This window comes from Tachypleus tridentatus, chromosome 13 (assembly GCF_004210375.1).
Source record: "Tachypleus tridentatus isolate NWPU-2018 chromosome 13, ASM421037v1, whole genome shotgun sequence".
NCBI lineage: Eukaryota > Metazoa > Arthropoda > Merostomata > Xiphosura > Limulidae > Tachypleus > Tachypleus tridentatus.
In genome coordinates this window covers 235,362,616-235,434,704 of record NC_134837.1, presented here as the reverse complement: position 1 = coordinate 235,434,704, position 72,089 = coordinate 235,362,616, and the positions used below count along the sequence as shown (strand labels likewise).

At 34.0% G+C, this 72,089-nt stretch overlaps 1 protein-coding gene across 1 annotated transcript; it reads left to right on the top strand.

The window, feature by feature from the left end:
- The first annotated feature begins 15,441 nt into the window (after nt 1–15,441).
- On the top strand, nt 15,442–39,711 carry LOC143236066 (proclotting enzyme-like). The gene is made up of 8 exons (XM_076474324.1): nt 15,442–15,596; nt 17,147–17,255; nt 22,311–22,547; nt 24,765–24,844; nt 32,846–32,949; nt 35,307–35,581; nt 36,972–37,123; nt 39,457–39,711. The coding sequence occupies exons 2-8, from the start codon at nt 17,147–17,149 to the stop codon at nt 39,616–39,618; spliced, it is 1,119 nt and encodes a 372-aa protein (XP_076330439.1). The 5' UTR covers nt 15,442–15,596; the 3' UTR covers nt 39,619–39,711.
- The last annotated feature ends 32,378 nt before the right edge of the window (nt 39,712–72,089 follow it).

Genomic DNA, 72,089 nt, shown 5'->3' with positions numbered 1-72,089 from the left:
GATATTTGATCTCAATTTTAACAATACTGAGATATTATAGGAATATAACTAAACAATTAAAACTGAAGAAAAGACTTTTCAAGATCTTCTGTAAATGTAATTCTACAAAAATGCATATTCTAACTGAGCAAAAAGTTAGGACACCCATATTTATTCCCACTTAAAATGGCTCAACTCACACACAAGTGTATCACACCAGGTGCACATGATTAGAAGATCGTTATTCAGCATTTTGAATGAGGCTTGCCCTATTTAAACCTCAGACATTTAGTTTGGTGTGCTCCTGACTGTTGAAGTGAGAGTGAGCACCAGGGTAAGAGCAAAAGAGCTCTCTCAGGCCTTCAGAAAGAAAATTGTAGCAGCTTATGAGTCTGGTAAGGGATTTAAAAAGATCTCAAAAGAATTTGAAATCAGCCATTCCATTGTATGGAAAATAGTCAACAAGTGGAGGGTTTTCAAAACAACTGCCAACATGCCCAGATCTGGTCATCCAAGCAAGTTCACCCTGAGAGCAGACCACAAGATGCTAAAAGAGGTCTCCAAACACCCTAACATGTCATCACGGGACATACAACAGATTTTGGCTACTGTTTTTGTGAAAGTGCATGCCTCTACAATCAGAAAGAGACTGCACAAGTGTAACTTGCATGGGAGGTGTGCAAGGAGGAAACATTTGCTCTATAAGTGAAACATCAAGGCCAGACTGAAGTTTGCCAGAGAGAATGTAGGCAAAGATCAGGACTTTTGGGAATAATGTTCTTTGGACAGATGAGTCCAAAATTGAATTATTTGTACACCAGAACAGAGGACATGTTTGGCGTAAACTAAATACAGCATTCCAGGAAAAGAACCTCATACCAACTTTGAAGCATGGAGGTGGAAGTGTCATGGGTTGGGGATGTTTTGCTGCAGCAGGACCTGGACAACTCACAATCGTAGAATCCACCATGCATTCTACTGTGTATCAGAGGGTGCTTGAGGATCATGTGAGACCATCTGTGCGAAAATTAAAGCTGAAGCGAAACTGGACCCTGCAACACGACAATGACCCAAAACATACCAGTAAATCCACCAAGGACTGGCTGAAAACTAAGAAATGGAGAGTCCTGGAATGGCCGAGTCAAAGCCCAGATCTTAATCCCATTGAGATGCTGTGGGGTGACTTGAAACGGGCTGTACATGCAAGAAACCCCTGAAACATCTCACAGCTGAAAGAATTCTGCATTGAGGAGTGGGGCAAACTTTCTTCAGACCGATGTCAAAGACTAATAGATGCTGCAAGAAGCGTCTCACTGCAGTTATTTCAGCCAAAGGGGGTTACACTAGCTATTAGGGTGTAGGGTGTCCTAACTTTTTTCTGAGTTAGAATATGCATTTTCGTAGAATTACACTTGCAGAAGATCTTGAAAAGTCTTTTCTTCAGTTTTAATTGTTTAGTTATATTCCTATAATCTCTCAGTATTGTTGAAATTGAGATTAAATACCTATATGTCCAAAAATGTTACACAAATACACAGGCTTTCATAAGGTGTCCTAACTTTTTCACATGACTGTACCTCTGAAGAAGTTGTGCACTCATGAAACATAGATCCTTGTAGAATATTCCACAAACCAAACATATACCAAAGAAGTTTTGCACTCACCAAATAAAAATAAAAAACAAACACGCACAAAAAAGCAAAAACAACTACAGAACATTCAACGAAGAATATCAGATAATCCACAAAAAAGCGACATCACCTTACTATTCGAAACAGTAAAGTTACACTTTTCATTAATAATTCTGCTCTTAATTATGACAGTTATAAATTATTTTCTTGTTTAAAACCTAATAATTATCCATTTCCAGAACTTAAACCAATTCACAGATTAAAGTATTGAATGTGTATTTATTGGGTATTTCATGTGAAATGCACATTTAATATATTTAATCTTGAGAAAAGTGGTTTACACGACCAGATGAAATAAAGTTATAATGAAGTACTACTAAATACTACTGTATTAAATTTATGGACATGACCCTGATGAGGGAAGCAGAAACGAGATGAAAATCATGCATTTTTAAACCTGTTTTAGTGAACTTTTCTCTTGTATTTGTCAGTTTAAAATATAGTAAAGGAAGGAAGAAGTGGCCTAAATTGCACCTCACTCTCCAAGGTTGTGACTTAAATATTGTTCTAGATTAGACTTTTTAACGAAACACTGAAGTTCACGGAAATGAGGAATCAGAAGACTTGCTTAAGAAAGGTTTAAGGGTTTTGTGATAATTCTAAGAAATGAAAACAAATTTCATCTTGCGTTCTGGTCTAGAAAGAGTGGAAGATGTAAGGAAATTTTAGATGAAAGTATATTTCTTTAGTATTATGAAACAAAAATGAAATGCTAAACCTAGAAAAAGAAACAAATGAAAAACAAACACGTTGAACAATTAAGACTATTTCACAAGTTATCAAGTAGAATAGCGTGAAGAAACACAGAATCTATGTCTGTCAGATATAAAATACTATTTTGTGTAGAGTAAAGTATTAATTAAATAGCTTGTGAGTTAATGTAGCACGATAGTTTACTTTTTATTCCATAATCAGAATATTAAATGCAGACGATTTTTGGAAGTTGTGTTTATAATTCATTCATTTAAAAATATACCGAACGTTGCGTGAAATTTATCAATGTTCAAGATATCGAGATTTCTGGAAGGCGAGCAGACGATAAAGTTATAAATATATAAATAGTGTTAGACGAGCGGAAATAGCAGACGAGAAAATGACGCGAAGAAGTTCAGCGAAGGAAAGTTAAACGTAAAGTTAACTGCTGTAGAAGTGAAAGACCTATCGATTAATGTGTTAGAGGAAATTTAACCGTTTTAATAGAGACAAGAGGTATGGTTTATTCTGTCAAAGCGATTTTTAAAGTAACTGAGCCAGCCGGATTACACTTTTAAAAAAGGACCAGACGATCACAAAAGAGCAGCATACGACTGTGGTAACTCAATGATTGTGAGTAAAGTATACAATAAATACTACTGTGATAGGAATAGAGGAAGATATTTCAGCTTGTCAAATGAAATTATAAAGGAACTAAATAGGCCTATGTGGGCTTTTGACAACAAGAAGATAACTGTATATGTAATGTTTATGATGAGCCCATGATCTTTATAATGTAAATAATTTGTTGCACGTACGTTTGACTAATTATATATGTATATACTATTTTGAAAACACTTGAAGGGCATACTGTTCGTTAGAAAATCATTATTGTCTTGGTAGCTGTTACGGTAATCTTAAGCTTGCTAAAAGTTTGGTAGCTATATTTCTTCATACCATTCCTTGATGATGGTTTGAGAAACTACAACGAGACCCACGAAATTTCTAGATGGCGCTTGGTATTGGTAAAAACGTCTATTTTGATTTTTTATGGCCAATTTAGCTCTGAAATATGCACACACCATATTTGTATTATGGTGATAGAAGCTGCACACTCCTTGTAGAATCTTATATATATATATAGAATAAATCCCATTATGTAGGAAATGTTCTTCGTTAAATCTGTACGCTTGAAGTGCAGCAGGTGAGTGAATGATAGTTCAGATCGAAGTACAGTAAAACCTGTCTAAGCCGGAAACCGCATGGGGGGCGGAAACCTGTACAAGCTGGAAATATCAAAATTTTGCACCATTATCTCAAGATTTCTCTTATAAAAGGCCCTCTATATGGCGGAACCTGCGTAATGCGGACGGAAAACTATCTTTCACCTACCTTATCTATCAACAAGTAGGAATAGAACCTGAGTGAGGCGGAAAAAATGTCTTTGATTAAATATTAATTTCTCATTTACTTAATAATTTCTTTAAATATCAATAAATTATTGTTTATTTAATAATTTTTAAAATATTAAGTGAAATCCAAACTCTTATTGAGAAAATTGATGGAGATGATTCTGTGAACGCGGAAAGTTTTGTAAATGTTAACAAGGATGTTTTAAGAGAAACTGATGAAATTGATTTAAAATATATAATATAATCGCAAGATAATAACGGTGTGAGATATTCAGAAGATGAACAAAATGGAAAAGATAGTGGAGAAATAGAAATTCCTACTTCATTACAAGTGTTAAGTTATATTAATGCTATCAAAACTATGTGCAAACATGAAAGATGAAAATGAACTTCTGAAAAGGCTGTAGAATTGGTGTTCTCTTTTACCACATGAGAAAGCCCATTAAAAAACGAAACAGTTGAAATTGGACACTTTCCTCAAATAAATTTAAGTAAGTTTTTGTGTACTAATGTATATTTTGAATGTCTATTTTTGTTCTTATTCTGATAAATATAGCATAAACAGTATAATAAATTTATTCACAAATGTCTTACTTCCCTTATGTCAAGCAAGTATAACGTTCCGCCAAAAAATTATGTACAATTTAAGAAATTTATGTTCACTGTCTTAGCTGGGAAACCTGCTTAGACAGGTTTGACTGTATTATGTTCACAAAGTGAAAGAATTTGACAACTGCTCTTCCTTCAGGTAGAGGCCTAATGAACTTTTTCCAGAATGCTTCTTTTACCATGGCCAGATCTAAAGAGGACAAACAAAAAGTTTTACCATAAATTAAATAAAAAAATCAAGTCTAAAAGAAGACGAAAGAAAATTGTCATTGCGCATGAGCGTATCATCTTGACGAGGCTTAGAAGTAACAACTTATATCTTGCCTATAAAGAAAGTGAGCGTTTTATTTTCACCATTGTAAATACAAAAGCATTGTAAAAGTAAACCAAAGCTCCTATACTAACTGTAGCTAGTCAATAACATCATACTTTAACAATTGGAATCTTCAAGAGCTCTTATGTCTCAAAATGGATAAATGAAGGAGATATCACTAGGTCCAATTGGACCACTCAGCTGTTCATTAAAGTAAAAGAATATTGAAACATGCCATGAATATTTATTAGTATGGCCTATTAATAAGTACAAAATCTGTATCCTTCCCCACAGCGATATCTGAAATAAACCTCTACATTTAAAGTTTTAAGCACAAAACTTATTAACAACAAAACAAATGGATAAATCTGCCCTCGATAGTGTCAAGCATCACCACGATTGCTCAATTATTTCTTTTTTTTCGTGCCAAATAAAGAGAAATTCAGTTTCTTTAAGTGAAAACCACAATACATGCGCATAAGGTTCGTTTTAATATTTTCTTTATTTCGAAAAAATTCTACAATTCAATCTTCTGTAAACTTGTGACTGTTGATTCATTCACGTGCATATATATATATTATAACCATAATTTTTTGAGCCATAAGCAAAACACATTAAAATTAAACAAAACACGCTACATATTTTTCAGAAAGGTCCTAGGGTACAAGCTACAATGTGGGACTATAAAATGTATCCTATATTTTGGAGGTGACTTCAATGTGGGCCCTACTTCCGCAGTCACCTCCAAAACCTAGGATACATTTTATAATCCCACATTGTAGCTCGTACCCTAGGACCTTTTTAAAAATATGCAGCGTATTTTGTTTAATTGTAATGTGTTTTGTTCATGGCTAAAAAATTATGGTTATAATATAATTAATCAGAGGTTGGGATTCGCTGTTTTTAACGCAGTCCTTCCTCAAGATTTTGTAACTTATTAGGCTTCATTTAGATGTAATTATTTAATTTCACTAATATATATATACGCTGTTGTGTATATTAATAACACATGCTTAGTTAGCTACCTGTACTTCTACAATCGAGTGAATGTACTTTTTTCATACAGATGTATTGTTAGATCTGTCTAAAACTTGCCATTGTGCTGCCATCTAGAGTAAAGTAACAACACTTTAATAAGTTACTCTGAGTGCAGACAACCTGTTGTGTAATGTTGGACTGAAAAAACAGCAACTGCTCTACTACTTAGTAATATTTAAGATTCCTTGTGGCTCAAAACTCTTTTACCATCAAAAATGTATTTGTATATCTAACCACAACTCATATTCGTACCTTTTGCTTTTTTCTCTCTTTTTCTCTCTCTCTGCCACTTTTTTCCCTCTGAATTTACTACCATTTATCACAACATCTTGCTGATTTAAACAAACCATTTTAGCTATAATACGAGGGCTGTTCAAAAAATACGCGGACTGACGTCATAAAACAAAATGTACTTTATTTAGAAGTTACAGGTCTAGGACCCCTTCAACAGGCCTGGCATGGCCAAGCGCGTAAGGCGTGCGACTCGTGATCCGAGGGTCGCGGGTTCGCGCCCCCCGTCGCGCTAAACATGCTCGCCCTCCCAGCCGTGGGGGTGTATAATGTGACGGTCAGTCCCACTATTCGTTGGTAAAAGAGTAGCCCAAGAGTTGGCGGTGGGTGGTGATGACTAGCTGCCTTCCCTCTAGTCTTACACTGCTAAATTAGGGACGGCTAGCACAGATAGCCCTCGAGTAGCTTTGTGCGAAATTCCCAAACAAACAAAATACACCTTCAAAGTACTCTCCTCCCCAACGCACACACTTATCCCAACGGTGTTTCCACTTGTTGAAACAGTCCTGGTACGCTTCTTTTGTAATGTCCTCTAGCTCCTTCGTCGCATTTGCCTTAATCTCGGGAATCGTCTCAAATCTTCTTCCTTTTAAGGGTCTTTTGAGTTTGGGGAACAAGAAAAAATCGCAAGGAGCAAGGTCAAGTGAGTAGGGGTGAGTGGGTGGGTGAGGAAGAACAGTGATCGAGTGTTTGGCCAAAAACTCACGAGTTCTGAGGCACAAATTTCGCAGCAACGCGGTGCATCTTCAATTTTTCGGTCAAAATCTCGTAACAAGATCCAACTGATATCCCACACTCTTCAGCAAGCTCCCTGACAGTCAGACGTCGATTTGCCCGCACCAGAGTGTTGATTTTGTCGACGTGTGGGTCGTCAGTTGACGTGGAAGGACGTCCATGACGCTCATCATCTTCAATGGACTGTCGACCATCCTTAAAACGTTCATGCCACTTGAAACATGCCGTACGCTTCATAACAACATCACCGTAAGCCGTGTTAAGCATAGCAAAAAGTTTTAGTCGCAGATTTTCCAAGTTTAACACAAAATTTCACAGCAAGTCGTTGCTCCTTCAGGTCATTCATTCTGAAATCCGCCAAACGAAAAAATCGCACTTCACTTAAAACCGCGTAGCTAATACACAAATGAAGATATCTGCAATCGGGAAATGGCGTCGTGATCAGCTGATCTGTGCAAACCTAGCGACACCAAGCGGATTCCCCTGGAACCAACTGGAGCCGCGCAATTCAAACAGTCCGCGTATATTTTGAACAGACCTCGTACTGTTATTGACGTGGTTTCTAGAAAGTTGGAAAGCAATGGTCATAAATCCCTTTTGTTCTTGACAAATTCCCAGTTCCATTTTTATGAATCCTTATGAATTTCTTATGGTCCGAATCGCCAAAGTAATAAATTACTTCTTGATATAGCTCAAAAAGTAAAAATCACCAAGTCCTCTTAGACAGTACTATCTTAAACTGTACAAATTAAGTGGGTAACACAAAGTATACTGTGTATTTTAGAGTGAAATTCCACTTCATAGTTCAAAGAGCCAGAGATGAAATCTTCCCAGCGACACATCTTTACACTGCCATATATGCTGGTTTAGGTTTGATATTCCCATCTATGGTATGATGGAGGTCAAAGATCATTGCAGGTATTCTTTTGAACTGTCTAGTTTGTTTAGTTATATGTTCTTCATTCTCTGATTATTCGTACACTTCAGAGAAATGTTTCCCAGTGTCTGCGGATTTACAACGTTAGAAACCGAGATCTCTATATTCGTGGTAGCCACAACACACATATTCCATCGTGTAGTAACAAACAAATAAGTCAAGGGAAATACTTCTTTTGTAATATTAGCTAAGTAAGTGTTACTATAAACTTTACTTTAGTCACTGTCTGATGCCTTAACTTTATCTCTTTAAAGATACAGATTGGTCAACATCTTAAAGTCTCGTCATTGACAGAAGTTATCAACCTACATGTTTTATACATAAAAGCGCATCCAACAAATATTGAAGTTTGTTGTTTGATGGAAAAAGTTTTGGCTTAATCTATCTGAATCTTAGAGGATAATGTGTTGGTGGTACATGCCACAGCCATAATCTGTTGATACATTTAAATCATTTTTTCACATACCACAGCCATAATCAGTTGATATATTCAATCACTTTGGCACATACCATAGCCATAATCTGTGGACACATTTAAATAATTTTATTTTCTTAGTCTTGCTGCCGTATTTCCAGTCTACTATTACAGGTGTTTATGTGCTTCAGAAACAGAAACAAACAGCCAGTACACATGTTATTGTTGACACTCCCGAAGACTTCAGCAGTTTATTTTTTTGTTTAAAGCAAAGCCATATCGAGCTATCTGTTGTGTCAACCGTTAGGAATCGAACCTCTGAGTTTAGCATTGTTAATCCATAAACTTACCACTGTCCTACTTGGGTTTTTTTCAAAAGATAGTACATCATATATGAAATGTATATAAAGTGTAAATTGTTTGGAGTGCAATTGTACTAAATTATTGCTCTGATGACCTGTATTCTATATTGACTAAAATAATAAGCACTTGGAAAGTCTGTTGAGCTATCCAATTAAAGCGACTTTTATTAAATAACGTAAAGATATTATAATTTAGTAAATGGCAAATGCTAAATCCATGTGAACTTTTCCAGGTGCTTTGAAGTATTTGTTTGTTTAGAAGTTCACGTAAAGCTACACTAGGGCTATCTGCGCTAACTGTCCCTAATTTAGCAGTATAAGACGAGAAATGGGAAAGCAGGTAGTCATCACCTTATATCGCCCACTTTTGGGTTGTTCTTTTACCAACGAATAGCAGGATTGATCATCACATAGTAACGCCCCCACGGCTGAAATCGCAACGGGTGTGGCGGGGATTTAAATCTGCGACCCTCAGATTATGAGTCGAGCTCCTCTAACCACCTGACCATGTCGGGCCTACTTTAAATTAATGGGCGCGGCATTGCCAGGTGGTTATGGCACTCGACTCGTAGTCCGAGAGTCATGGGTTCGAATCCCCGTCACACCAAATATGCTCACCCTTTCAGCCGTGAGGACGTTATAATGTGACGGTCAATCCCACTATTCGTTGGTAAAAGATTAGTTCAAGAGTTGGCGGTGGGTGATGATGGCTAGTTGCCTTCCATCTAGTCTTACACTGCTAAATTAGGGACGGCTAGTGCAGATGGTCCTATTGTAGCTCTGCCCGTAATTCCAAACAAACCAAACCTTTCAAATAATATATATACTTTTCTGTTATCTTATCGCTCGTAGACTGTACTGAAGCGTCAGTAGTAGTAAAGTAATTGACGATGACCAGCTTTTATTGACTATTTTTTGTTTCCAGCAGAGGTCCTTCATTACATATGAGTTTTCTATGAAATGGAAAATCTCCTATACTCTGTCCTAGCTTACACGAAAGCAGCCAATGAAACCATTTACACTTGTTCACCATCGTGTACGATGTCCTTTGATTTTCTTTTTGTATTATGCAAGAGAGGAAGAATATTCTATTGATGAACCATTTGCTGAATCGTAATAATTTCTTTATTTTTCCAGTTATAGTGACGATAAATAACTCTCTCCCATTTCTCTCTATTTGTTTACACAAATTCTTCAGAGGGTGTTAACGTTTGAGACGTGACTCAAGTGACTTGCAAGAGAGTTCACTAAGATTTTCATGTTACTGAAATTATTCTAAATTATCACTTTTATCCAACAAACTATTGTACTCTTTGGTTCTTTAAAGCTCACATAACACTCCAATGACAATGGTTTCATTTTAATCGTGAAATATCATCTTTGTAGATAATCTCGGAAATATTTAATGAAGGCTAAAATTACAAGCAGTTATTTCTTTATTGTTTTATAATACGACAATTGTTAGAAAGTGACTTTGTCATGTGACTACATATGATGTACCACAATGTTCCAGTATGTCTCAGAATAAGTAGGCTTTTTAGGTTGTTAGGCTTTCCTTGAGTCGCATTACTAAAGGTTACTACTTCTAACACAACTTCCGTTGGCATCAGAAGTTTTGCCATCTTGTGGTACAGAGATATGTTTGCAAACTTACAACACTAGAAATCGGGTTGACCCGGCATGGCCAAGTGGGTTAAGGCGTTCGACTCGTAATCTGAGGGTCGCGGGATCGAATCCCTGTTACACCAAACATGCTCGCCCTTTCAGCCATGGGGGCATTATAATGTGACGGTCAATCCCACTATTTGTTGGTAAAAGAGTAGCCCAAGAGTTGGCGGTGGATGGTGATGACTAGCTGCCTTCCCTCTAGTCTTACACTGCTAAATTATAGTCGGCTAGCGCAGATAGCCCTTAAGTAGCTTTGCGCGAAATTCAAAACAAACAAGAAATTGGGTTTCTATACCCCTGGTCGAGACACCCGATTGTGTAGCTTTGTGCTCAACTACAAACAAAGAAACGTAAAAAAATTTCTCTGACATATAAATTATGCCACGTAATTACACTTGTCAGTTCTTTAAATAACTTATCAATGAAGATATACTCGAGGTCAGTACCAGCCATACTTATATACACTTTGCCATAAAAATGACAAATAATGAGTATATCAGACCTTTATTGTGCTCTCTGCATATAGCATTGAACTTTCTTTTGTGTATGGTTCTATTTTATAAAGAGTCGAACTTGCAATGGAAGTCTTCCGCGATTTTGTTCCAATTACCCAGTTGGTTCTTACTTACATGTTAAATAAAATCCAGGGCGGCTGAAGCACCTAGGATTAGCAGAAGGCTATTTACACCTTGGTCTTGTATTCAAGCACTTCAAGTTGCTGCAAGTCTGAATCATCTAAAAATAGATTGAATTTCCATCGTTTTACAGTAAATGTTTCACACAAAAATATAGTTGTACAATAAACGTTTTGCACAAAATCATTGTTGTACAAGAAAAATTTCACACAAAAACATTGTTATAAAATAAGGGTTTCACACAAAAACATTGTTTTACAATTCGCTCAACCTTGCGCGTTACTTTTATGAACCATTGCCATGAACTTAATAAATCTTCAAAGTTTCTTTGGCATTATTAAATAATGTTTAAAATAATAATGAACATACATATTATGGATTCTGCTGTAACTTTTGTTTTTCAATGCAGTTATTGTAAGCTGTATAACATTTTCCTACACAGGAATCCATTACGTAACCAGTTTAGATGTGCATGTATTTGTTGATTAACTTTCTCATTTATCATTTATTCTTCTTTGTTGAAGTATTATTATTATTGTTAATGTGAGCTTTCTTGCGTAGTATTATAGCTTACACCTTGTAGCTAGCTCTTACGGCTTAATTTTTGTTACTTTCGATTGCTTGTTTTGTAAATTAATAACATGAGTAGGGTTAGTTGAAGAAAGAACTGTTGTGTTAGACTCAATTCTTAGCACATTTACTAGGTTATTTTTGTTTTTGTTATATTTAATTTAGCTATTTCAATTAGACTATGCATATTTTTTATTATTTATTCGTTCCCTGCTGGTTCCCGATGGACTGACATTGCTAAAATTTGTGGTTCGATTCCTCGCGGCGTATACAGCAGTTTGCGTACTGTGTGGCTTTGATCTATAATAAACAATCGAACGAAAGAACGTTTTCTGGTAAACTCGAAGGATAACAACACACAAAGTCAGGGTTAGATGAGTTTTGTATACACAACGCACGTAGCTCATCGTGTAGTTTGGCGCTTTATTACAAAAAATACAATAATAACAATATTATCACTTAAATGTGATTTTCTCTAAAATATACAATTTCAGTGCATAAAAGAAAAAAAAATCCATGAATGATGGAGATACCTCATCTATTCTTATTATTTATGTGAGTTCGTATTTTCATCTTCATAAACATTAATATAATTTAGGTAATACAAAAGATAGCATACAATTAATGTATAAAACAACAACAAAACAAACAGGAATCTATAAAGTTAAATGCGAGTGTAGAAATATTTATATTGTCCAGACTAAACATTATTTATATTAATGTTTAATAGAGCATAAAGGTTTGTTTGTGTTTTGAATTTTGCACAAAGCTACTCGAGGGCTATCTGTGCTAGACGTCCCTAATTTAGCAGTGTAAGACTAGATGGAAGGCAGCTAGTCATCACCACCCACCGCCAACTCTTGGGCTACTCTTTTACAAACGAATAGTGGGATTGACCGTCACATTATAACGCACCCACGGCTGAAAGGGCGAGCAAGTTCGGCGCGACGGGGATGCGAACCCGCGACCCTTCGATTACGAGTCGCACGCCTTAACACGCTTGGCCATGCTGGGCCTAAACCTAATGGTAAAAGACAGTGTAAAAACAATCATAAAGCATAAGGGATATGTAAGAAATAAAAAAATTAAAAATTCACCTGTAGCAGAACATGTACGTGAAACACAACATGCTATATTGTGGGAAAATACTGTAATGTTAGTTCGACCAAAAAATATTATAGCTAATAATATCTGAGAATCATTGGAACTAATTAAATATATATATAAAAAGGTAATGTAGTGTTAAATAGAAATAAAAGTCCGGCGAATATTCATGCAAAAGTGTGGGGTAACTTTCCTTAAAATGTTCACGTGAGAATTGTAAACCTGTACATAGATCATATGATCTATTTAACAACAACAAAAGTATAAATGATACGCAGTTATATCTTACTGCTCAGTCCTGAAGTTAACGCTGCAACGTCGAACCATTCAAAGGCAGTGTTTTAGTGGTCATATGTTGACCTCAATAAAAATGTTTTTGTGTATCTATATTAACGTTTGCGTTATTTATTATTTTATTCAGACAATTGGATTAAGTGTATCTTTAAGTGAGTTATATACAATTCTTTCTTTAGTAATTAAATAGTTACATTCAAATGATGTTACATAAGTAAACAAAATCATGAGGAAGGACTGCTTTAAAAACAGCAGATCCCAATCTCTGATGAATTATATCAGAACCATAAAGTTTTAAGCCAAAGCAAAACACATAAGATAATAAAACCTAAAATACATTTTATATTCCCACGCTGTAGCATGTACCCTGGACCGGCATGGCCAGGTGGGTTAAGGCGTTCGACTCGTAATCTGAGGGTCGCGGGTTCGAATCCCTGTTACACCAAACATGCTCGCCCTTTCAGCTGTAGGGGCGTTATAATGTGACGGTCAATCCCGCTATTCGTTGGTGAAAGAGTAGCCCAAGATTTGGCGGTGGGTGGTGTTGACTAGCTGTCTTACACTGCTAAATTAGGGACGGCTAGCGGAGATAGCCTTGGTGTAGGTTTAAGCGAAATTAAAAAAAAAACTTTGTGGGATGATAGTTTGGAATAAGGACTTCATATTAATAGGACTTTACAACCCTTCCATTCTCATAATTCTTGTTATTGAACATTTATTATCTCTAACGTAAGGTAACGTTAGCTACATTCACAGATGGTACCATGTCATCACATCAAAAACAAAGAAAACTATTATTTTTCCTATATAACAACATGCACAATGTGTGAGAGGAGGACACGCAAACGCCTCATATGTCTCAGAGAATGCACTCGTACATTCTGTGGAAGAATACAATAAAAACATTGGTCGCCACTATTACAATAATGCACAAACTCAGATGAATTTGATACTACAACAGTAACAATAACACTAACATGGAGAACCGTCTCTTGAGCGTTCCCACATCGTACTTTGATCTATGACTTACAATTTAATCCCACAAAACACTTTTGTGGTTAATAAAATGATAACGTGAAACTTATGAAAGGACATTAATTGGTGGATGTTGAAAACTGGTAACAAAAAGACTCCTACCGCCAGTACATTGGCCACTACCTCCTCCTATAAAGTCACTCTAATAATTCCACAATACATATCGTGTTTGAAGTATATACATATTGAGTTTCTAAAGCTTTATAGATATGTACATATTGAATTGCTAAGTGTATGTTAATGTAATAATGAAAATGGTAGTAATGTTTTATGTTATAAATAAACTGTGTGAAAATTAGGCTTGTTTGCATTATTCATCACAGCACTTAAATCCAACATTTGCTTTCTTTGTACGTTCGTATAAAAGGAATGGTATTTCAGCTTGTATTATGTTGTTACTGTTTAGAACGAAGCTTATTTGTTTTTTACCGACCATTGCTCCCACTTCTGGTTCTTAGCGTAAACCTTTGAAAGCTGGCGAAAACATTTGAAGTTCGGCAATGACAGCTTTGTATCCTTAAACCTTGATTTTACTGATCTGATTGTAAGTGAAGTGAGAACTATATTAATATATTGTCATTAGTTCCTTCCTATATATGTATATATATATCTGTAGATTTGATACATTTAAAGATTTACATATGATCGGCAATTCATGGAACGAACCTAAATCTTATTGCTAATGTTAGTTGATACATATCGACAATAAATTAACTTTTAAATTCAAAGTCAAATTTTTTGTTATTTGAAATCGCAATACGTTAACATACGTAACGTAATAACTCGGAGACTCGTCCAACATAAATTATAATACGTAACATCTGTAACAATGTTTTTGTAAATGGCGATTAACGTCCAGTATAATACATTTATAGTATTTAACATGTTTTAATAACACATAATGAAAAACCTCAGGTCTGTACTTACTTGATCTAGCCTATTATTCCATTAAGTTCTAAGCCAAATGACATTTCCCTGGTCCGGTGGTTAGGACGCTCGATTGGTAATCTGAAGATTGCGGTTTTTAATCCTCTCGCACCAAACATGCTCGCACTTTCAGCCGTGTGGACGTTATAATGTACGATCAACCCCACTATTACTTGGTAAAAGAATAGTCAAACAGTTGACGGTGGGCGGTGATGACTAGGGACGGCAGGTGCAGATAGCCATCATGTAGCTCTGCGCAAAATCCAAAAACAAGCAGACACTTCATAGAAATTCTACATCTAAAATTATAGTTATTGAAAATAATGCTTCAAACCGTATTCACTACTAAAATACTACCAGAAGGTGGAAAATGATAAATAATGTATAAACGTTTTTCCTCCATTTTGTCCTTTAGTGGATCAACGGGAAATCTCTGGACTTAGACGCTAAAATTATGGTTTCGATTTAACACCATAAAATATATTTTTTCTTCGAAATTTTTTTTGTAAATACCAGATAGTCAGTTGGCCAATGAAAAGGCAAAAAAAAACAAACAAAACAGATAAAGGCGAGGTATTAGTTTTGTTTTTAAATCACTATCATGAAATCAGTATCATTCTTTGTTTATATTATATATTTATTTGAATGTCACGACGTCGACGTAAAAACCCATTTTCAGTAGATTCTCAGAAAGAACTTTACGTTTATTTGTATCAACAGATGAAATACCTGTTTTGAGAGAATGAAGCGTTTGCAAAAAGCATCAAAAAGAGGATTGTGAAACCGAAACACAGGGAAGTGTTAGCATCTATATAAAATAAGAATGATAGCCCGTGTTTGTAGCTTTCAATTGGTGTTTTCACAAAGAATTCTCATTCTACCAGAAACGTAAGTATATTTTATAGTTACGGATTTATTCTGTTAATGAAGTTTTTCGTTTACAAGGAAGTATATGGAAAAGTATGTATAAAACCTGTTATTTCTACACTATATGGAGATTTGTACGCGTTTTCCCACAGCATTAGAAATATATCTGTTACGTATGTCTTATGTAATTGATTAGTTAGCGTCAAGTTTATATTTTTTTTTCGTAGAGCAAAGCCACAAAGGGCTATCTGCTCAGCCCACCGAGGGGAATCGAACCCCTGATTTTAGCATTGTAAATCCAGAAACATACCGCTGTACTAGCGGGGGCATGTTTCAACTTTACAGATTTGTAATGATTTCTGTAGTGAATAGAACTTCCTATTTTGGAAAAACAAAACTGGGTTGATGTTTATTTTGCAATGTATTTAAACAAAAGATTTTCATGTCTAATTTAAATAATTAAACACGTTCTATTTCTGAAAAAAATTTTTTTTTTCATATACATTTTTCTGGTTTTGTTCATTTGTGTTAAATTAATTACAAAGTTACACAAAGGGTTATTTGGCATCGAAACCCGATTTTTACCGTTATAATTCTGCGGATTTACTGTTAAACTCTGTGTGTGTGTGTCTGGAAGTTTGTTTCAGCGAGATAGCTTTAAGCTAAAACCAAATAATTATCAAATACCTTAGCATGGAAATGTAATTAGGGCTCTTGACTCGTAATATGAGGATCGCAGGTTCAAGTCCTCGTACTACCAAAAATGCTCGTCCTTTCAGACGTGGGGATGATATTACGTGATGGTCAATCACACTTTTCATTGGTAAAAGAGTAACCCAAAATTTGGAGGTAGGTAATGATGACTTCTTTTGTTGCTTCTAGTCTTTCGATGTTAAATTAGGAACTATTAGCGCAGATAGCCCTGGTATAGCTTTGCGTGCGCCCCAGTGACGTAGCTGTATGTTTTTGTACTTACAACACTAGAAACCAGGTTTCGATACCCGTGGTGGACAGAGAATAGATAGGTCATCGTGTCGCTTTGTTTTTAATATGAAATAAACAAAACCAAAGAAACTTTTTAACAAGAAATAATTGGATTGACCATTATCTTATAATGCCTGCTATGAGTGAGAAGGTGAGCATGTTCGCAGACAGAATTCGATCCCACAACTTACAGGTTGTGAACCGTGTGCTATGACAATCTGAAAATAATTTCATGTTCTATAGAACATAGCTAACTTTCAATGACTGAACGTTTTCTTCTGAAGATAATAATCATCATAATACAATGAATACAATGGTGACTAGATAATATATACTTCTAAATAATACTAGATAATATAATGTACTTCTAAATAATACTAGATAATATAATGTACTTCTAAATAATACTAGATAATATAATGTACTTCTAAATAAACTAGATAATATACTTCTAAATAAACTAGACAATATAATGTACATCTAAATAATACTTAAGTATATTTATCTATATTCTGCAGCACAATAAATGTTTCTCTTTCGTATTTATTTTAAATTACACATATATATCAGTATTTTAATCATTCCAGATGAGTGTGAGCAAAGCATATACAAGAAAAGGTATATACCGTTTGCTTTTCTTCACAATATTACTGACCTTGGTCTTTAGCAAAAGACTTACCAGAAAAAATCATAAAGGCAAGTGAATTTTAATTTCTAAAATTATGAAGTTTGTAATCAACATTTTTCATATTACTTTCTAACTAAAATAGTCGAATAACGACACTTAGAACTGACAATAAGCTATATCATTTGTTATCGTACCGCTAGGAAAATATAGCTAAACGTGAGAAAAAAGTACATTGTATTATGATGAAGAATAAGTTATAAAATTTCTACTTTAAATATACATTTGCTAAAAAAGTATTAAACTTCAATCCATGCTCAAGTAATAATCTTTAAATTTTACATGAAAACTCTGTTCAATATTTCTTACTATGAAGAATGGCCATATTATTAAATACAAGCTGAAATACCCGCCCTTTGTTTGGGTTATGAGGTTAAAAAGAAAGGGGGCGGATAGTGTAATAAACAACATAAAAATCAAATAATTCACGCAACTTGTTTATAACATAACATATTACACCATTCATTATTACCTCACCCAAAGCTTTGTGTAAGTTTTAAGAACACAGTTTGTATGTATTTAAGACATGGTATACATTATGCAATGGTTAGAGAGGCTTTGTACGAAGAGGTAGTGACCAAAGAACTGAAGGTAAGGGCTATTCATGTAACCCACTTTCAATACTCACGTGAAACGCTGTGAAAGGTCACGGGTCAAAGCAGGAAGTGAGTATAACAAAATAACGACTTTTCATATTAGCTTTATGGTGGTTGTTGGCGTAAAATTTCAGCTGAGTTTATGCAATATTGTAAAAGTGGGGGACACGTTTTCATTGCGTTTCTCCATAGAGAGTGCTAGTGCACTCTCTGACACATATAAGACATTTACCTACCCTCCTCCAAATCTTTTATATAATATTTTATAGAACATTTAATAGTTTATTTTGTTTTGCAGTAACAAAGTGGCGCCATTGATAAACTTAGATAACGTTAAATTGCGTCAAAGATAATAAACGCTCAATAACAGCAATAACGTGTATCGAGGGAGTATGAATCTCAATAATACTCCATTTTCTTCAATCCATATAATGTGGATGGGGTTAGCCTATGGACCTAGGAGTAACTGGGTAACGAACAAACAGAATTTTTGTATTTGTAGAATGTGTTATGCTCAGCGTTTCGTCTCAAGGGTAGGTAACATATTTTTGGCATACTGGTATTAAAGTATATAGTTTAAAAAAATATTTGGTTGTGTCTACAATTAATTCAATAACTGAAGCCTTTTAGTGTCTTAAGAAATTTCGATGCTGGTCATAAAATAGATTTTCTTAGCTTAAGTAAATAGACATTTAAAAACAAATTAAACCGTTATTCTTCAGAATTAGTTGATGGTCCAAATGGTTATAATTTAGTAACTTAGAAAGAAATGCTCTCAAAATTTTCGTTGAACGAAAACAACGTTGATATATTCTTTTAGTTCCGGTTTTGAATAGTCACTGTCAATGTATGCAGGGGATGTGTACTTAATTAGCTAAACTTATGTCTTGGGTGGAATGTCTACAAACATGGAATAAGAGAATCTGTTTGATTAACACCTGTTATTAATAATTCTGCTCTGCCACCCCAGTGGAATATTCAAACTATATCATTTCATCAGTAAGTTACCGATTATATTGGACGAGTTTAACAACACTCCCAAAAGGTGCTCGACTTACAATCTTCGGGTTTTGGTTTCAAATTCCTGTCACCTTTCAGTTGTGGTGGCGTTACAAACTTACTATTCGTTGGTAAAAGAGTATTCCAAGAATTGGCGGGTTGATGGTATTACCGAGATGTCTTGCTTCTGTAGTCTATCACTACTAAATTAGAAACAGTTATTGCAGATATCCCTCGACTAGCTTTGCGTGAAATTAAAAACAGATAAACTATACAGCTAAATTAAAAACAACAACAACAGATTATCATGGAAAACTACCCTGGAAAGCATACCAGACGCAATTAAGAATAACCTTTTTTGAACTAACGTAGTCAGTCATCAACAAGCCACTTATCTTGCTGCAAATTTAAAAGGACTAACTTTAAGATTAAATGGCCTTTTAACAGAGAGCCATAATAACTACTAGTCATCAGTGCCCGTGTTATCAAATAGATTTGGAGTGTTACATGATAAAGAATTTTGTAAAATGTATTTTCTGGGCAGGGTAAGAAGAGAGGACGAGACCTTAGGTCTGAAAATGTAGAAGGGCTTACCGAATTATTTTATAGAAATGTTACAACGTAAAATAATATGTTCATTAGCATGTGAATAATTCATAAATGTCATAATAGGTGAAATTATGTCAATTATACTGAAGCATAGAGATGTACACTTAAAAAAATCTGTTCAGTTATCGAATGAACTTGAATAGTTAAAGTTACAGATAAACGACTAACAGCATAATCTTGGACTTATAGACTTTCAAGATAAACTGTTGTGAGAACGTCAGCTCCTATTAACTGAAATTTCGAAAAACTCGAAGTATTTATTAAACAACTATTTACTGAGACTTGAGAAATTAAACCAAGGATATATGGTATTTCATTTACTGTTTAAGAAGACAAAAGGCACTAATTACAGAGCTGTCTACTGAGAACAGAAATAAGCTACTGATCGAAAGATGTTTTAACTGCAACTTGAAAGGTTTTATTGGCAGAAACTGCATATAGAAGTATTCTAAAAATAAACGTTGCTCCCAAAAAGTAGTAAGAAAAAGGAAACTGCTATAAATGTGGTAAATATAGATACTATATCTGACACTGTGATGATCTAATCATCGTTGATGAACTAACGAGACGACAGCATGATGATGAAAAGAATTCAGCTGCCCCGAAGTGAGAGACTAAAACAATTATTAAAAACAAAGTTGCTGAAACCATGGATTTACTGATAGAAAGCCTTGCAGCATTTACTGGCAGTGATTCTGTAGTTATTAGTGTTCGATCTGATCTGGTAATCATAGCTACGAAGTGTTTTTCAGAAATGACGCAAAAATGTGTCAAATAATGATAAAGGACATTAGGCCATTCTATATTCGTACCATAAATGAGAGAAAATTAAAGCTACTAAAACTACTTGGTGACTGAACAGCTTAGGGACAATAAGTGAGTACAAGAAAAATATATTACTTTATTAACGAGATTTATTTGTATGTCATATTTAATTAATGATTGTGATGTTCATATTTACGAGTACATATGCGATCAATTTTCAACACTTTATTGTTATTATTGTTTTAAGGTTAATGATTCATTGTTTCTTATGTGAAAGGATTATTCGAGAGATTTTACAATCCTTGGTGATGGTATTATCTTTTTATATGTGATATCTCAGTTAGAGTTTTGTCGTTTTGGTAAGCTTGGCTAATGATTTAAATTATTTTAAAATGTTATAAAACTACCTGAGTTGTGTGAAACGTGAATTAAGATAAATTTATTATTATTTATTTATGAGCGTCATAAATGATGACTGAGTATTGAGTTATCGAGTTGTTTTTTGATCTTTAGTTCAATTTTGGGAAAAATATAGACATGAGATACCTTAGTGATTGCAATTCTTGTAGTAGCATTTAATGTGGAATTACGTCTATTAGCGATAAGCCTACTTGTAGACTAAATAAAACGGTATCGTTATCATTAAGTGGACTGGACTTTTTATCTTCTTCACTAAATAACATAAAATACAAAAACAAATAATAGAAACATATTACAGATAAATCAACTTATAAATATTTTTACTTAAATAACTTATTTTATGTACTCAATGTCTTGAATATTTTTCCATGTTATTTTATAAGTTTAACAAGAAAAACACCAGAGTGCGTTTTTCACTAAGGTGAACATATTAACATAGCGTTTTAAAAGAGTGTGTGTGTGTGTTTCCTCATAGTAAAGCCACATCAAGCTATCTGCTAAGTCCACCAAAGGAAATCGAACCCCTGGTTTTTTAAAAGAGCAATAAAATATGCGAATAATTTTAGTCAATTCTGAAAAAGCGATGTTAAACGTATCGGTAAAAAGATTATTTGTTTGTTTTTTTCAATTTCGCGCAAAGCTATACGAGGGTTATCTGCGCTAGCCGTCCATAATTTAGCAGTGTAAGACTAAAGGGAAGTCAGCTAGTCATCATCATCCGCCACCAACTCTTAGGCTATTCGTTAACGAACGAATAGTGGGATTGACCGTAAATTATAATGTCCCCACGGCTGAAAAGGCAAGTATGTTTGGTATGAGGGGAACTTAAACTTCCGACCCTCGAATTTCGAATCATGCGCCGTAACCATCTGGCCATAGGTAGAGATAGAAGATGACCTACAACAAAATTTAAGATTGTGAATCGTATTGATAACAATGACATTTAACGACCAAATTTCAAACTACCATATCCTTTCTAAGAAACTGTTAATTCCACAGGTTACTTATTACCTATTTTAATCTTAAAACATATATTCTAAATAATACAAGCAGTTATGAGTAAGTTGTTAAATAAATCTTCTAACATTTTCAATATTGTGAATCTTTGCACTATTATTATTTGTTTATTGTATATGCTTGTTGGTAATCACGTGTATTACGGAAACAGTTGTGGTAATATACTTGACCAACCATTTACACTTACAATTTTACATATGAAAAGAATATCGGTAACGTATTTTACACATTACTGAACTGGTGTCTTAATTACGTATAAAGGAAGCATAATTACATTTTATCGCTTTGTGAATTAAGGAATATGTCAACAGATGATATGTATCTATTTACTACTATGTTAAAATATATTTTCACTTTTATAGACAGGAAGTGGTATAATTTACTCAAATTACCATTGTTTTCATGTAATAAAGTTATCATAAAAATAACTGGCTTGTTGTAAAATTTAAATATATTGTAATCTACTTTAACAAGTCGTTTAAGCGTTGCATTTAAAAATCTGAAGTTGTTGTTTCACCAGCATGCGGTTGCTTTCGCGTATTTTTTAATGCTTACTTGATATGTTTCAAGGTTATTTTCAACCCACTGTTTTAAAGCAGTAGTTTATAATAAAAATTTGATATACATTTTGCTATAGATTTTCCTTGTCATTCCATATAGCCTCAAGTACTGAAGAACCATGCTCTACGAACCATATTCCTAATGGTATTTGTATAAATGTACTAAAATGTCGAAAACTGCTGCTGCATAACAATTACTTTGAGTTGAAACAAGCAATTTGTGGCCAAGAGGGTATCTCCCCAAAGGTTTGCTGTCCGACATCAGACGAAGTAACAACAACAGAACATGTAACAGAAGAACCAACTTCTACATCACAAACTGTTCAACCACCAAAAGGTAAGCGAGATATTATTTATCAGCATCATTGGCTAATGAAATATAAACTATAGTGTGCTGTTTAGAGTGACACAGTTATGGTAAAGGTTATTTTCTGCAACTTCTGTTTCATACACTTACAGATTAAAACAACAAAACGTTTCTTAAAGCTCACAAATGTGCTATATAAACCTACGGTTGTCACTGTGTGGTCAGGGGATAGCTTAGAATTCATAAGCAACGGTAAAAGTCGAATTTCAGTATCACAGTTACAAAAAAAAAAACAGTCAACAACAATAACTTTGATCAACTGAAAGTAATTTTTTTATTATTTGAAAATCTGATCACCTTATAGATTTATGTCAGTGTTGGTTTTGTGCACTATAAAGTCAGATTTATCAGGTAGATTTACACGAGTGTGGGTGATTGCGAAATTTCTTCGAATCGTGAAGGGATCCATTGGAAGAAAGAGTTGAGAAATACTGTTCTAAATCTTACTTTAACACAAATTAGAAAAGTAATGAAACCAGTAGAAACGATGCAATTGTGATAATAGGTTTTATTCTCTGAAATTGGATGGCTCTGAATTTTTATTTGTTTTGGTAAAGAATTATTAGTAGTATTTATATTGAGTTTTATACCTCTTTGTAAAGTTAACCCAGTTATGAAACGAATTTAACATGAATTTCATCCTGAGTATAAAAATAGAAAAATAAAATCACTCAAGTGTAATTTTATATCGGGTTCATAAGCAGTAAATATGATAAATAGATTTTTACTAAAAGTGTTTGCTTTAGTACAAATGTCATTCAGGAATATTTTCGATACATCAACGAGATCAGTGATACAGGTAAACACTGAAATGTTATGGGGAATCATAAAAGGCGGGAATAAACTAGTATTACAAAACATATGTAAGTCACCCTATTTTTTTTTTAATATTAGAAATTATAAGGGCGATTACGCTTGTTTCCTGCAAAAAATAAAATTATTTATTTGGATAACGTAAGTTAAAAAAGAAAAACTGTAGAAACAACAAAGAAAACAGAAGGATATAAGCGTTAATAGTGTGAGTAAATATAAGATTTTAAAAGATTTTAAATTAAAATTCATGTAAGAGAAAATATAAGAAATGTACTAGCATTTTTGAATCAAATTTAGATTATGATTCTGAAAAAAAATCTTCCAAAATAGTTTTGTCGGGAACTGTAGATCATTAAATTAATTCATGATTTTGCTTTCACAAGTTGAACTAAAAGATGGCCAAAACTCTTGGCGCCTCAAAAAGGTATTGTGGATAACTTTTCAACATTTTGATTGAGCCAATCTGAAAGTGATATCTTGTCACAACAGTTCAATATAACACACATGCGTAATAACAGAAACGAGTAAGTTAATTCATTGGTCACTACTACATGACGAATGAACTGTCCGACTAAAATTTAAAGTGATAAATTGTACATTTTAAGGTGTCAGAGACCATAATCAAATCAAGAAAGAAAAAATTAACAATATTAAGGCACAAGTGACATGGAAAAGTTTTTCTTTGGCTACCACGACCTTTTTAGATCGAATCCTACCAATAACAACTTATGAAAAAAAACAACACAATCCGAAAATAAAAGTTTCTGTAACCAATTCTTGAAACAACACATGAATGTTATTTTTTCAGCCTTTTATTATTATGTTCATGCATTCATTCATTTGCTGTAAGAAAAATATTTTGACTCTGGTTTCGTTCTACTTAGAAAGTTTATTCCAACAAGATGAAAAGAAATGAAAATACATTCACTTTTTTAAATGTATTTGAAAGAAAACCTAACGAAATTAATTCGAATGTGAATAATAGGGTAGAGTAGATAATTCGATTTCTTGTTAGCAAGTGAAGACAATCAGTGATGTCGAGAAAACCCACTTGTAGAGAAATATATATGTAAAAACGGCTCGTTTGGGTTGATAAAATATTTTACGCAGAAGAGCGAACAACGTTTCGACCTTCTACGTAAAATATTTTCTCAACCCAAACGAGCCGTTTTTGCATATATAAGTTAAGACAATGTTTCAATAAGACTATATTCTAGATTCTAGTCACTATAATATCATACAAAGTATAATATAATAAAATATATTTAATGTAGGTTGGCAATAAAATCAAGTACCATATGACATAAACTAATGAGTTGAGAAATAAAGTAAAACTTCTGGCACGTTCTATTTTACTGACTTTTTTCTTTACAGTAAGATGTGGATTGTCAAAAGCTATAATGCCAAGAATAATTGGTGGTCACGTGTCTTCCGTCGGAGCTTGGCCTTGGATTGTAAGTCGGTGAATTGCAAATTATTTGACTGTTATTAAGCACAAAGCTACGTGATGAGTTATTTTTGCCGTACCCACCACTAGTATCGAAACCCAATTTTTAGCGTCGTAAGTTTTTATTCCTAGGGTTTATTATGAACTTTAATTAATGAACTTATAGAGATATGTAAGTGTAAATTATATTTAAAACCTTTCTTTTCGTTGGACATTGTATAATTATAATATCTCAGAGAACTAACTTCTCAAACATCTTCTTTAATAAATTTTAAACGCAAAAAAGGTTTCATTTAGTAAACGTTTTAAATATCTTTTTTATTAATTAAACCAAATTTTTATAAGTCTGTTTTACAAATCTGTAACTCAATAATTGTAAAATGCAACGTCTTTGCGGACTATTTGGCCCACATGGCCAGGTGGATAAGGCTCTCGATTCCTAATATGCAAGTCACGGGTTCGAATTCCCTCACATCAAACTTGCTCACCCTTTCAGCTGTGGGGGCGTTATAATGTGCAACCAATCCCACTATTCGTTGGTAGAAGAGTAGCTGAAGTGTTGGCAGTGGGTGGTGATGACTAGCTGTCTTCCCTCTAGTCTTACACTGCTAAATTAGGGATGATTAAGACCTCATGTAACTTTGCGCGAATTTCAAAAACAAACAAACAATCAAAGAATATTTAGAAAAAATATTTATCGTGTGATCTCGACAGATACTACGTACATGAATATAGTTCTAAGTACCTCTCTCCTATAAATATATATTTAGGAAATAGGAATCAAGCTGGCTGCCATGCACTAGACGCTTAAAACTAATATAATATTTCTTTTATATTACTATTTTTTATATTTTTATCATTATTATTTTATTTATTACGATACATATATATGGAAAAAAGGGGAAAAATTAAAAAATATAAGAATAAAAGTGAAAAAATAAAAAGGAGGGAACAAAATAATAAAGAGATAAAAGGGAAAATAAATGGCAAATCAAGACAATATATGGACATTGCCATGAAAAGGGCCGGAGTACTGTGGGATACTCTGGTCTAAAAGCACTATAACTACAACATAATAGTAGCCGACATGAAAGCTAGGGATGGAAAAAGAGGTCTTGTGCACCTGATCCTCCTGGGTATTTAAAAATTCAACATATCCAAATACCCACAAAGAAGAAGCGAAGCGAATATTTAGAAATAATAAAAAGACACTCAATCCATGTGATTGTGTTCATAAACAGTAAAAGTTCTTTAGAAACAAGAAACTGCTTACGAACAATTATTTCATTTTTATGACCACCAACAATTAAAAACTTTAATACAATTTACCTTCCAACGTATGAAGCCACAAAGGACAAATAATAACATAAAAAATGCAAATATCTAGGAATAATTAGTATATATTCCATTAAGCTAGTTAATAGTACATATAACTTTCTTCTGTGGGTTCACCATCATTTATGGTATTTTATACCATTTATTACTTTTGCAATTTACAACCGTTTTACAACTAAATTCCACCATTAGTAACTCGTTTGTATCAGATTAAGTTCATGTTTATGTTACAAAAGGAAGGTATAATGCAGTTTGCTTGTTCGTTTTTAATAAATTTCACTTACAAAGCTTTCCACTATAAGATGATCACCATATTTAGTTTATGAAAGGTACAAATATAATATATAGAAGTTTATTTAATCAATATCTTGTAGGAAGATACCTGTTTCCTATTTCCCATTTAAACAGTCTTATTGCCGAAAAATTCACAGTTGCTGAGTCCAATGACTTGATTGTTATATCTTTGTACTAGTAAAAGTACACGACTTCTCTTATGTTATTGGCCTGGCATGGCCAGGTGGTTAAGGCACTCGACTCGTAATCGAGGGTCACAGGTTCGAATCCCCGTCACACCAAATATGCTCACCTTTTCAGCCGTGGGGACATTGTATTGTGACGGTTAATCCCACTATTCATTGGTAAAAAAGTAGCCGAAGAGTTGGCAGTGGGTGGTGATGACTATCTGCCTTCCATCTAGTTTTGCACTGCTATATTAGGGACGGCTAACGTAGATTACCCTGAATTGACAACAAACAAAGAAGTTGTCATATAAAGAACTACTTTTTCTATGTGTTTTTTTACCTCAATAAAAAGAGACAGAAGTGCATGAAAGCATGCTGGTGGATAAGATAAGTAATATGAAGGTGCTCACACTCAGTGCCTATGTGGTATGGATGCAAAATTTCAAGTTTCTAATTCTTATCCTGTTGGAGCTATGCTAGTCACAGACCCACCGAAACATGAACTATAACAATTTATAAAGTTAGTTAAAGACAAAATATTTCATAGGCCACTTGCTAACATTATCATCACGACGTTAAATCCGAATTACTAACACATTTGAAGTGAAACCAACGAAAAAGTTTTGTGACGTAATTTACTGATATACGTACTTTAAATAGTTTTTATATTACATTGACTCCGAATGATACACTACGCTAAGTACTGTCATCGAAAGTTAAAATACAATGATAAAGTAATAAGTTATAATAAATACTGTGAACTGAAGAGATGGGATTTTTTATAAAAAAATTTGACTTTATGAAAATATAGTGTTATTGAAATATATATGTTGGTCTCAATGGGGTTTGTTATAGATAAGATTGGACACTGGAAGTACGATGAAAGTTTTCATTAGTATTAAAACAGAGGACAAAATTCCATTTGTGAAGCTATGAAGAAGGAGTCATTGAAGTTATACCACTGAAGCCTTGAAGATATGTTTCTACACCATAAAAAAGACTAAAAGAAATATATTTGTTTAAGAAGCTACACAAGAGTTATCAGCACATGCGCTTAGTTATTCAGAATTTTGAAGTGGTAGGCTACAGAAAGGCAGCTAGTAAACAGTATCAACTACCAACTCTTTGGCTACTCTTGTTTGAATGAATAGTGGGTTTGACATCTTCTCTTATATCATGCCCTCAGTACCAAAATGTGCAGTATCTCTTTGTGGTGGATAAGTTAACTAATTGGATAGAAGAATGTCTGGATGGATAACAAACAGAGGGTTGTTATAAATAAAGTTCAGTCAAACTGGGTCAGTGTTGTAAATGGTGTACCTCACGGCTCATTCTTACGGCCTTTGCTCTTTTTGGTTTACATCAATTACATAGATAAAGAAATAGTCAATAAATTACTTAAATTTGCTGATAATATCAATATCTTGGGTATTGCTTTACAAAAGGATTGAGATCATTTAGTGAGTTGGGCAAATAAATGTCTGATGAATTTTTATTATCATAAATACAATATATTGTACGCTGGTTATCATAATTTGAATTATAAATTTAATTTGGATGTAAATAACCTTAGAACGTCATGAAAGTAAAGGATACTGGTACAATAGTTGATCAGTCTCTTGAGTCATCTAAGTAGTGTGTTGTTGCTAGTGGTGTGGCAAATTGGATTTTAGGATGTATCTAGATAAATACTGAATAAAATTCAAAGAGATTACAATTTAGTTGTATAGGTCAAATATTATGTCATATTTGGAATATTGTCTTCAGACTTGGCTTTCTTTGGAAATATATTGAATTGTTGGAAAGTGTTCAGAGGATGATTAGCAAAATGTTACCTGGGATGGAGGGGTTGTCACATGAGGAGAGATTAAGATCTTTAAAGTTGTTTTATTTTGAAAAAAGAAGAGCTAGAGAGAATTTGATTGAAGTGTTTAAAATTGTAAAAGGATTTCTAAAGTTGTTGCATCAACATTTTTCATACTTAACGGTGAGAACTATAGAACTAGGGGACACAAGTAGAGATACAGGCAAGGTAGAAGCCGTCTTCAAATAAAACTATATTATTTTTTAAGTTAGGTAGTTGGCCTATGGAATGGGTTACATTCGGATGTTCTAGAGCAGGGGTGTGCAACAGGCGGCCCGCGGGCCACAACCCGGCCCGCCAAGCCATTTAGTGTGGCCCTAGTTGATGTAATCTAACCATGTGGCCTGATCTGTAATCCAACGCAAATGGAATATTTTTAAAAGCATCGATCCTACGGGATTCCCAGGCTTCGACTCAACAAACTTCTAAAATTATCTTTGCTAGAGAGGAGCAGGCCGAATTTGATTGGTCGGCCTCCTTAGGGCATGAATAGGTGACGTGCACTAGCACTATTGTCTACGACTCAACGTCATGTCCTGAACCTCGCTTTCGCCCGCTGGCGACAATTTTCCCTAACCTCTGCTGTCCGTCATTCATTATTGGTGAAAATTTTATTACCTTTTACAGTTACGACAAGAGATTGAAGGTAAATTGATTATTATTTAGCATATTGTTGTGACTTTACTGAATTTATTAAAATTTTTGCTTTCAGATGCATCTGATTCTATGTACAGTGTGACCTCGTTATTCGCGGGGGTTACGTTCTTTACCCTCCCGCGAATAGCGAAAAACCGCGAATATTGGATGCAGTTTTAAAACGTATATGTATGCGATTATATACTATATGAAATGCTTCCCAAACACTAATGATACTTATACTCATTGATGCAGTAATAATGTAGCAATATTGCATACTGTTATGTATTTCACTAAATTGTACCGTGCGTTACCGGGCTGTGCTTTGCCGTTTGCGTTGTTGGGGAAGCTGAGGCAGTCAGCCAATAGCAGTCCAATCTTGTTTGGTGAAGACGACAATTGATAAAACGGCTTGATTGAGTAAATACAACAGAAATCTCCTCGAAAAGCCCTTTCAGTCTCTGTGACCTACAAAAACGCAGTTCGCGCATAACCCGCGAATATGCGGGGCCGCGAATGGCGAACTGCGAATAGGCGATGTCACACTGTATTTTGCTATTCTCAATTAATTTAAGTACCGGAAGGCTATGATCGGGATGCCAATTTAGAAACATGTGTTTCTGTCCATAAGAGGTTCCATGTGTAAATAAATTCTATGTTTTTTCTACTTTGCTATTTTCGTGAGAATAATTTTTGTTTTGATTTCAGGGCTAGTAAAATGTCAGCAGTTAAGAAACGAAAATTGATGATGAGGGAAGGTTATTCAACAGTGAATGGTGCACAAAATATCTTGTTGTCCCACATAATCAAGGTGTTGTCTGCCTCGTCTGTCAAACTACAATTGCAGTCATGAAAGAGTACAATATTAAGCGACATTACGCAACTAAGCACTCCTCCCAGTTTGATGAAATTGTTGGTCAGGCACGAAAGGACAAAATTGAACATTTAAAACATCCATTGAAAAGCAACAAGGTGTTTTACCACTTTCAAGAAAAATTCAGAACTGGTGACAAAACTGAGTTTTAAGCTTTGTGAATGTATGGCAGAAAAGGGAAAGCCTTTCAGTGATGGAGAATTTATTAAAATTGTTTAACAATATTCACAGAATATGCATGTCCAGAGAAAAATTATTTGGTGGAGCAAACTAGCCTTTCCCGCTTTACTGTCTCACGCAGGACAAAAGATCTTTCAGAGGACATCAAAGAAACTTTGAAAGAGAGATTGAATTCGTGTGAAGCTTTCAGTCTGGCTTTGGATGAAAGCACTGATATCAATGACACATCCCAACTTGTCATTTTCATCAGAGCTGTTACTGCAGGCTTTGATGTTTTCGAAGAGTTTTAGACATGGCAAGCCTTTCCTCCACAACCACAGGACAGGATATTTGTGAACAAGTGCTTAAGGTTGTAGAAAAGTTTGAACTGAATCCTTATAAATTATGTGGTGTTACAACAGATGGTGCTCCTTCCATGACAGGTAGGACAAATGGATTCACCAAGAAATTTCTAACTGCAATTGGAGCACAAGACGTAGTTGTAAGCCATTGCATTATTCACCAAGAGAGCTTGTGCACCAAAGTTCTGGATTTTGCAGAAGTCATGAAAAATGTCGTCCAATGCGTAAATTATATTCGAACACGAGGATTAAATCATCGACAATTTAAAACTTTTTTAGATGAGCTGGACAGTGAGTATTCAGATATTTTGTACTTCTCTGCTGTACGTTGGCTTAGTAGAGCTGCTACTTTGAAGAGATTCTGGAATCTGCGAGAGGAGATTAAGTTCTTCATGGAGAGCAAACGTCAGAATGTGGACTTCTTGAGCAATGAGAACTGGCTGAATGACTTAGCATTCCCCACAGACATTACACAGCATCTGTCTGATTTAAACTTAAAACTACAAGGGAAAAGTCAACTTGTGAATAAGTTGTTTGAGCATATTTGTGCTTTTGAGAAGAAATTGGAACTTTTCCAGGTTCAGTTGAGAAGAGCCATATTGACCCATTTTACATGTCTTGCAACCAGGAAACTGGAATTTCCTAATCTGGATTGCACCAAATATGGAACCAGTGTACAAAAGCTGCGTGATGAGTTTGCAAACAGATTTCCAGATTTCAGACAAACTGAAATTAGATTGAAATTGTTCGCTCAACCTTTTGATTTGGCAGTGGAAGACAGTCCTGATGATTGCCAAATGAAACTCATTGAACTGCATGCTGACATGGACACTAAAAGGAAATTCTCTGAAAACAGTTTGCTAGACTTTTACAAACTCTGTGTACGTGAAAAGTTTCCCAATTTGTCCCGTCATGCACAAAGAATTGCCTCCCTTTTTGGTAGCACCTACTGCTGTGACCAATTTTTCTCCAAAATGAAGCTCATCAAAACCAAATGTAGAAGTCAGCTGACTGATGAACATTTGACCAGTCAGTTAAGAGTGGCAACCACTTCTGTCAAAGCTGATATTGACAAGCTCTGCAAGGACTCTAAATTTCAAGTGTCGCACTAAAATGATCACTCATGCAAAAATATAAAATATTATTGCTTGCATTTTGAGAATTTTTTTTAATTTATTGTGCATGTACACGAATAAGCTTGTTTTTTAAGTGGCCCCGCTTGATTGATGAAGTTGGTTATATGGCCCACCGACGAAAAATGTTGCACACCCCTGTTCTAGAGGCAGTAAATTTGAGTGAGTTAAAAGAAAACGTTTTATTGATACATGAATGGTAAGGGTTGGCTTTATTTTTTTAATAGTTTTATTTTCGCTTAGGGGATGAGAGAGCCGAGATGGACCAACAGGTTCCATGTCTCTAAATATTATGTTATGTTATCTGCGGATAAATATTAACAGTAACTTGTCAAAAAGTTAGATTGTAAGACTATGGAGAAAGAAGAGGCTGTGAAAAGCGCTTCCTGTACATAATATAAAGAAGTTACTCAGCGACCTCAACGTTCCAGAGCGGTATGTTCAAGGACTTACAATGCTAGAAACCGGGTTTCGATACCCGTGATGGGCAGAGCATACAGTCATGTGAAAACGTTAGGACACCTTATGAAAGCCTGTGTATTTTTGTAACATTTTTGGATATATAGATATTTAATCTCAATTTCAACAATACTGAAATATTATAAGAATATAACTAAATAATTAAAACTGAAGAAAATACTTTTCAAGATCTTCTGTATATGTAATTCTACAAAAATGCATACAAAAAGTGTCCTAACTTTTTCACATGACTGTAAATAGTCCATTGTATATTTTTGTGCTTAATAATAAACAACAACAACTATTTACTACATTAAACTGGGACTACGAAAATTTGAGTTTATTAAATACGTATAACATTTATATTATATACTGTGAAATTATAAATATAAGTTATAAATCTTCGATCCTGAATTGTGTATAAATAGATCGTTCGATAGTCCCCAAATTATCTGTTTTTTGTTGTGTACTTGTTTTTGATTCATACTCGTTACTTAGTTGCTATAATTATTACCAGTTAAATAACGCTATAATGAAATTATTTATTGTTGTTGGTTAAAATGTATTCCATTTTGTTTCTGTAACGACAGTTTATAGTATAATTTAAAAATATTTTAACAAGCTAAAACAAATAAATCACTTTAGATAAAATTGCTATTAGAAATAAATAGTCAATGATACACTAATTTATTTATGTGGTGTTTTTTGTTTCTGATATTTTCAAGGCTGCCCTGTATAGAGACGAAAAGCAACGTTGTGGTGGTTCATTAGTCACCAGAAAGCACGTGATAACAGCTTGCCACTGTGTAACAAATTACAAAGGAGAACCGTCAGTATATTGTGATATATATTGTTTAATGTTTAATTTTTCCTGAATTTTTATACTACAACATATTTCACTGAATACATATAAAACTTCATTGCATGTTTTATTGTTTGAAATCTCTGATTAGAAAGTTAAAAGTAACTTATTACTTTTATAAGTCCAGTTTTTCCATTACAAAACAGAAGGAGCGTTCACGTTAACTATAAAATATGATATAATTAACACAGTAACATAATTTCCATTCAGGCTAAGAACTATGAATAAGTCTTTCTTTCAGGAATGTTCTTCAACTGGATACATAGGTAGTTTCTTTTTCGCCCAGCATGGCTACGTGGGTTAAGGCGTGCGACTCGTAATCTGAGGGTCGCGGATTCGTATCCCCGTCGCACCAAACATGCTCTCTTTTCAGCCGTGGGGGCGTTATAATGTGACGGTAAATCCCTAAATTCATTGGTAAAAGAGTAGCCCAAGAGTTGGCGGTGGGTGATGATGACTAGCTGCCTCCCCTCTAGTCTTACACTGCTAAATTAGGGACGGCTAGCGCAGATAGCCCTCGAGTAGTTTCGCGCAAAACTACCTGAAAGTGAGCTATGCTAGCCGTCCACAGTTTAGCAGTAAAAAACACCACCAATCGCCATATCTTGTACTACTCTTTTATTCAATCAAATAGTGGAATTGACAGTTTTTATTATAACACCATTACGGCTCAGAGGGTAAGGATGTTCGGTGATGGTGACTGCGAGTCTAGGCTTTTGAAAGCATGCCATTAACAACGATTCGAGTAGGTAATAGCTCGTGTTGTGCTAAATAAGTGTTAAGATCTTAACAGTATAAGTCAGATAAAGAGATTACAATTACAACTATTTGAACTGAATTCGTTCGAAACGTCCAATAAAAAGTAACTACAATATACGATGTCGTAATCTTGCGTTTATCTTGTCATAATTAAAAGTTCGACACTGTTAATAGTTTAAACAGAGTTATACATACATGCCACATCAATTTACACAGCCCTAATTATCAGATCTGGTGACATATATAACTTTTACTGCAGGATGGATGCTATGTTGTTGTTGTGTTTTATGTAATTTTCGTCATGACAGGAATGTCCGAGATACCATATGACAAATGCTATCTGAGCACAACAGCTTATAACTCTCATACCAGCATAGTATTAACAGTTAACAGTGACGTACTGAATTTGCTGGCTTATCATTGGCAAAATACTCTAGATAAAAAAATGCCCTATATTTTATTCATGTCTTAACTGAATTTGTGCATTTAACAGATTATTATATTCCTTGCTGTTCAAATGTCACACAGCTCACTTTCAAAAACATAAGATCCTACTCATTCAAGCTGGTAAACATCCAAAGTAAAGCAAATAAAGTCGTCATCTTCAGGTAGATTTGGAAGAAAGTACACATCTGTATCATGTCTTAGATTGTATTCCACCCAGATCTTGTGCAAGTTAGTTCTCATGTGTTCATAATATACAATACATAATCTATAATGAAATATGAGTTGTAGTGCTCACTGATGATTCTATCGATTTCAGATGAAAAATTCCTTTTCTTACATAAAAGATACTTTTTCAGATATATATCAGAGGGTCTAAAAACAGACTTTATCCTCTTGACATATCTTCTCAGATAACAAACAGCTCATCTACATTACTTAAGTATCGGAAACTAAGTAACTATGTACTGAATACTATGGATTAAAATGAGTCGTTAACGTACAACATGATTATGTACCATTAGGATAAATACCATCAAAATATCTGAATGTATAATTACGCTGATTATTTTTCTAGTGAATGCTTTACATCCTTACTTGTGGTTATGTTAATTTGCATGTGGGTCTGTCAATTAATAATAACGAAATATGTTTTAAAGGCATCACTGAAATAACAAATATCGATACATTAACTAATAAGTGATACTTTAAGCCTACACTTGTTGAGAGTACAAGCAAAACTGCTTTTTTGCACATCATTCAGTGTACGAAGGTGAAGAACATAACAAAGAATGTTGTTGTTTTGTTTAATTTCAGGATGGTGTCCAAAAAACGCTTTCGAAATGTGCAAAAGACGAAAACAGTAAATAAAAGTGAATATTAATAACAGAAATTCAAGTCACGAAACACTTTAAAGAGGGTAGAATAATTGAATATATTATCGATTGCAAAATAGAGGTACATGTAATAAGTTCATTTACTATACTAGTCTTTTTAGTTAAGTGTTTGAAGTCCGTTTCTAAATTATTTAAGTAAATATTAAACTTTGTTTGAAGATTTAAATACATGACTGAGACATATGAAAGTACCATATCAATATTTTTATTTTACTTTTTACTCAGGTACGAAAATACTTTTATGGTTCGACTGGGTGATCACAACCTTCTGAGGGATGATGATGGTGCTACACCAATTGATTTTGCGGTTAAATCAATAAGATATCATCATTCGTATAACCCCAAGCTATTTGCCAATGATATTGCCATTTTGAAACTAGATGGTATGGTTACATTCACGGACACAATTCATCCCATTTGCTTGCCGTATACAACGTTAAGAAATGAAGATTTGACTAGAAGGGATGCTTTCACCGCTGGGTGGGGCAGAACAATAGCGGGTAGATTTTTAAATATTTTATTAGAGTAGTGTATTTTTTTGTAACTTCAAGTATCAACACTGGTGACGTGAATCAACCCAGTAACAAACTCAAGTTATACTTTGCGTTGTAAAAAAGAAGCAAATATATATATATATGAAATTGCCATTTCTATAGAATTAATAATTAAGACAAAGGCTACCTTTCATGAAATTTGGCTACTTAATCAAGAAATGGAACCAACCGCCACGAAATTGTAATTTTATTGCAAAATTAACTATCCTAAAGCAGTGGATACTGGAAGCATGATTGGTTATTAAACCTGTTATGGCTTTTTCAGCTTTTCCATGCAACGAAGTTTCAAATTTATTTTAATAACCTGTCAGAGCACTGTTGTTTTGTAAACAAAAAACACCGCTCCAATAACAATTTTTCAAGTTCTTCTCAATTTATGGCTACAAATAACAGTTTGTCGCTTGAATACTCGGTAGATACTTAAAGAACTATTGATACGGACTGTTTCTGACGCTATTCATCATTTTATAACTTTGTAAACGTCGAGTATGTGTGTGATTTCTTCACTTTCGTTTTGCACCACTAATCGTAGCAAATTCAGCTGCCTAATTTTTTTCTATACACATTCGAATGGAGAAAAATAAAGTTCTCCATGAGGAAAACGGAAAAATCGTGAACTCTATTACAAATCTACATGTACATAGGATAAAAATTTCGCAAAGTTGGGGTTTGCACATCGTGTAATAAAAACGTTTTTTCCAATATCACACATATTAGCAAGAGCTTCATTATTGTATGATGTTGGATTCTTCTTTCATCTCTTCAAAGACGGTATTTTCTTAACCTCTGAAACATTAATGGTATATATTTATCAGTGATTTTTAGTGTATTAGACAACATAGATGACAAATAGTTTGGGTATTCAAGAGAACCTCTAATACTTTTTCAATTACGTAGAAAGAAATTCTAAAACATCATCCAACTCTCTTAAGGCCAATAATAATTTATAGGTTAGAATATTTTACACAAAGTCTTCGAAATTTGTGGCGTCCTTAAATAATTGCAAAAAAAAAGTCAAGTATGTAAATATGTTATTTCTGGTGATGAAGCGAAGTTCAATCCTCTCTTCATATATACACTTTGGAAATGTATAAGTTTTCATTTGTACAGGATAGCTGACTAGTGTAGATATTATGTCTTATAGAATGTCTTAAGATTAAGAAATTAAGAAGAAAGCATCAGTTGCTTATTTTGAATGTTTGAAGTTTAAGGAATGAGTATATGTATATGCTGATATATAAATTATAACTGTTATATGTTCTGTCAAATAAGTTTAGTAGTGGAAACGAAGGAATTGTCTTACATACAAATTCGATTTTTATCTATCATGATACAGATTCTGATTCACAAAGTGAGGTTTTACGACAGGTTAAATTGCCTATTTGGAAGCAAAAACATTGTGTTGAAGCTTATAATGATAATGAAACTTATATTACTAAAACGAACATGTGTGCTGGATATGGAGACGGTGACAAAAATGCCTGTGTGGTGAGTTTTGTGACAATTATATATTTAGGAATTTCTTTTGTCAATAACTTATTGATTGATAAAAAGATAAATTATTGAATATCTCTAATAATATAAGTTTTGTCGAATAATACGGGTTTAAAGTGAGGCAGGTTTGAAATATATTTTAATGATGTTATATGTTCGATTATTTTTTAAACTTAATAGTTTTCGTCTTTTCAACGAACATTGGAATTAACAGTCTTTGTTTTGTTATTTTATAACTCAGTAATTTCGTGAGCTTTCGAATTAACATAACGAACTATTCAGTTTTCTTAATAAAAAAAAGTTGACCCTATTTGTTGACATATTTTGAAATCTATGCCTCTCTTTCTAATATTTACCCCTGATGACATAATTGTAAGTTTGCAGAACTACAACGCTAAAATCCTAAGTTCAATTCCGCGTGATAGACACAGCAGATAGTTTAATGTGGCTTTGCTCGACAATAACCAACCAACCAACCCAACCTTTAATCAAACAATTATTGTTCGCCAGTGTGGCAGCATTACATTTACGGGTATCTCGCTGGGACAGCGGAAAGTCTACAGGTTTACGTCGCTAAAAGTAGGGGTTCGATTCCCCTCGGTGGACACCACAGATATCCCGATGTGGCTTTGGTGATAAAATGGGGGGTTCAATTATTGTATGTGGATACAGCAGCCAGTCCACTGTTGTTTGCTTTTAAACAATAATAAAACATGTTTGAAATATGTACGAAGAATAATTTCGACCACTGACGGTACAATGATACACTGAAATAAAATTTTTGAGGTAACCAAATCCTTGATGTACTATATTTTCAATCACCGTGTTTCTGGTTTGGTTTTATTGCTGTTAAGGAATAGAGTAGGTTGAAAACCCAAGATGTCCACACAGAACGAAGACAGGATGAAGAATATTGAAACATTACATTGTTAAATCAGTCTAAACTTCTATAGTAATATATTATAGTAGTCCTTAGATAAACTAATTTAACAATCTTTCTCATTAATTATCAGGTCATCCCTTAAATAATGTCCAATTTTGGGTTCAGAAAAAGAGAAAGGATTTTAAACGCTTTTAATGTTATTTAATCAATAATGTATGTCCCATTATCATTAAGTACTTCCTGCTAACGATCCATGTTTTCTGAATGCCACTTCTATAAAATTCTTGGGGTTTGAAGGAAAAGAATATAGAGAGGGCAATTTTGACATCTTCATGTGTTTCAAGCTCTCTTCCATCAAGATAGTTCTGCAAACTTCGGAATAGATGATAATCAGATGGTGAAGGTCTGGAGAATAAGGAGGATGTAAAGGTTTTACCAGTCTAGCTCTTCAATCTTTGCAGATGTTATCCTTGCTGTATGAGGCCGTGCATTATTCTAGTGTAACACAACACCTTTACGATTGATCAAAGTAGGCCTCTTTTCTTTCAGTACAACATTCAAGCGCTTTAACTGTTGACAATAGAAGTCTGATGTAATCGTTACATTGAGTGGCAGCACCTCAAAGTGGATCACACCTACAATATCCCATCAAACACTTAACAAGACTTTTCTAGGGTGGACGTCCATTTTGGGCTATGGTTTAGCCAGTTTACCTGCATCGAGCCATTGTCTGCGGCGCTTAACATTTTAGAATGTATTCACTTTTCATCTACAGTCACTAACCTGTCCAACAAAGCTGAGTTACGTTCACGAGAGAACAGAGAAGTACAAATGTCTACTCGTGATCTAAGGTTGGCTTCTGTCAAATCATGGGTTACCCATTTTTCAAGTTTTGACACATTTTTAAGCTGTTGCAGATGACGGTGAACTGTTGAATGGCTTGAATTAAACTTCTGTGATATTACGAAGACATAACACTGTTTTGTCAAACATGTAGCAATGTAACACTTTCCCCATAATTAAACAATTCCTATATGTTTATCAATCTTGCTCTGCCAATTAACAATATTACAAGAATTCCATTAACATGAGCAGATGACTGACGTTCAAATTGAGAAATAAACTACGTGAACACACTTGAATAAAAATGTATTCTTTATCGATTATAAAAGCACAATGTTACTGAACTTCAAACATTTAAGCGATCAAATTATAACTTGACATTTTACTTTTTTGGCTTATACTTGTTTACATCAAGTTATATCTACGTTTGTAGAAACGGCAAATGATCTTACAAAGCAATACAAACGTTAGTGTAGCAGGCGTTTTACACAAATGACGCACTTTTGCCAATTTTGTTAACTTTCATCTTTGAATTAATTAACGCTCTCAAATGAAACGCTATGTTGTTTGTCAAAAACAGGATTATTATTGTTTCTTATAGGGTGATTCTGGAGGTCCGTTAATGATGGTTGGTTCAGACAAAAAGTTCTACCTTGTTGGCATAGTGTCATTTGGAAATCATCCATGTGATGCTCCAGGATATCCGTCTGTATACACACGAGTGACTTCATTTTTAAATTGGATTGCATTTAATCTTGTGTAGGTTCTGCGTTTTAGGACTTTGGCTTCACAATATTTTAGAACAAATACTGTTGACTACATTATAATGCTAATAAATTACGTTATTAGAACGGTATTGTTATTTAGTCTATGTTTATTACAAAGTAACTATGTCTTCTTTAAATATGGTAATTTTAATACAAAAACATCATAACTAGTTCATTCAATCACATTCTCCCACATAACAATTCTAATCCTCGGTGGACACAGTAGATAGCCCGATGTGGCTTTGCCGAAATAAAACACACATACACACACACATACAATTCTCTTTTGACACTGTTTGTTTGTTTTTTGAATTTCGCGCAAGCTACTCGAGGGCTATCTGCGCTAGCCGTCCCTAATTTAGCAGTGTAAGACTAGAGGGAAGACAGCTAGTCATCACTACCCACCGCCAACTCTTGGGCTACTCTTTTACCAACGAATAGTGGGATTGACCGTCACATTATCACGCCCCCACGGCTGAAAGGGCAAGCATGTTTGGTGCGATGGGGATTCGAACCCGCGACCCTCAGATTACGAGTCAGTAACGCCTTAACCCACCTGGCCATGCCGGGCCTCTTTTGACACTGCATAATAGGTTTGAGCTATTTTAGAACATTTGTTTATCAGTCGGTTTAATATTCAATGTATTTAAAATTTAGAAAAAAAACTTGGGATGCGATAAATTATTTGGTCCAAGTATAAACTGGCACATTTCTTCAAGAAAATCAAACACTTTCTATAATCATTTTTCTTCACATACTCATTTCTATTATAAAAGAACCTCTATTATAGTTTTGAATTTCGTGCAAAGTTACTCGAGGGCTGTCTACGCTAGGCGTCCCTAATTTAGCAGTGTAAGACTAGAGAGAAGGCAGCTAGTTATCTCCACCCACCGCCAATTCTTGGGCTACTCTTTTACCAACGAATGGTAGAATTGACCGTACACATTATAACGTCTCGATGGCTGAAAGGGCGAGGATGTTTGGTGCGACGAGGATTTCAACCCGCGACCCTCAGATTACAAGGTCTTAACCACCTGGCCATGCCGAGCCGTACATCTATTATGAATCAAACACTTCTTTTTTGTGGAGCAAAACCGCATTTGGCTACCTGTTGTGTCCACCACGGGGAATTGAATCCCTGATTTTAGGTTAATGAGTCCGTAAACATGCTGTTGTCCAACCAGGTAACATGGAGAAAGAGACTGACATCAATATATGCTGAATATGAGTATATAATACCGAGATTTATTATTTATGTCCTCTCTTACCGTAATATTAAAAACAGACAAAATATATTCAAAACGAACATAAATTTTACATGTCGAATTATACTTGCTATTCGTGTGTTTTCTAGTGGAAAATCTCTTTAATATTTGAAAAATTCGCAGTGCAAAGTACGTAAACACTTTAGGTATATTAGTCCCTACTAGTGCTATTGTACAATACACTGTAAATTGTTGTAAAAATTCAACAACCATGAAACATAAAACGGCAAAAAGAAATATTTTCCGTTTCTATTTGTAAGTTGTTTAAAAATTCCAAAAAGGTTTAGTTGTTAAAGTGGTTTACTGATTTTAAATTTGAAATTCATATAGTGAAGTCAGATAAACATTTGTTTTAATGTATATGAAAAGTTTAGGTTCACACATCTACGCCCTCCTTCAGTTGCACAGCGGTATGTTTGCGGACTTACGAATCTATAAATGTTTTTTTTTGCCCCCCGCTAGTACAGCGGCAAGTCTATGGATTTACAACGCTAAAATCAGGGGTTTGATTCACTTCGGTGGGCTTAGCAGATAGCCCGATGTGGCTTTACTATAAAAAAAACACACACAAACACACAAATGTGTTTTTGATAGCCATGGTGGGTAGAGCAAAGAGAGCCCACGGAGTAGTTTAGTGCTCAACTTCAAAAAAAACGAACATCCGCTGGTGATGTTTGTGTGAAACAATTGATCCGATAAATGCAAAATCACAACAGTATTGGTCAACGTGGTCAGCGGTATCATAAATATGTAAGTTATTACAAATTATTAATGATACAATACAAACTACTGTCAGCTTTCTCTTTTCTAAGTTTCCACGTGAAGTTTTGCTGTGTCTGAGTGTTTTCGTCAGTGATAAATAAAACATTTTTAAAGTTACACAAAATATAGCTGAATGTGCAATTTTGGTAAAAGATTAAGTGTAATTATAATAATACAAGGAACATACCCAGCTAGAAATAAGTATGGTATATTAACTGCCTTTACACACTTAAAGGTTTAAAATTCAAACTCTTATTAAACATCATTTATCAATATATAAACAAAACAAAAACAAAACACGATTATTCATTGTTCACTTAAAAAGGAGAGGTTTAGTATAATATAAAATATTTATTTTTCTCACACTCTTGCTTATGGGCTCAACAGATAGCCCGATGTGGCTTTGCTATATGAAAACACATACACTCTTGCTTAAATTACTTGTACTTATTTTCTCATATAAATTAAAATTGATTTAGTGGGTTCTTTGTTCATATTTCCAGTTCTTGTAATATCGTGCTATGATCTTTGTTGTTATTATCCACTACATATTTTCATGCTATTAGCCCCTGCATATTTTCATGTAAGTAATTTATATTTATCAGTAAGTGAGGTGAATTGCGTTTGTTGTTGTTTTTAAACGATGTTAATAAACAATATGTTGTCGGAATTTTAAAGTTATAATTAAAATAGTTATTATAAACACTCACAGAAAAATTTTTGTTTCAAATCTTGAAGGTTTCTCACAGACTGTAGACATTTTAAAACCAAAATTAGTGAAGTTTTCGTTATAAGTTATTTTTAATTCTTTGCTACAATACCTTCACTTCCATTTCCTACCTCAATATATTCATTTCATTTTCATGTAATTGTTTATTGTACCAATGAACGAGTGTCATATAATAATAATAATAATAATAATAATAATAATAATAATAATAATAATAATAATAATAATAAATTTATTAAGCAATAAATTAGACACAAAAAATCAAATATCAATATAAAACCATCAACAAAGAGTTAACTCGTCCTGTGATGGTTAAACACATAATAAAGTAAAATCAAAACTTATAAAATCAATATAAAGTTCCCAGAATATTATCATCAGTATTTAAGATCCATTGTTTTAAGTATTTCTTTTGATTAACACGATTAATAGAAGATCTTATACTATAAGGAATAAAATTATGAATACGAGGTGCCAAATAAAGATATTGATGAAGTGTAACTGTTTTACGTGGTATGGGTACATTAATTGGAAAAAAAGATTGAAGTCGTGTAAAATATGAAGTGACTTTAAAAGGCCTATTAAAAGAAACATGCATTGTAGATAAAGCTAAAAAATATAAATAAAGTTTATCATATGAAAGAGGGGAGTTAAATTTACTGAAATCGGTATCAAGCCTATGAGTAAAAATAAGAGAAAACACTTTTTTGCAACTTGTGAATAGGAATTAAAAAAGTCTTATATGTGCCACCCCAAATTGAAATACAATATTGTAAGAAAGATTGAAAGAGAGCATAATATACACTTAACAAAATATGATAAGGAGCACAATGACTAAGTTCAAAAATTAGCATAGAACTATATTTTAATTTATTAACTAAAGAATTAATATGAAATTGCCAATTTAATTTTTGATCTAAAATAATTCCTAAATATTTAACAGAGGAAACTTGAGTCAATTTGGGACACTTACAATTAGGGTAAGTATAACAATTACTAGAATGATAAAAAATAGAAGGAAAAGCTGGAATGACACCATAAAGGTTAAACTGAAGAAGAAAAGATTTAGATATATTTAAGGATAAGCCATTACAGAAAAGCCAATTTTTAATTTTATTAAGATCACTAGAAATAATGGCTTCATTAATTAGATTTGGCTTACTATAAACAACAGCAATATCATCGGCATAGGCTTGGATATCTCCAAAAAACTGTTGGTAAAGAATATCATTTATATAAATGAGAAATAATAAAGGGCCCAGAACAGAACCTTGTGGTACTCCAACATTAATTGTAAGCCAATCACTATAATTATTATGGATACAAACCGATTGCTTTCTATTGTGAAAGTAAGAAAAACCAATCAAAAACAATGCCTCTAAAACCATAATAAGATAATTTATTTAACAATATTTTATGATTAACAGAATCAAAAGCTTTGGCTAAGTCAAGAAAAACAGCAATTGGATGAAGATCAGAATCCAAAGCTTCTGTAATACTTCCCACAAGTTTAGCAACAGCAACCTCCGTTCCAAGCCCAGGCCGAAAGCCAAATTGAGAAGGAGACAAAACTGAATGTCTATCAAGAAATGATAAAATTCTAATCTTCATAGATTTTTCAAATAGTTTAGAGAAATGTATTAATAAGGAAATAGGTCTATAATTCGTAAAATCAGAAATATTACCAGATTTATAAATAGGAATGACCAATGATAACTTTAAAGCATTAGGAAACTTCCCTTGAGTAAAAGATAAATTAATTAAAAAAGTCAAAATTGGTGCAAAAGATCAGCATTAGCTTTCAAAATCTTAACCGAAACACCATCTACACCATTAGAAGCTGAATTTGATAAGGAGAAAATATTATTCATAGTTTCAGATACAGTAACAGGATATAGGTAACAAGAAGAAGAAGGAGCAGGAGGCATACCCTGAGAACAAAATTTAGGATCGGAGCAAGTAGATTTAGCAACATTAACAAAAAAATAATTCAAATCAGATAAATCAGTAGTACCAAAATTACAACATTTCTTATTTTTTTTTAACATCAATAATAGAGTTAACAATATTCCAATTCTGTTTAATAGTTTTAGCATTCTTAAACAGGTTATGATAATAAGTCCATTTAGTCTTACGGGTCAAACTAACAACATAATTCCTTAAACACTTAAATCTAATCTTTAGATAAATATCATCAGGAAATTGATGTACTTTCTTTTTTAACTTATCTCTTTTAATCATTAACAAAACCAATTCATTGGTAATCCATGGCTTAATTTTTCTAAACTTTCGTGACACAAAAACAGTAGTAGTACAACTTTGAATACAATCAGTTAACACTTCAGCAAAATTATCATAAGCAACATTAACATCAGAACAATTCATTACACAGGACCAATCTGAAAAATTCAAACAAGAACTCAATTCATTAAACTTAATCTTTTGAACATTTGAAACATGTTCTAGATCCGATAAAATGTCTATACATAAAACAATTGGAAAATGATCGGTCAAAAACTCTCAACAATATAAGAATAACAATTTTTAACAGTATTTCCACTAATTAAAAAATGATCAATACAAGAATTAGTAACATTGGTTATCCGTGTAGGAGAAGAAATAATAATACGAAGATTGTTCTCAGACAAAAACTTAAAATATGCATTTTTATAACAAACATCATCAAATGCCAAAACATCTATATTAAAATCACCAACAAGTATATTAATATCATATTTGTATAAATTCAATTCTAATGAAAGCTCATCAATAAATTTCAATACAGGCAATCTAGGAGATCGATAAACAACAAAAAGATTAAATTTCTTATTTTGAATCATACAAAATAAAATTAAAGCATCAGAGTTAATGTACTGTACTTCTTTTATCATAGTCAGTATCTCAAATTTAACAAAAACTGCCACTCCACTAGCCTTATTTAGACCAGAAGATGAAGAATAAAAGGAGTAACCTGGAATCGAAAAGGAAACAAATCCATCCTCAACAAACCAAGTTTCAGAAAAAGCTATTATATGAAATTTAACAACGCTTGATTGTAAAAAAACAAGAAATTGGTCAAAATTTTGAGTAAGACTTCGAATATTAATATGTATTAAATTTAAATGACCAACAGAAAAAACATTTGGTAAATCAGAAAGAGAAGACAAAGTTGGTGTAACACCAACAATATCATTAAAATCATCAGCCATTGCAGTGTTTATAAATTATTAAGATCAATCAAGCAACGTAAAACAATGGGCTGAGTAGTTTCTGATTTCCTAATAAGAATATTACCATTCGATACCCAAAGAAATTTATAGCCAAGATCTTTCTGTTTTCGTTTTGCTTGCATGAAAATATCACGATAATATGGGGAGAGATGTTCGTTAACATAAACTGGATAAGAAACATTACAGACCTTAATATCATTAGTATTAAGAGAGCGAAATTTAGTTTTCTTAAGTTTAAGCAGATCAAATTTAATTTGCTTACGACAAAACTTAACAACAATCTGTCTCGGACTCTTATTTTCAGTTGTTTTCTTTCCTATACGATGAACAGTGTCAATATCTGTAGGAGCACAGTCAACCCCAAAAGTAGTTGTAATCTTCTCAACAACTTCTTGCAAATTCTCATTTGGCTTCTCTGGAATACCTCCAATCAAAACATTATAGTTATAAGAATATTGTTCCGCTTCACACATCTTCCTCCGAAAACTTGCCATCTCCTTCCACAATTCTTCATTTTCATGCTTTAATGTTTTATTTTCCTGTTTACACTCCTTTCTTTGTTATATATTTTGATTATTTGATTTCTGTAGCGCACATTAGTGTATAAAAGACATTTTAACTCAGTTACGGTTAGTGTTTTAGTAGAGTTCTCTTAAAGATGTACATAATATATCTGGTGTCATAAGGTTATTTATTCGTGGTACGTGTGTTGAATGTTGTCACTTGTATATAATGTGTAACCTTCCAAACAAACCAGTGTAGGGATTGTTTTGTCCCCACAGTGCAGGCGGTTCATCAGCTCTCTTTCCATGGCGGATAATGGAATCTTGGATTTTAGTGATTTAAGTCTGTACGCACGCGAACTATAGTGTATAAAATCATATATTACACAAACATATTAGGCAACAATTCTGAAATAGTTTTTAGGATTTCTTTAATGGTTATAATTGTTTTATCATGAATCCCATAGGTCATTAAAGGGAATTACTTTTATATAACCTTCAAGATATTCAAATGATGATCTTTATATGGAGTTTCTAATCTTAGAGCGGTAATTATTAACTGGAATTAATAAAACTAACAAGCAATAATGATATATAAACCAAAGTATCACTAATATAGACAAAAAACAAAACAAATTAAACTTCGTTTTTACTTTCTTTGTGATTTTTTAAAAAGCATTTAGGACACTTTGGTGATACGTCCGTGTACCAGTCACTATACCATCTATGTAGCAAACCTCTAACCAGCACCACGGATGTATATTAAATAAAATTACAAAACTGAAATGTTTACCAGTGTTCTTATTTCATCTTATGCTTTTTATTCCAAAGAAAAACTCAATTTAAAAATCTAATGGATCGAAACTCAACATAACCAAAACTAAAGGAAAATCATATATGCATGAACAATTCCACACCAAACAGTGAATATATGAACAATTTGTTTCTCTTTCTTCTAGAACCTCTAGGTGTGGATTCCTGTACGTGGTGAGGAGACCTCACCAAGTTTCTGTTCTTTTAGTTTACCTCTTCTGGGATTTAAACGTCCACCCACGTGTTTGCCGTGTGTGGCGACCCGTGAAGGGGAAGAGAGGATCCTGGTGGTTAAGAGATCCAACCCTAACATACCACTTTGGCCTTGGGTTGGACCCCATAGGGTCAGTCGGCTGGTCTACTTGGTATAGAGTCAACCAAGTACCAGTGTTGGATGTTCTCAATGGGTGTTGTGGACATCGTGTATGATGCTGGTATTTTGGCTATAGTGCTCACGAAACCCTGACATTGCTGCAGTGTCCTTGTTTGGCACTGAAGTACGTCCCCTCGTAGGGCTTTACAATGGATGGGAGCAGTGGGCACCTAAACATTCTTTCTTTATTATGGATCCCCCAAATAAAAACTTAAATAATATAGTGAAAAACAGTCCATAGGTAAACAACCACGTATTGAAGATTCTAAGCAGCAAACCTCACCATCTGTATCACCTGATATTCTTGCTGGTTTCTCCACCCAAGGAGTTTCTGCAGTGAGGTGTACCTCCACTCGCAAAGGTGGAATTATAATGCTGACCAATGTTCTCATTTTTTTAACATTTATATCACTGCGACCACCTGACACCATCAAGGCAGGTTATCTTAATTGTAAGGTACGGTCATATATTCTAAAACATCTAATATATTTCCAATATCAGCAATTCGATCACTCGAAGACGTCACGCCGTGGTTCCTTGACGTGTGCTCGTTGCAGTGGCAAGGACCACGATGCCTATGAGTGCAAAACAGATCTAAATTGCGTTACATGTAACGGCTCTCACCCATCCTACTTTAATTCTTGCCCTAAGTGGTTGGAAGAAAAAATAGGTACAGCATTTGAAAATTATTCAAAATATTACTTACCCTGAGGCTCGAATGTTACTATCCACCACTTCACCTCGGACATATAGTGCTGTATTTCTTTCCATTACTACAGTTGGAGTGCAGACGGATCTCTCTGTGCCTCCAAAACTATCATTCTCAAACCATGCAAAAAGTCTTTTGACCTCCATGATTAAGAAGGTTGATAAATCAATATCAACATCTATCTCTGTCCTTAACATTCATTCCAGAAAACCTCAAGATCCACTTCCTTTGTTTCCGGGTATGGGGATTTCATTGGATACATTTTCTTCTACTGTCCCAAGATGCAAAACGATCATTTGTTTACGTCTTCTGTCGCTGGAATCCTCTTTCAACGACAGAGAACTGCCCAATCGACCCAGGACAGGTTTCATGGAGGTCGATAGACCTCCCTCAAATAAAGAAAAAATCATGGTCGGAAACAGAAGGGTTCTTCATCTAATTCGCCTACACATAAGTAAGAAATGGCCACTTTGATGCAATGGAACTGTCGAGGTTGTGTGATGGAAGAATGCATGGAGGGGTGGCACTGTTGGTTGATCAGCATGCGCCCACTCTATCTTTGCCACTTGATACACCCTTGGAAGCGATAGCCATCTGTGTTTATTTCGGTCGTACAATAACTTTTTTTCTCTCTACTTGTTTCCTGAAGAGACCTGTGATCAATTAGACCTTAATGTTCTCGTTGAACAGTTGCCATCTCCATTTTTAATCCCGTGGGACTTTAATGGACATAATTCTTTCTGTAGAAGTGCTGATATTGATGGGAGGGGTCGCTCTGTAGAGCGTATGCTTTCTGATCACAACCTTTCTCTTTCCAAAACTGGTTCTTATACTAATTTTCATGCACCTGGTCAGTTCTTTACTGTTATTGATCTCTCAATTTGCTCCTCTTCACTATTTTCCTACTTTCATGGAGGATTGGCAGTAACTCATAGGACAGTGATAATTTTCTTATCATTTTGAGGGAGATTGGCCGTGGTAAATGCAACCCGACCCACGTGCACCGCTGGAAGCTGGATTAAGTCATGTGGCCTAATTTCACTTCTCTCGCAGAACTTGATCCTGCCATCGATAGACAATTGCATAGTAGCAGTGAGTGACTGTATAATGTATTCTTAAAAACTCTACACGTTTTCCATGGTATCCTCATTCGTGGTGGAATCCTACCTGCCACATGACACAGAAGGCTCAGAAACAGACCTGGGAAACTTTTCGTAGGTATCCCACACTCTCAAACCATATCATCCGTGCACATAATCATCAGGTAAGACGTCAAAGCCAGAAGGAATCTTGGATTAAGTTCACAAACAGCATCTCTTCTATCACCAGTTCCAAAGCCATAGGGGACAAGACTCGAAAGGTCAATGGAAAGTACAATTCTGTCTCTTGTTTGATCTTGCTCTTTGATGGCCAGAAAGTAGATGATACATGGAGCATCGCTGATGCTCTCGGTAAAAGCTTTTGCTGGGTATCTAGTACTTCTGCGTCATCCTCCACCTTCTTAGCCATCAAGACTCGGGCAAAGTGATCACTTCTTTCCTTTTGAGCTGACCGTCTCTATGACTATAATCGCCCTCTCACACAGGTGGAACTCAAAGTGACCCTTCACTGGTCTGTCTGGCAGTGCATCAGTTGAACCTGATGACATACATTACGAGATGCTACGTCATCTATCTCTTGCTTCTCTTGCTATTCTCCTGATTGTTTTTAACCAGATCTGACACGAGAATGTTTTTTTCCTAAAGCTTGACACCAGACTATTGTCCTATTTTTCTCTAAGCCTGGGAAGGATCTCAATATTCCTTCAACCTACTGTCCAACTGCTTTGACGAGCTGTCTCTGCAAGACCTTAGATAGGATAGTTAATGCTTATCTTGTTTGGTTCCTCGAATCAAACAACCTTCTTTTGCCAACCCAGTGTAGATTCCAACAACAGCACTCCATCATGGTCCACCTGATTCGACTTGAGACGTCAATAAGAAAATTATTTCTCCAATGACAACATTTTGTATCAATATTTTTTACCTTGAGAAGGCTTAAGATACTACATGGAGGTATGTCATTTTGCAAGACTTCTACTTATATGGGTCACGTGGTCATTTGCTCAATTTTGTTAAAATTTTTAATGGACAGGCGATTCCAAGTCGTGTGAGTTCGGCACTTTCCAGTTCTTTTCTACAGAAACCTGGAGTCCTTCAGGGCTATGTTTTGAGTGTCACACTTTTCAGTATAAAGATTAATTCCAACAGTGGATAACTCCCTTTTACTGTTGCAAACAGGCTCTATGTCGACGACTTTCATATCTCGTGTCAGTCGTCGAACATAAGGTATACTGAGCAGCAGCTATAGACTGTTCTCAGTCGTTTCGTGAAGTGGACCACAGCCAACAGTTTTAACTTCTTTCTCTCTAAAACCATTTGTATGCACTTTTGCTGCCAACAGGATATTCACTCCAATTCTGAACGCCGTGTCGGGGAAGTTCTTGGGGCTTATCTTTGACTCTAAGCTGGCCTTTATACCACACATCAAGGAGTTATGAGTCAAATGTACAAAAGCACTAAACATCCTCTCTGTTCTCTCTTCCACCAGTTGGGGAAGCAGATTAATGTTCTATGGTAAAGATATATCGTGCTCTTATTCAGTGAAAAGTAAATTATGGGTCACTGGTCTGTGACTCTGCCACGACCTCGGCCTTGAAGATTCTGGACCCCATTCATCATCAGGGATTTTGGCTCTGCACCTAGACTTTCTGCACTGCCCCAGTCCAGAGCTTGTACACAGAGTCTCATGAATCTGCTCTACACCTCCGCCATTTGCAATTGTCTTTAATGTATACTTCGAAACTTTGAACTTTACCACAGCATCCTTCTTCAAAGGGCCATGCTTTTTCAGAACAGACGATCTGTCATTGTTCCTTCTGGCATTTGTATCTAGACGCAGTTAGATGAACTGGGTGTGTTTTTAGATAACATTGCTGTATCCACTGGTCAACCCATCCCACCATTACTTATTACAACCCTCAAATGCGACCTTCCTTTAAGTCATCTGAGAAAAGCAGATACTCCACGACTGAGCTGTATGCTATTTATCTTGCCCTGGATCGCATAGAAGCTAAGCAGTACTCGAACTGCACTGTTTATACTGACTCATTTAGTTCTATACTGGCCCTAAAATCGCTTCATGCTAGTGCTCAACCTGTTCTCACCGATATTTAAAACCGATTGACCTATTTCTCTTTAACATTACTTCTATCTAGTTTTTCTGGATACCAGGCCACGTTGGTATACGTGTGAACGAGCTCGCCTCCACTGCAGCTAAGTCTGTCTGCTCTGGCACTATCACTGCTGTGCCTGTTCCATACATGGACTATGGTCCTGTGTTCAAGGCTCGGCTCGGTGCCAGTTGGCAGTCGACTTGGAGTGAGCAACGTGAAAACAAGCTTTTCCAAATAAAACCCTCTATTGGACTCTGGCCATCTTGTTGGCGCAGATAGCCTAGTTGCTTTGCGCAATAATAGGCCCAATCAACCGATCAACCAATCTTCTAGAATGCTGTGTAACATTATAAATAACATGTAAATGTTCTAGATATAGTAAAAGTATGGAGAATAAATTAAAAAGCAAAACGAAAAATTAAATGAGAGTTTGACATTTTTTCACTGGTTTATATAAATCAATAACATTGGCATGCTACTGTTGATTTTTCGCCAATTCAAATCTAATTTGTGTTATTAATACACACACACACACGCACATATATGTATATATAAACCAGTTGTCATTGTGTCTATGTGTGTGTGTAACACTCGTATTAATAGTCGTTTTTAACTTATGTTGCGCCTTTTATAATGATTTTTTGATAGCATACTTGAAAAATGTTTCTATATTCTCTATATGTGATTGTTTTCCTTTTATGACGAAGGTGAAAGCTTGGTAAACAAAACTTATTGAAGGGATGGCGGACGTACCAGTTGTTTTTTTTTTGTTGTTTTTTTTACAAAACTGCAATCCGTCGTTTTTCGACGGGTCAGGTAAGACTAGTCTTCCATATTTCCCTCTATTCCTGTTTGATAAATCTTTTTTTTTTACTTCTGATGTCTTCAATAGACGAATCATTCTGATTTGATAGTCATGAACTGCCAGACCGGGACGTGTTGGTATCTGATTTTTAAGTCATCTCAATCATCTTGGTAATTAAGGCACCTGTCAATTAATCACAGCATTAACCTCTTTTTTTAAAGTATGACAAATCCTTTGATATTTCCTTCAAAAAAACAACTGATGCTAATACCGACTAACTTTATAGGTCCATGTGGTTTTATTTCTCTAATTAGTGAACAAATACTTTCACTGATAACAAAGAGCCCATGTCGCTAGACTGTGTATGGACTTCCTTCACGAGAAAGGAACAGAGACTTTTGAGTGGCCCTTCAGATCTCCAGATTTAACTTCAATTGAACATTGTTGAGATATGTTGTCAAGATATGTTATTGAACGCCAGAATCTTACTCAGAATGTACAGGAACTCCGACGAGCCCTGGTAGACGAGTGGGCTGCCATACCCTAAGATAACATCGATATACTGTATCGAAGTGTGCTAAGTCGGTGTCAGGAGTGTGTCACAGCTAGTGGAGGTCACATTAGATATTGAATGTTTCAAACATTTATTGAATAAACGCATGTAAAGTGTTTAAAGTATTGTTTCGTATGGGATATCAGTTTTGGTGATATTGGTCATTTAAAAAAAATATTTCTCCATGTTTTACCGTTCATCAAACATTAAAAATGGATACAGATGGAACTGAAATGAGGCAAATTACCTAAAAAAGTAAAAATATTATCACATTTGGAACATTGAGATAAATTATATAAGAAAACGTACTTGTTCCTTTAATTTTTTTGAGCAGTTCAGATATCAGTAAACAAACCTAAACGTGATAGCACCATTTTACTTTCAGAAAATTTTGTCTCTATCAATATACGTAAAAAACAAGGGGGGCAAAGAATAATGTTTATATAGTTCAAGAAGATTCATTCATAAAGAAAAAATGTATTAAATCAACAACCGCAAACATTTTCTTATATTGCAAGTCACACTCTGTGAAATACCTCAAAATGCACAAATATTTTAGCATAAAAGCACCTTACGCACAATTATTCTAAATGGGCAGGTCAAAGACTTCCTATGATTCTGGAATAGATGTGCCTAATTTTCAGTTAATTACCACTAGAGCTTTGTCTATGTTTTAGAACCAAAGAACGGCTGTTATTTTATGATTGAAAGTACTGTGGAGTGTATTCGGTATCATCACGTTTTCACCTTGCACCGTTTCTTTTAGTAATACATACTAACCACAGGGCAAGCGACATCATATTTTAGTTGAGACAAGATTAATCCACTTTTATAAAATATTCATTTCTGTGAAATTAAGATATCTGATGTTTTGAAATATTATTAAAAGATACAAATGATTGATGATCTTTCAGTCTATAATCGTAAATTAAGGTCTTGTAGAGATGATTGTATGTTCTTATTTGTTTGTTTTTGGAGCAAAGTTACATAAGACTATCTTCTACGTCCACCTCGGAATATTGAACCCCGGATTTTAGCGTTGCAAGTATCTGAACTTCCACTTTTATATTTTAGGTCAGCGGTTCCTAAACCTTAGTAAACCAAGGTACCTTTTTTATTTTTTGGCTGATCCCCAAACCTATCGTGTTTTTTTTAAATATACATTTTTTACAAGACATATCAGCGTAAAACAGTAACTGAACAAAAACGCCTTATAATGTAACCATATAATCATAAAATTACCAACATTATTAATACGCTAGGTTGAGGACCGTGTTAAAAGATGTGTGTGTTTGTGTTTCTGAAACATTAGTTCTAGCATGTAATAATAAACACATTCAGTTAATATTTCAAGCATTATTTTCGTATATGTTTCCTTGTTTTTAGTTGATTCACGTACAAAACAAAACTAATCACTATATTTTAGGAAAACGGGAAACATATAACTGTTCTGATAACACAATTCTATGATGGTTTTATTGTAGCTTCATGTAAATGTTTGTAAAAGTATTGCTAACTTCAGTATGATAAAGACCTGCGATGGTTTTACTGTGTTGAAGTTTTTACACGTTCTATAATAATTCCAATAAGTTCAATCTGAAAATGATATCTGTTTTATTCCGTTGCATAAAAAAATTCGCAACACGTCACATCGCAATGTATAAAAAAAGACCACAACTTGTAATTTTGAAACTAAAAGACGATAGATTTGACACACAAAAAAATGAATTATGATACATATTCGTTTTACATCAGTGTTCTTTACTTTACTTTGGCCCGACATGGCCAGGTGGTTAGGGTGGTCCACTCATAATCTGAGGGTCGCGGGTTCTAATCCCTGTCACACCAAATGTGCTCGCTCTTTCAGCTCTGGAAGTATTATGTGTGCCGTCAATCCAACTATTCGTTGGTAAAAGAGTATCCCAAAAGTTGGTAGTGGGCGGTAATGACTAGCTGCCTTACCTCTAGTCTTACACTACTAAATTAAAGAAGGCTAACGCAAATAGCCCTAATGTAGCTTTGTGCGAATTTCAAAAACAAACACATTTTTTTTTCAGTTTCTTTGTATTTTTCTTAAGATATATAACAATAAATAATACTCATTGTGCTAAATAAATAATAATTTGATTTAAGTAAGTTTTTTATAATTTTCTTTATTAAAACGTCCTTACGAGATAGGAAAATTGTTTATTATTTTCGAAATCTGCGTAGTTGAATCATAAAACAATCGTTGTTAAAGCCAAAACAAGTTTTATAAAGTTCAAATTCGCGTGCTTATGTAACAAGTGCAGAGCGTCTTCCGAGAATTGGAAGCTATATTTAATACTTACCTTTATTTAGGTAGCACGGGCCAAAAAAATAGAGTATGATTTCACTTCTTTATGAACCATAAATAATGTAAACTTTAAGGTCAAACCACACATTACACTTTATCTACCTAAATGCAGTCTGTAATACCACTTAATACAGGCTTACAATTTTGTCTCAGACGAAATACAGAGAATTCTTTACCTATTGTATTCTTTCAATGTGAGCAGTTTGAAAGCGGTTGATCTCGGAAGATTATATTTATGTCAACTAGATTCAAACAAATATTATGTATTGTAAAGTTATCAATATGTTTATATCATAGGTTGAGTAGGCTAATTATTACTAACAAAACTTATAAGTGTAACAACAACAAAAAAACTGACAAAATAAAAACATATTTAAATAAGATTTGAAATCCCGGTTTACAATGAAAACTCTTGGACTCCAAACTACTCAGAAAAACACTAACATCTAATCTCTAATACATACTGACCTTACATCAATAATTTCGCTTTATTATAATTGTAGTTTTTATCTAATTTATAAATGCCTAAGGAATTTAAAGTAGTTAGTACTGGACGTAAACATTAAGACTTTTATAATATGTATATTATGTAAATATAAATGTAATAGTGATTGGTTAATACTTTACTTTCGAATACTTTATTTGACATTCTTACATTAAACTTTTAACATAAACTAGATTTTCAATAACCAGGAGGTAGAAATATTTTGGTTATTGTTCCACGTACTTTAGAAATGATTAAAAAGTCATCCGAAACTAACAAGCTGTTGATTTTAACCTGTTTACTTTAGTTAGTGATCATTATGTATCCTATGGGAACATACTCGGCTGGGAGAACTTGATGTGTGGTCTTATTCTGATGAGGAAAAGTGGGACTCAACTACATTCGAACAACTTAGAGTTTTAGACACGCTCTGTAGTTTCAGGTATCAACACGTTGGAAACGTTAAAGTCAATACATGTTAAGCTGTTTAAAAGTCAGACAAAATCTTGTAGCATCTGATGTATTATCAGCTTACCTTCCTAATGTTCAGTTGTTCACAATTAGAAACGGCTATACTTAAATTTTAGTGTTTTTCTCTTTGCCATTTATACCATCCACTTGCGCATAAGGAGCCATTCAGGTTGAAAATTCCATTTTAACGTCCACATACAGGTAACAAGAAGGAAATATAGCTACTCACAGTGACGGCTGGTTTTGTTAAAATTAGTAACGTAATTACGTTTACTATTAGAGTTACTAGAAATCTACAGTAACGACCAATCATAAGTAGTCTCAAGTGTGAATAATGGACAAATCACAAAAAATCGTTTGTAACAACCATGTTTTAAGTAGTTAACGGCGTTTAGTGTAGTACAGTCGTAATACAAACTTAACACTTACACAAAGGCTAAAGACAGGTTCACGAGCTAATACAAACAAATTATTGGTATTCCTTAGAAAGCGATATCAGAATTAATCCTAATATGTGAAGAAAGAGATTTCAGTTGTTTTTTGTGTTGAATTCCTAGTCAAATCAAAATCATGTTTCAATAGACAAATAATTAGAAAGATTGTTAATAAAGTGTTTAACTCATCAGAATTGTTAAGTCAAAGTATGTATATCAATACGGCCCTCCACAGTATTTCATTCGATAAGTAAATACAGATGTACTTCCGACTAATTAACAAATACTAACATGAATGAGTATAAAAACTTTTGTAACACAACATGATTGTAATTATTTTGCAATTCGTAAATCAAATATTTGTCTAACAACATGTACACTTTGTACTACATCTGCTGATAAGTGGTAAGCCTAGTTGTGCTCCTTCTAGGATTTGTATAATAAAGTTTTGTCGATTTTCAACCGTCATACATGGAGTACAATGAAAGAACTGTTAACATCAACCCATCTGAAGAGTAGGACATTTTATTATTTAAACAGTTTCGAAAAAAGCATGAATGTATCAACTCATGAATATTGAACAACACTAAATAAATTAAAAGTGTCAGTGTCTTCCTTGTACATTTGTTTGTGTAGCAATAACAATGTCTATTTTGTGATAAAAGTATAAATTGGTGTAACCGTAATAAACAGCAGTTAGGATGCTGTTCAGAAAATACAATAATCTTGTTTCTTGATTACTCGGACAATTATCTGACTTATTTAACAGCTGTGAGTAACTTTATCAGTATATAAACTTAAAAGTGAAATGTAATTTTTAATCAATATTTACCGATTACACTAAGAAATTCAGAGATTAAAATACCCAAGCCTCAACCATAATAATCTCTAATAAAACAAATTCCACAATGGTACATAATTTTGTCTACATTAAGCCGCAATAATAACAATATTCACCAGTTAGAAATGGGAGATTCATGGTATTCTTATAATGACAGAAGAATGTTAATTTATTTGTCCATTTAGTGGCGTTGGAGACAGGTAAGAATATTATTGGTCAGCTACAGTCAGTGTAATAAAAGCCTATGTAGCTCTAACTGTGATTAACGCCTATTAATCGAAAAACTACAGAATCTGACCTGAAACGATTAAAGACTTCAAACATTACAAACCATTCAACTTCAGTGAATTACTTCGGACGTAAGAATTTCTACGAGGGCATTAAATATATCTTCCTCGGTAAAGAGTGAACTTGTAAATGTGAGGCCAATAAAAAAACGAACCTAGTTAGCTTAAGCGAGGCGTGAAGGTATCAACTCAGACTTAATTTGCACGTCGTGGACCTGGATCGTCGATAACATATTCAGTTCCAGATCAGATATAAGAATAACTATTGTTTGTGAGTTTTTAAAACTCTTGCATAGAAACCATCATTTGTAATAACTACTAGTAATAAACATTATTATAAATTGTATTTTTTTACGTTTCTATATTAAGATATGTTTTTGTTAAAAAGGAAATTATGTGTATCAATCTTGTTGGCAAGTAACATAAATTTAATATATATTATCATTTAATTAACTACTAAATTCATACTCGATTTACGATAATTTGAAATAGTAATACATAACGTACATAACTTAATAAATCGGAGACTCGTTCGAAATAAATTGTAATACGTAACAAATATCATCAAATATGCATAAATGTGGAAATTCATAATTTGACAGTTAAATTAGATGGTTCTAATATTTGTATGTATGTGATTGGCCGGCTGACTTTTGCTAAGTTATCAGTATTCAGGTTTCCTTACTTCCGGGATATTTAATACTGCGACATGAGGAATAACAAACAGTATAGTTATTATGATCGAAATTGCTACTGATAGGCTACACAGTTTATGAGACAATGTATGATAATCTTTATAAATAAGAAATAAACAAACAACTCTCAATTTCCAGTACTTACTACCTCATAAATGGCAAATTATAAACAAATGTTCTGTTTGGTCATCATGTAGGTGACAAAATACTAATTAAAGCTTAAAATCACCATTGCAAAGAAGTCTCAGCTAGAAATGTTGTGAATATTAAAAATATTTGCTTATCATTTATTAGTTTTCTAGGGTATAAGTTTTTCTTTGTTTATTTATATTGATTTAATTGTACCATAGAAGTTCTGTCTGGTGTTTTCTATTCATTAACGAGTTGATATTTAATTATGATATAGGAAGGCAGCTTATTTTAATTATAAATTAATATTCATTCTACGCTAAGTAAGAAGGAAGCAAGATGTTAAGTTTATAACATGTTAATCACAGTATGTGGTTGTTTTCAAACTCATCAAAGTCGCTTTATTCACAAGCCACTCCACCAGTATTTAAGAATATTTTAGAGAATGATTTTACTAAGAGTTAATATATATATTGTGCCCTCGTCAGTTTTAACAGAAATAAAATAAAACTGTTGTTCAACTATTTTTTGCCTACTTTTTACAACTATTTTTGTTTTGACATTTATATCCAATCTACGAGGTCAGTTCAAAAAATACGCGGACTGTTTGAATTGCGCGGCTCCAGTTGGTTCCAGTGGAATCCGCTTGGTGTCGCTAGGTTCGCACAGATCAGCTGATTACGACGCCATTTCCCGATTGCAGATATCTTCATTTGTGTATTAGCTACGCGGTTTTAAGTGAAGTGCGATTTTTTTCGTTTGGCGGATTTCAGAATGAATGACCTGAAGGAGCAACGACTTGCTGTGAAATTTTGTGTTAAACTTGGAAAATCTGCGACTGAAACTTTTGCTATGCTTAACACGGCTTATGGTGATGTTGCTATGAAGCGTACGGCATGTTTCAAGTGGCATGAACGTTTTAAGGATGGTCGACAGTCCATTGAAGATGATGAGCGTCCTGGACGTCCTTCCACATCAACTGACGACCCACACGTCGACAAAATCAACACCCTGGTGCGGGCAAATCGACGTCTGACTGTCAGGGAGCTTGCTGAAGAGTGTGGGATATCAGTTGGATCTTGTTACGAGATTTTGACCGAAAAATTGAAGATGCACCGCGTTGCTGCGAAATTTGTGCCTCAGAACTCGTGCGTTTTTGGCCAAACACTCGATCACTGTTCTTCCCCCCCTACTCACCTGACCTTGCTCCTTGCGATTTTTCCTTGTTCCCCAAACTCAAAAGACCCTTGAAAGGAAGAAGATTTGAGACGATTCCCGAGATTAAGGCAAATGCGACGAAGGAGCTGGAGGACATTACAAAAGAAGCGTACCAGGACTGTTTCAACAAATGGAAACACCGTTGGGATAAGTGTGTGCGTTGGGGGGGGGAGAGTACCTTGAAGGGGTCCCAGACCTGTAACTTCTAAATAAAGTATATTTTGTTTTATGACGTCAGTCCGCGTATTTTTTGAACAGCCCTCGTATGTTCACTATCGAGTGTCTAAAGTTTATATATATTACTCATAATACTTTTGTTTTCTAGGGCTCCGAGTTGTAGGTAACAGCTGTGATTGGCTCATAACCTACTAAATTGCGAAATTTCAGAGAAGAATTAAATTAATGATTACAATTATCCTTGAGAACTGGTTTCAAGAACTTGTATAAATGTTATCTGTTAATTTCTGATAACGAAACGGGTTTAAAGCTTGATCTTGCTTTGCGTTAACATTTAAATTTAACATTTATAACAAAAAGTAATGTGCAAATAGTTAAACAAATTCGTGGTGGGCAGAGCACAGATATCCCCTTGTGTAGCTTTGTGCTTAATACAAACAATTTGTTAAATAAATATAACGTTTCGGTGTTTCATGTTTACCGAAGTAACGTTATATATTGTACATAACATACGTGCTTATATGTTTCATTTGTTGAGTTTAGTGTTATAGAAAAGCCAAATAATCCTTTACCGACAAATACTATACAAGGAGTTCTGCGTTGTATTTACTAAAATACTTTAATAAAGATACATTCCCCAAGCATAACTGGTCATACTACTCTGTTATCCAAACATGCAGAACAAGTTTGTTTTTTTTTAATGTGCTTGCCCCCTGATTGCATAATTAAACATAAACTTTCCTGAATATTCGACTTTGACTTTCTTTGTGCATAGGTAACTGCACTAAACGTGTGGAAAACAATGTGATCTTCATGTTGCAAGGTTACTTTAACGATTAATAGTAGAGATAGTTAGATATAATTACATTGTTGAGACTATACGATTTTTTTCATTTCCGTATATTGTTGCGAGAGAATCAACAATATTTATTCAGTAAATACTTTCATTTCTCACTGACGTGACATGTATTATACGGACTAGTATTATATAACAACTTGTGCACTCTTTAAAATATTAAGCAGTTATTAATGTGTTTCTGATACTAGGCTGAAGTGTGAACTTGTATGAAAAACATTCCGTACCTCGCAATGTAAATAGTTTTTTCTCTTGAACTTATTTACATAAATAACATCGAAAAGTGATTTTCGTGTTTCTGCTGCTTCTGAACAGGTAGACGAAAATAGATATAAATACGCATTTTTGCGTATAATATTGACTTTTTCATGCTTTTTGACATTTTAAACCAGTTATACGATTTATGTTGCTTCATCAATGATAGTCTCAAACTGTCTTTAACCTATATTTCTACTAGTATTTGTGAATAAAGTGAGGAATTTGAAGGTTTGAACTATGCCTCGAAAATATAGTTACAAGTAAACATAAAGTAGGAATTTTGACTTATTAATGCACCATGTGTTAAAATAAACTTAGGATAAAAATGATTTACTTTAAAATAAGCTGGATGGTGTTACAGCATATGAATTGTTCATCGTTGAGCAGCTTTGATTTGTTATTGATACAAATCAAGTAGTAAAACGTTTTTGTCAATTGGGTTTTTTATCTGTAAAATGACCCTTGGCTAACTACTACTTTGAATTTGCTCATTAAATAATATAGACGTACACGTAATGAAAAAAAAAATAACATACATTAGAATAACTCTTTCCTTAACAGTATCGAAACCTTTAGCTGTGAAGACCATTTAAGCCTCATTGTTTATTAATTCATTTTCTATTATAATAGTATAATATAGCCAAATAGTAAAGACAATATTCAAACATTTACTAACCGTTCGAATAGACAGCATCCCGCGATGCAATTCATAATAGCAATAGAAGGTAACTAACTTTAGTTCCTAGACGTCATGGTTATAACACAAACACCACAGCAATTTACAGAATAAGTGTAGGTGGCGATAATAAAGGTCAAACACCAGGCATCCTCTCAATGTCTCCATTACTTCTTTACAACTTTTTTACTGATCTTGTCAGTCTTAAAACAATTGGTGTTTTGTTATTCAGTTGTCGTCCTCTTTAATTCGTAAAATCAAAACTACTTTGTAATAATTCTAACGACTGTTTAACACACACTATTATGGACACACACGTACAGCTGAGGCAAAATTCTGGAGGGCGGGAAATCCATAGTACTCAGAGATTGAGGAACCACTGTTCATATTATTCCCAAATAACGATTAACGAGAAAATTATAATAAAATAACAGTAAAAACATGCACAAGAAAAGAGAACTGAGTGAAATGCAAGATAACAGCTTGATAAAATTGTCAGACAACTGAACACAAGTCAGAGAGCAGATTCCCACTTGGGAACGCAATAAGTGGAAGATAACTTTTCTTTTTTATGGATTAGGAACAAAAAAAATGATGAAAATTGAGACTTAAAAGAATTTCAATTAAATAGTAAAAAATTAGGACAAAGTAACTGGTTTACAATTAAATAAAGACAAAGTAAATAATATTTAAGTAATATGTAATACATTTTAATTTTACAAACCTAATCATCGTTCACACTCTTTAATATTTCAATATGCCTGAAGATTTGTTTGCAAATCCACTCCACTATAAAAGTATCAGAAGATTGTGGACTCATTTGTTTGGTTAGAGATTATGAGCAAAGAGGTCCCTAAGTATGAGAAATGGAAGTCTATAAGAACAAGAGCTAGTCAACAGCACTGACCTCAAAATATAGACTATTCTTGTTCGGCTAAGTTGTTGAATACGAACGTCATTCTTAGAGTGAATCCAAGTTTGAAAAGGTGGAGCTCATTTTTGCAGCAAACAATGAATTATCGGGTTAACAGTGTAGGTACGCTTACTTCTAGCCATATTAGACCCCAGAAATAGCTTCACCATACTTGTATTCATACTTTCTTTGAGAGTATGGGTAAAACAAAATGAAAAATAAGACATTTCATGAACTAACAGGAAACTTAAGTCTTGTAAACCACAGTTGTTGGCTGTTTGCATGATAAAACCAAATAAAAACACACATTTTGGCAAGCTATATGGCACCTGATGACACCGAGAATCTAATTAGTCAATTTCTTCGTACGACAAATTATATGGCAAAGTATTTGTTTGCTATTTCGCTGATTCGTCGTTTTGGTTTATTTTGGTTTGAATTTCGCGCAAAGCTACACAAGGGTTATCTGCGCTAGCCGTCCCTAATTTTGCAGCGTAGGACTAGAGAGAAGGCAGCTAATCATCACTTCCCACCGCCAAATCTTGGGTTACTCTTTTACCAACGAATAGTGGGACTGACCTTCACATTATAACGCCTCCACGGCTGAAAGGACAAGCATGTTTAGTGTGACGCGACCCTCAGATTACAAGTCGACTGCCTTAACCACCTGGCCATGCCGGGCCCTGATTCGTCGAAAATCATTATATTTCTTTTACTAGCTAGTGGATAATGACTGTCAAAATATCTTTAAAGTTTCCCTAACGAACAGTGAATTAATACACCTTAACGTTAGAGGACAGTAAAGCATTTATTTGGACAATTATTATTGGTTGCTGGTGTTTGAAATACTTGTAGGAATTTTACCTTTGCGTTATTTGTTTTTGTTTTTTTATTTTTGCGCAAAGCTGCTCAAGGGCTATATGCGCTAGCCATCCCTAATTTAGCAGTGTAAGACTAGAGAGAAGGGAGCTGGTCATCACCACCAACCGTCAACTCTTGGACTACTCTTTTACCAACGAATAATGGGATTGACCGTCACGTTACAAAACCCCCACTGCTGAAAGGGCGAGCATATTTGGTGCGACGGGAATTTGAACCCGTGTCACTCAGATTACGAGTCGAAAGCCTTAACCCACCTATGCCATGCCAGGTCAACTTTCGCATTAGTTTATATGTAAAAAGTTACTTTTTTATATGTCCCTTTTGTTTGTTAATAACATGAGATGTAGAAAGTGTAGAAAAACCATTCTGTAAGATTTAAAGCTTCATAAATATATTCTAAACATTTTGTCAGTAAAATCTAAGATAAGATTTCCTCAGTTTTCTTCACGTATGAATAATATAAAGTTCATATGGGTAATGTAAAATCAAAATCGTTTTTTTTACCACAAATTATTATTGTAACCTCATAATATTGTGTGAACTCAAATTACAAACAGCTGAAGTGATATTTAGCTATATTGGTACTCATAAGTTCGAATACTAATATCATTCCATCTTGCAAATTTCATTATGACAAAAACTGATTTTATAAACTAGTTTGTACACATAAAGATAAAACTAAGGGAGTTGATGCAAATTTATAATATCTATCTATCTATATATATACGTAGAATTTATTTACCATAATCATATAAAAAAGTTACTGTTATGAAGTTAATTGTAAGAAACATCATTTTGGGTTGAGAGGGACGAAACGTGACTTTTAAGTCTCCAAGAAACTAGGATACAGTAATACTCCAGGTCATTAGAAAATGAATGGAATAAACTGTTACTTTTCTAAGCTCAGCAGTATGGAGAGTACAAGATACCCTATGGTTGTGAAACTTTATAATCTGATATACAGGAAAACCGCTTAAGACTAGAAAAAAAGGACCTGTGTGCTTAGGTTTGATGAAAAAAATATAAAAGACAGAAGCTTGGTGAAGGAAGAGAAGAACGTGATATGTGTGTGAGAGAGAATGAATAAACTGAGAAAAGCGAAGGAAAAAGTAATATATTGTCTGTAAGAAACTAAAAATCTATTTCTAAATCTGTGTGTCATATCTTACCGCTGACTCATTGAGGGACTAGTAAGTGCTCTATAAAACTTTATCAAAGAAGGTGGAAGGTGAACAATTAATAGCAATTACATTTATTTATTAGTTACATCTTAATTCTTATACTCAATTATTATGTTACGCATTATAATTTATTTCCGACGAGTATCCGAGTTATTATGTTACGTATGTTAACGTATTACTATTTCAAATAACCGAAAATTTGAATAATTTCAATTTAGCAGTTAATATGTATCAAATTGATGTTATTTGCCAACAAGACTAATTCACACAATTTCCTGTCTTAACACACAAAAAAATTTAATACACAAACAGCAATGCAATTTATAATAACGGTTACTACAAACAATGACTTATATACAACAGTTTTACAAACTTACAGACAATATCCGGTATAGAACTAAATATTTTAGTTCTAACCAGGTCCACGATGAGCAAATTAAATATGAAATGATATTGTTATACATCGCTTAAGCTAGCTAACTCGGTTGGCCTAACGCCACTTATAAAATACCGAAGAAGATATGTAATGTCCTCGTAGAAATACTAACATCATAAGTTAATTCGTTGATGTTGAATGGTTTGTAATGTTCGAAGTCTATAAGTTTTCCTAGTCAATTTTTGTAGTTCTCTGATTAATAAGCATTCATCACAAATATAGCTTTTGAGGTCTACAGTACAATGATTACAGCTGATCAATAATAATATATAACTGTGTATCAGCGCGTCGATTTTATATAACACTCACTTGAAATTCTCGGATTTTCAAACCGTCTGAAAACACGTTAGCGTTTTTGTAAAACAAATATTGTCGATTCCTACTCTCAAGAATCTTCTACAAATTTAAAGAACAGGCGGAAGTTGCGCAATACACGCCACATATGGATATACAAGTAGCTAGCTGAAATTTTATATAACACAACGTCTCCACGTGGTTTTCAATAAGCCTGAGAGCTTATAACGGTAAAAATTCAGGTTGCAGGTAGCTCCTTATGTCACTATGCAGTTAATAACAATTTTATTTTACCCGAAGAAATTGTTTGTTTGTTTTGAATTTCGTGCACAGCTACACGAGGGCTATTATGATCTAGCCGTCCTTAATTTAGCAGTGTAAGGCAAGACGGAAGGCAGCTAGTCATCACCACCCACCGCCAACTTTCGGGCTACTCTTTTACCAACAAATAGTGGGATTGGTCGTCACATTATAACGCCCCCACGGCTGTTTGATGTGACGGGGATTCGAACTTTTGACCATCAGATTACGAGTCGAACGCCTTAACCACTTGACCATGCCGGGCTTACGAAGAAATTATCCTTCTACATAAACACATGTTAAAAAATGGCTATCCGATTGATGTTCTTACCAAGATTACACGCAATTTATTAAACAACACATTTTAACCATCAGCCAATGTACACGCCATCCACAAATTTCCCTTCATTATCTACCTTCCTTTTATGGGCTTGTAATTTCCATCAATTAAAAAAAAACAACTATTTTACGTAATTAAAACTTCCAACCCTCAAATTCAGCTTAGAATAATATACAGACTTAGTCTCCATATTAAATACCTGCTTCAGTACAAAGATGAAGTACCTAATCTTCTACGTTTACGGCACGTGTAGTGAATGTAAGGTCACGTACTTAGGCAAAATGACATGCCACTTAAAAAATAGTCAGAGAATATTTGGGAGTACTAACAGAACCAGTCCTTCCACTACTTAAACCCAGCCACTAATCCGTTCGTTCACATTATGAAATCATAGGTCACAATATTTCATTTAAAGATTTCTCTATCATCAATGTACATGATCTCTTTATTAATGATCGTCAACTCTTAGCTAAAGAATACTGATCCTTAATGATTCACAAAGTCTTTAGACCTAAAATTGTTCTAAATTTTCACACGTAACTCTGACACTGTGTAATATATATATATATAGACATTGTTTTATCCATCCACTTCTGCTTTTTCTAATAACTAGATAAACTAATAATTATATTTTATTACAGTTGTAGTCATCTGAAACACAAATTTCAGATGAAACTTTGTAGAATGGACGGCAACTGCCTGTTGTAGAGATGCAAGTATAGAGGACGACGTTTGGAAAGTCTTGGTCAATGTAGAAACAAGGAAGAAAGAGGATAGCAACAGTTAGTGTGTTCATGATGTTTCTTTGTTTCCTATCAATTTTTAGAGGATCAACATAACATTTTCCATAACTTTTCTCACAAATATTTGTACTTCCACAACATTCTTGATTTTTTGTAAGTGGGACAGTAATTTTCTTCTAATCAACATGAAGCATATATTGTATGACCTTTAATAAATGATATGGTCAGTCAACACTCTCTTCCTCTTTTTCAAATCAGAAATAAAGATGTATGGCGCCATGTGAACTGTGCTAAGGGAAAATTTCTTAAGTTTTTTCAGAGTGCAGAGAATTTGAATTTTTCTTGTGTTTAGATATTTTAGTTGACAAGCGTTTATTAATATTATTAAAACATATGAAACAAGATTTGTTCTTGTAGAATCTGTTTTAAGGTTAAAGATGGTTGAATATATGTCAATCATTGTTTTAACATTCATTCATAAGATGCTGCATTCAAAGGATTAGAGTCATGTTTATCTCTGCTTGCGTAAGCATAACTTTTCAACAAATTGTTAGAGTCTTTTTAAGGTAAAGAACGATGAAGTTCCAAAGTTTTTTATTGTCAGTTTCAAAAATAAACTCGATTATCAGTTCTTTTATTCAATGCCAAGAATCTTCAATATCTAGTGATAAATCTTTGTATTGAATCTCTATTATGGGGCATTTCTTCTTCACAACTTGCTTATACTTATGGAAAGATTCAGGGTTAGAGAGATGATGCAGTCGTAGAATACAAGGAGATGGGAAGGTATTTCTCTTTGAGTAACAACTAGGTTATTTTGCTGTTTGTGGTGTTGCGTGTTCAAGTCTAGCGATGAATTCACGTACTGTAAGGCAGCTTACAAACATCGACTATCATTATTTACAGTAGTATGCTCACAACATATATCATACTCTCTCTAATAAGAGTTTACCTCCAATCAATTTTATAGAAGGTATCTTAATGTTTTAGTGTTAGTGCTGAGGCAATTTGGTATAATGCCTCTTCAATGTTTCATTAATTACAATAGATAGATAATTCTCTTTTACACCTGTGTTCTCCCATAGTGTTCCATTGATCTTGCAGAAAGATTATTGTGCTTAATTGTATTTTATTTCCCATGTTTTCGCGGATGTGATAATGTGAGTGTCTGTGAATGTGTAATTCTATCAATTTTACACTAACTTTCAAACAACAAATTCTGTACTAATTTTGATTTAAAACAGGCTAGTTATGTTCTGCCTAATTAGGGTCTTCTTCCAGTCCTGTACATCATTAAGTATTAAGTGTAGCGTTTCTTTGTTTTTATTCACACAAATCTACTCGAGATCAATATGCACCAGCTGCCTCTACTACTGAAGTGTTTGTATTGTTTGTTGTTAACTATAACGTTGTTCAATATGCACTAGCTGCCTCTACTACAGAAGTGTTTGTATTGTTTGTTGTTAACTATAACGTTGTTCAATTGACTGTCTGTATTCTGTCCACATTCATATTTAGAGCCTTATAAGATCTCAAACATACCTCTGAGCCCCAAGAGTAAGGGTTAAAACAAGCTCTATCATTTGAAGTGCTATGTTATACAGGTCAAACATTCAGAAGTACACATTTGTTTGTTTGTTGTTAATCAAAAAGTACAAAAATAGTTATATGTTCCTGTGCACCTACTATCGAAACTCGATTTTTAGTGTTATAAACCCTCAGATTTACCACTGAATTTTAGTCGGGCGAAAATAACGAAATAGCATTGTATAATATTTAATTACAATCCCATCGTAGTTATGGTTGGAAAAATATAACCAAACCGTTCTTAAAGGGTTACTTTAGATTTGAACATTAATAAATATAGTGATTTAGAATGGTATTGTAATCGTTAAATATTTTTATTATATATTTTCAAGCTTAAATCGTCAAAACATTCCATGAAAGAGGTATGAAGTATACATATACACTGCTGGCTAAAATTTTAAGGCCAATGAACATAAATAAATATGCATTTTGCGTTGTTAGACTCAATCACTTATAAATAATAATTTGAAAAGAGCTTCGAAAGATGAAAATAAGAAAAGGGAAAATGAAATTAAAAATTTCTTTAGCATTTAATAGGAAAAATGTGAACACTATGAAATTAGCCTAAATACTAGCTGGTCAAAAGTTTAAAACCATACAAAAAAGAAGTCCTAAACAGGGTAGGAAATGTCCAACAAGAGGTCTCAGTAGTGAGTTGCAAGGCCGTCACTGCGAATAATTCAAACATTTGCTTTGGCATGGTGGATATAAGCGTTTGCAGAAGGCTGGCTGGGATGTTATTCCAAGTGGTGAAGATGGCATCACGAAGATCATGCACTGTTTGGAATTGACGTCCATTTCTATAGACTTCCTTTGTCATCCATTCCCCAACATTTTCAATGGAGTTCAGTTCAGGTGAACACCCTGGATGGTCCAAAAGAATCACGTTATTCGCCATAAAAAATCCTTTGTTTCGCGGGCATTGTGGGTTGCAGCGTTGTCCTGCTGAAAGATGCAGTAATTTCCACACAAGCGATGGCCTTCAGTCAATAATGATGCTCTCTCCAACATGCCAATGTAGCCAGCTGCTGTTTGACGCCCCTGTATAACCTGAAGCTCCATTGTTCCATGGAAGGAAAAGGCACTTCAGATTATGATGGAACCTCCTCCACTTTGTTTGTGCAGAAAATGTCTCCAATGGGATATCGTTATCATGCCAGTAACGTTGGAAGCCATCCGGACCATCTAAGTTAAAGTTTTTCTCATCAGAGACGAAACCTTTGTCCACTTTTTTACGTCCCATGTTTGACGCTTTTCAGCAAAGTTTAACCGAACTGTTTCGTGGTGTGGAAGGAGACGTGGTCTTTAAAGACGTTTACGGTTTTTAAAGCCTTTCTCTCGTAAATGCCGTCTTATTGTTCTTGAGCTGCATTCTGCGTCCGTAAGTTGCGACGATCGGCTGGTGTTTTGCCGGACAAACCGTCGAATCATCCTGCTCAACGCCAGCGAAATTTTACTGGGCCGACCACTTGAAATTCCCGTTCCGTATCCCTCAGGGTCATTTATGAAATTTGCAACAGTAGTTTTACTATGCCCAATCTCACCAGCGACGGCACGTTGAGAGAGACATTGCTTTTGCAGCTCAACAATTCTGCCACGTTCAAACTCTGTCAACTTTTCAGCCTTTGCCAAGTTTTTACCCAATGTAACACAGGAGATGTCAGTGGCAGATCTTAATAACGCTAATGCGTTAACACAAATGACTAAATTTCTTTACGTGTTTACCGATTAACGCTTCTTTTCAGAATGGTCTTAAACTTTTGATCAGTTATATATATGTAAACACGGCTGGTTTGGGCTGAGAAATGTTTTTATGTAGAGGAACGAACAACGTTTCGACCTTCTTCGGTCATCGTCTGATTTTGATCAGCTAGACTTTAGACTAATTTCAAAATGTTCACATTTTCCCTATTAAATGCCAAAAACGTTTTTTTTTTTTATTTTCTCTTTTCTTATTTTCATCTTTTGAAGCTCTACTCAAATAAGTGGTTGAATCTAACAACGCAAAATGTACATTTTTTTCTTTATGCTCATTGGTCTTAAGATTTTGGCCAGCAGTGTATATGCGTTTTTCACAGAATCGTCCATGTATCTTAACTTCTCCATCAACAATTGCAATACAATATTATACATATATATATATACACATACATTTATACATTACAAATATATTTCCTTTCCAAAGTTTTTAGAAGTACTAAAAAAAATTGAATCCAGTACAGTAAATTTAAATTGCAATGTGTTAAACTTTTCCATCAACACTTACAATATAATATTATATATATTTTTTGTACATTACAAATATATTTATTTTCCACAGTTTTTGGAAGGACTGAAAAAATTGAATCCATTATAATAAAACTAAATTCCTAAGTGTTAAAGGGGTTACAAGTAAGATCTCTGACCAGATATTTAGTATACAAAATAGCCACCAGGTGCTACATAATTATAGCTGAATTGTAGTTAGAGAATTCTTCTTTCTAAAAATATAATTCAAAACAACTGTCAGTTTTTCAGATAACTGATAAATCTATCCGCTCTCGATTCAATTAGAAAAAAAGCAAGATATAGTTTAATACAAATTATATGTATATTATTTAGAATATTTATTTTTCCTTAAAAATGCATGATAACAGGTATTCTCAATTCACGAAATTATTAATACGTTTACCTATACAAAGTGTTGCATGCATTTATGAAATTAATGTTTCTAATTTAATAAATAATGTAATTCGTTTATAAGGTTGTGTTTCACTATCATGTATATTACAAACATTCTCGAATGCCTTCCTATGTAATTTCTTTAAATCATCCATATTAGTGACTAAATACCCAAGAAAAGTTGTTTCGTAGCTTTGAAGTCTTCCCTATGAATTGGTCACTTTTACACATAATATTATACACCTGTGTTACATATTCTTGACATTTCTATTCCTGTCATCAAATCATTTCTTTTCATTTGATTTAAGGCATTGAACAGTTTGCCTGAAACACTTGAGAGAAAGGCACAAGATCTCCTTAAAAATTATCTTGAACACTAATGGTTTATATCACATCCAAATCAAAATGTTTATATCACATACAAACCAAAATGTTTCTGCAATAAAGATAACTACTACTGTTGCTGGAGACAAATGTTTAGACATTGTTTCAAATCTCGTGTTAATAGATGCGCCATGTGAAGACAAATGTCATGAAAACTTTATCAATTTGAACTGCCAGATGCAGTATTACCATCACGGAATGTCTCTGACTATATCCAAGATACACTGGATTATAGTAAATTATAAAATGCTCCATTATTATAAATAACTCATCACAGTTCTTAGTCACAAGTAACTTAAGTCATAATAATTATAAGTTTTAATATGTAACTAAGTAATTTATTACTCCACAGAGACACTCCAATAAGTCACTACTCCACTTCACTACGATACTACTCCCTTTTTGCTCTACATATCGGAAGTAGCTAACAGTTATTGTGTGAAACAACTTGGGATTTATTCCTATATGTTTATCAACTGTTCAGTCCAGAGAGGGTGGAAATTGGTCTCACCAAGGTTGGTATCTCTCTTGGTTTAAAATGAATCTTTTCTTGGTTTTGACAGATTAGTTATTGATTTTAAGCACATTTTCTTCCTCTCCAAGATGAAACTTAAAATAAAATTAGTGAAAGCTTCTTTTGGATGAATATGAGAAACAACAAAATAACTGTGAGCCATGTTTAGAATGTTATAAACGAAAAAAACTAGTCCATACCTAAAGAATACTTCTTTACATAGGATATTCAATATAGGCTTTAAAACTCTCATTTATATCCTTCTGAAGCTATTTAACATACAGCACCAGAATACGTTACACATTAAACAAGTACTTTGATTGAGGCGCCAAAACTACTAATTGGTCTCTGATATCCATGTTCACAGATAAACATTAGAAAAATGATAAAATACCAACAAATGTCAGTTTCAGA

What these genes read in the sequence shown, in the direction of transcription:
- LOC143236066 (XM_076474324.1), top strand. Translation starts at nt 17,147, where the DNA reads ATGAGTGTGAGCAAAGCATATACAAGAAAAGGTATATACCGTTTGCTT. An exon ending in TACCAGAAAAAATCATAAAG is followed by an intron (nt 17,256 to 22,310) that starts GCAAGTGAATTT and finishes CATTCCATATAG; the next exon opens with CCTCAAGTACTGAAGAACCA. An exon ending in TCGGAGCTTGGCCTTGGATT is followed by an intron (nt 24,845 to 32,845) that starts GTAAGTCGGTGA and finishes GATATTTTCAAG; the next exon opens with GCTGCCCTGTATAGAGACGA.